Consider the following 71,027-nt stretch of genomic DNA (forward strand, 5'->3'; position numbering starts at 1 on the left):
TTCCGGCTTGCTACAGTAGACGGTCGACCCAATCGTTCGCTCGCACGCTGCGCTCGATGCGTTCAATTTGTTCGCTTATGTTTTTTCTCCTTTGTTTTTGCTTTCTTTCGGGTTTCCCTATTTCTTCAATGGTTTTCTTTCTTTTTCTGGATTTTCATTGTTTTCCTCCGGTTTTATTGCTTTCACTGTTATTCGTTTATTCATTAGTTTTCACTGGTTTTGAGTTTTCCTTTTTCTTCTCTTTATTATTCTTGGTTTTCTTTGTTTATTTCATTGATTTTTTTATTTCTTTTCCTTTTTTCTTTCGTTTTCTTGGGCTTTTTTCTTTGTAATGAATTTTGTTTTCCATTGTTTTTCACTGGGTTTCTTCCGTTTTTCTTTCGTTCTCCACTATACTTTGGTTTTCTTTGTTTTCTTTGCCTTTTTTTGTCGATTTTCATCGGTTTACTTTTTGTTCAACACATGTTAACGTTTTCCAATACACATACAATATTTTTTACACATTAGAAATGTTTTTCATAAACACGTTCAACATTTTTAAAATATATGATTTATATTTTTTGAAAAATTATAATTTTTATCTCTACTTTTTTCATACACATTGTACATTTTTTGGTACATATCTAATTTTTTTTCTAATACATATTTAATATTTTTTGCATATAAGATGAACATTTTTAAATACATGGTCATGATTTTTTCCATACACATTTTTAAATGCTTGATTCACTTTTTAAAAATACAATATTATTTTTTTAATACATGGTCAACAACATTTATATACACATTTAACATTTTCAAATGCCTGATTAACAAATTTCAAATACAAAATTAACATTTTTTAATACTTCATCAGCATTTTTTTCTGTACACATTTAACACTTCTTGATTAACATTTTTCAAAATACAAGGTTAATATTTTTTTACCACATGGTCAACATTTTCTGAATACATAGTCAACATTTCTCTATACATATTTAACATTTTTTAAATGCTTAAAATTTTCCAAATACAAGATTAACAATTTATTTTAGATGCTTGATTAACATGTTTTAAATACATGATCAACTTTTTTCATACACATTTGTATTTTTCTATATACATTTTTTGTATACATGAGAAATATTTTCTCTATATGCATGTAACATTTTCATATGCTTGGTTAACATTTTTTCAAAATGTTTTTGCGTAAAGTGTTTCTGGTAATATATATTTTTAGAATATTTAGAAGTATAAACAAAAGGAAAAAACATGGAAAAAAACGAGGTTGTGACCTCCCGCACGCCTTGGCCGGCCCAGCTCACGCCTGCTTCACACTAGTCTTCCCTCAACCCAGACTCATCCGCGGGCAATGATACGAGAGTTGGCCTTCCAACGTTTGTCGTAGATCTCCTCACACGATATGTGCACACACACACACACACACACACACACACACACACACACACACACACACACACACACTACACTATACACTATGTTCCCTACTTTTTAAAGCCTCACAATCAATTGAGGTCTCCAATCGGCATTGGGTTACCCGATTTTGACCGTGTCAATAATTTTTTTAAACTATTTAATCAATTCTTTTATACTATGTACACTATGCTTTCTAATTTTTAATGCCTCGCAATTAATTGAGGTCTTCAATTTAGAATTGGGTCACTCGATTTTGACCGGGTCACAATTTTTCAAGAAACTCTCCCATTTAATTATTTTAATTAAATATATTTCATAATTTTAAAACTCTTTCATTCGATTGAGGTATTCAATTTTGGATTTGGTTTATGATTTTTATCAGGCCAACGAGTTATCAAATCAATCAGCATCAACCGCCTACAAAATCATATCAACCCCTCGCACCCTCCCGTCACCTATCCTCTATAACACTAAGCTCCCTATTTTTAAAGGGCACACATCCAAATATCCAATTGAGTCTCCAATTAGAATTCGGTCACCGAATTTTGACTGGGACAATAATTTCTCAAAGTTCTCTCATTCAATTCTTTTATACTATACATTATGCTTCCTAAATTTTAAGGTCTCACAATTAATTGAGGCATTCAATTTAGAGTTGGGTCAATTGATTTTGACCGGGTCAACACTTTCTGAAGCTCTTCCATTCAATTCTTTTAATTCAATATGTTCTTTAATTTTGAAGCTCTTTCATTCAATTGAGGTATTCAATTTTGGATTTGGTCTACTATTTTGATCGGGCCAACGATTTTTCAAATTAATCAGCAGCAACCGGCCTATAAAAACATATCAATCCCACGCACCCTCCCACCACCTGGAAAAAAGAAGCGGCATCATATGATATTGTAGCACCAATATAATAGTACTTGTGACCACAGACACTCAAATTTCCCCACATAAATATAGGTTAGTTAGTGAATAACTCAGAATCACACCACGAAGGACCCACATCACCGCATTATAAAATTAAAATAAAACACACCCTATCATCTTCTCCACGCGCCGAACTAAATATTTCATCTGTTCCAAAATATAAGGGGTATTAGTTGTAGAAAGTCAAATTTCTTCAACTACGACCAAGTTCATAGCAAAAATATCGGCATCCACAATATAAAACAAAAAAGTATGAAAATTCATTTTATGATGAATTTAAAAATATTGATTTGATATTGTGGATTTTGATATATTTGTCTAATAATTTTATTGATCTTTAAAGGTTTGACTTTTCAAGAAAGTAATACACCATAATATTGAAACAAAGTGATTATTTTTTGAAGAAACCCAACAACACCAACGGCGCAAAAAAGCGCGCCAACCCTCTGAGTGATTTGAAAATTGCCACCTTTAACAGTGTTCAATGATTCCGAGCTAAACATTCGGAGGCTCCGAGTAGTGTTAAAAAATATATAAAGGTCAAATTTATAGTCCTCATTATTTACGCCCCCATATATCTCATTAATTCACTCGTAGCAAAATCCGCTCTCATCATATTTTCTGGGAAAGAACACTACCTTCTTGTGGTGAGTTCAGCCATTGATCTCCAACCCCCTTCTTTCTTTTCACTCCTACCTCTTCAATCCAAAGACATATACTGAGAGAGTCTTGAACATGTAAATTATTTTAAAAATGGTTACGAATTTACAAAAACTTTACGGATTTTAAAAGTTTGCGAGTTTAAAAATTGCTGATGAGCCTGAAAAAATCTCACAATTTTTAAAAATTGTTCACAAATTAAAAAGAATGTTTATGAACTTGAAGATATGCACAAATTTAAAGTATGTTTTTGAATTTTTAACAAAATATTCATAAGTTTAAAAAGGAAAATAAATATAAAAACAAGCATGCAGAGAAAAATTGAAAATAAAAATAGAGATAAAAAGAAAAACCAAACTAGACCTACACAAAACCAGAAGTGGACGATAGTAACACTTGGGTGGAAAGTAGAATTAATTGCACAACTGAAGAGCGGCATAGAAAAGCTCGCGTTTTCCTCTACTTATTCTTTTACTTTTCATCCACACGCTTCCTCAACTTCCATTTTCCTTATCTTACTTAAAATCTCACTCCCTTTATTCAATTATTATTAGTGGATTTTTAATCTCTCATCCTTTTCATTCGTCACATCTAATTGCAACGGCAAACCAAGCTGTGGTTGGATGGTTAGAGGGACATCTGTATTAAAAAAAATCTAATTCCGGCCAACCAGTTAGAAAAAAAATCCCACGAACCAAACGTAGTCTCTTCTTCTCCCTCACGCCTCGGACCCGTCTCCCTCACAGCTTCTCTTTTGCGCCCCACCTCTCCTTTCTCTCACCGGCGTGGACGCGCAGGACTACACGAACGCGCCACCGGATAACCCCGCGGCCCACCGCCGGAATACAGCTCCGTCGCTGTACCTCGCCAAGACACCGCGTCTGCACCATAGGCTCGAGGCCTAACCCTATCCCCCGCCCCCTACACCCGGAGGAGGCCGCGACGGCGGCGGCGGCGGCGCGATGCTGTTCCAGGTGGGAGGGCAGGGCGCACGGCCCACCTTCTTCGAGATGTCCGCGGCGCAGCAGCTCCCGGCCAGCCTCCGCGCGGCGCTCTCCTACTCGTTCGGGGTAAGTGAAACACCGCCTCCTCTCCGATGCGATCATGCCCATCGATCCGGTTTGGTTAACTAGCTGCGTCTATTAGTATTGGGTGCTTATGACTGTTCGAACAATGTCTGTTCGTGCGTTACATTGTAGTGGATGATTGAGAGTGCGAGTTCTGCTTGTGTTTTATTTGCTTGATTGAATATATGCTAGGTTTGATTGGCGAGGCCACGAAATGTAGTTAGCCAGAGAAGGCAGTAATACGCAATATTTGCAGCTGGAAGAGTTGCTTCTGCTGCCGCTGAAAGCTAGCATTTCGGCTTTTTAGTTTGTTTGATTAGCTGCAATGACTTGGGTAAATTAATTGCTACGTGAGGAATAGTGAAATTGGATTCACGTATTCTTTTTAGAGGGATATTGAGTTCACTTGTTGCTGAGCTGTATGCTAGGGGAACTTTGCTGGGTTGTGATGTACTGTATATGTTTGACGATGAAGGGAACATCCGAACATATAACATCGTACCTGAATAATCGACTTGATAACTCAAACTAGCATGCTTGTTAATTCGACTTAGCCTTTTCTCACATCAGAATTCTCACTCATGGATCCCTACTGTTATACAATGAGCTGAGATATACTGGCAAATAAATCCAGGTAACAATGTAGATGGTACTCTATAATGGCAATCTGAAAAACACCCAAGATTACCACTCGCAGCAGAACTTTGAAAATGAATATATGCCGAGGCAAAGTACCAGTATCCTCTGTGCTTGTTTTCAGTTGCAAGCTCCAGGATGCACACAACTGATGGATGTGCCTATATTTGAGAAAGTCAATTACAATTTTACTCTTGATCTTAGAAGCTAAGAATCGCATCCTTTTCCCCTCTTTTTCTGGTCACAAGAAGTTATTTTAGGATGGATTGCACATAACAACGCAGAAAATTTGCCTTGCAAAAGATACCCTCCAAAAGCTCAAGAGACAATTTTGTTATATCAACAATACCGGTATTTCTCAGGCAGTTAAGTGATCTTGTACCGAGGGCTGTTTGTTAGAAAGGTGTCTAGGTATTGGAACACGACAAGTGCTATGTTTTACAAGATTTTCGTTAAAGGAACAAAGTTTCGAGTTATGACCTGTTTAGTACTTTTTTCTTAGCCAAACTTATAACTGTCTGCGTATTTGATTTTAGTTTATCATGCACCCTCTTTATACAATGCTAATTAGTCGATACTATATGCAGGTTTTTGCACTAAGGAGGCCATCCTTGCATAAAGTTTTAGATTATGAAGATGAATTCTTTGCTTTGTTAATGTCTGTTCTTGAGTCCCATAGTCTACGAACAACAGGTTCGTTGTATCTGTAGCAGAACTCCCTTTTCTGTTGAAAAGGAACTTTGTTTACAACCTTCATATTTTGAACAATGGAATGGTAATATAGAAATATCACGGAAAAATGTATTATTATGTATTTAGTTTAGTGCTAATCTTCAGCTATTTATTTCTCTGCATGGTGCGCATCATTGAGAAAGAAATTATACACTACTCCCTGATAGCTGTTTAAATAAGGCTACCCACCGATCTCTTAATTCAGCCTTACATTAACCTCATCATCTCAAATCCTACTTGCAGGGTACTCCCTCCGTTCGGAATTACTTGTCGCGGAAATGGATGTATCTAGACGTATTTTAGTTCTAGATACATCCATTTCCGACACAAGTAATTCCGAACGGAGGGAGTAGGTTCTTACCACTACTTTTGTTATCTAGTGCGACTATGTGGCAGAGAAGTAAACTTTTAATTCGATTAGTAGCTTCATCGTGGAGTCACCCAATCCTAGTATATCCCAGAAGAATTTATTTTTGGTTGTGGAATAGAACCATGGATACAACATATTAAGGTAGAAGAATGGAGTGACTCCACCTTAAGCCTTAGCACTAACTCATTCCGCAAATGAAAGAAATAGCTAGGACTATGCAATTTTGACCTACTTTAGCCTAGTTGTGGTAGTGCAATTGTATGATTGATAAAACAAGTCTGACAAGTTATCAACAAACAAGTAATTATATTACCAGCTTTTGCCATTAGTGATTGTGTTTGATTACAACTTTCCTGCATATATCTTTCAGATGGTTCCTTTTCAGAGTCGTTATATGGTCTCAGGCGGAGACCTGTTAACGTTTCAGTGAACAGAAGTAATCCTGGTGCAGAATCTAATGTCAAAGTCTATGACTCTGCACTAAGGAAGCGCCAGAAAACCCTTTCTGTTGTTTTTTTGGTAATGATGTCCCCTGGCAGAGATTAATTTGAAGTATTATCTTATGTTGGCTTTGTTACGTTCTGGATTTAAATAGTTTTAGTTATGCTGATTTTTGAGCTGCTACCTGTGAGCAACAAACCACCCAAGCACTACTAAAGTGATTTCTTTTAAATTGAATGCATTCATTTTTTTTATCTGGGATCTCATCAGGTTAACACTTACAAACAAAACTCACCACATGTTAACCCCTTGTGTGATCTTGCAATGTGTATCCATAGCTGACTTGTTCACCAAGATTCCAGCAGACATCACTACATGGGCTACTTTACCTCACTAGCAGGTCTACGATGTGAATATCTATGCGTCTTCTGTTTTAGTTACTGTCCTATGAAGACATGTACTCCCTCCGATCTAAAATCACGACACTTATTTTGGATCGGAGGGGGTAATATTTGATCTGTATCTATAATACGCTGCGCTGCTGATACTCTGCCCATGCCTGAATTGCAGGCATATTGAGCCCCAATTGCTTAATGTACTTGTTCTCAATCTGCTTGGTGTGCAACTTTATTTACCTTAGCATCTCAATGTTGAAATATGATCCCCCTGATCCAAAATAAGTGTCGCAGTTTTGAACTAACCTTAGTTCAGTTTTGAACTAAGGTTAGTTCAAAACTGCGACACTTATTTTGGATCGTAGGGAGTACGTGCTTTACTCAAGCTCTTGTACTATTTGAAGCTGTGATTCTCTGCTTTTACAATACAGTTCGCAAGTTTCTTCAATAGCCTATGCACATCTTCATAGATTCTGCAGTTGACAAATTTAATCATCTAGTTTTTGAATTTTTGTCTCGTTAAGATAAGATTGTGAATTGGTCTATGAAATATGTAATGTAGTGCAATGATGAAAATCATGAAACAGCTCTGTTTTGGACAAATTCTGCTATTAACCTGCTCCAAATATCTGTATAGGTTGTTTTACCGTATTTCAAGTCAAAGTTGCAGTCTGTATATAACAAAGAAAGAGAAGCAAGATTGCAGGCAAGCCTATGGGATCAGGGTGAGGTTAGATTCGACGAAGCTGGCTTTGTATCAGATCAACAAGGGGAGACTTCTCAAGCACAAGTTGAGACTACAGCTGGAGAGGTGTCACATCTCACGCGCCTTAGGACCAATTTTGCGGCACTAATAGGTGTTTGTTATCCATGGATTCATGCGACTCATGAAGGTTGATCCACTACTCATATATATGAACATCTTGTATAAATCCTAACTTGTTTAAAGCCTTTTCTGTAGCTAATAATTTTGGAAAGCTCATATACGACCATTAAAAGATGCCTACAAGTTTCAGTTTTGTGATTTGTTTTGTTAGTTTTGTATGACCTGCCTTTTCTTGGGTCAGTATATAACTTTGCAATGCTTGTAGACTTTATTAATTTATTCCTTTTTTATACATTTGATGATGCGAAGTAATTGTGCATCGCTGCTCTGTCTGTTTCATTACACGGGCAACATAAATTAACTTATGGCCCTATATTGATTTGCAGGCCTTTCATTTGCTTACCAGTTGCTGTATTTGTTGGATGCTACTGCATTTTACAGTCCAGGACTTCATGTGCTTGGGCTTCATGTTTGTCGTGCTACCGGACAAGAGCTGGTATAATACTTGCCAATTTCCATTAGAGTGTATATTACTGGTTACTTGGTTAGCATGTAGCGCAACATATACGGAACCATACTTCTGAGCTTATTATCATGATTCATACATTATGTCTAATCTTTTGCATTGAATTTTGCTTACTGATAACAGATTTTTTTTCAAATCAAAACAGCATTTACCGTCCCATATTAAGAGATGACAGAAGCATTTACTGTTTCCATATTAGGAGACGACAAAATCTCATGAGATGAAAAAATCATTTACCTTTTCCATATTAACATATGGTTATTCTGCTGAGATGCTTCCTCTTGCCTTTTCTTGACAAAGTAGATGGATTCATCTTCTAGGATATCAAGAATTAGAAGTCGTGAACTCGAGAGACTTCGTGGTCCTCCATGGTTAAAGGTAGGAAATGATACACTACTCAATAGCGGGATTTTCTTACTAGTATAAATTGTCTAGTCATAACTTATAACAAGATTATTTTTATATGATCTCTGCAGACTGTCCAGAGGGTGCTCCTTAATTGTACGTACACGACTCTAGATTATGCACAAACTGGTTTAATTGCTGCGGTCTTCTTTTTCAAGGTCAGTTCAAACTTCTTTCCTAGGAATTTAAGAGATTAAAAAAATCTTTCAAGGTTCTGTCGCTCGTATAAACTTTACAGGCGGACAGTTTAGATAGAATGGAATAATAGTCCTGGCATGTGGTTTCTCTTGACGTCTTTTAATGTGTAATTTCATGTTCTTCCCGCAGTAGATGCATTGTGATGCAAAGCATGATTCCGCTGTGGAACTGCACTAAATGTTCTCTTTCTGGTGATCTTATCTAGATGATGGAGTGGTGGTATCAATCTGCTGAAGAAAGAATGTCAGCTCCGACTGTATACCCCCCACCTCCTCCGCCGCCGCTACCAAAGGTATGTGGTATATACTTGTAAATGTTTGCAAGAAAGCTACTACCATTCTCTGGCATCGACACCAACTTTTTGATCTGAACCATGGATGACATCTGAACTCTTTGTTTTGCAACTATGATGTTGCCTGTTGTCTGTGTAGTACACTTGTACTCCCTCCGTCCGAAAATACTTGTCATCAAAATGGATAAAAAGAGATGTATCTCGAACTAAAATATGTCTAGATGCATCCCCTTTTATCCATTTTGATGACAAGTATTTCTGGCGGAGGGAGTAGTTATTTACGGCAGCAGAGTTTGATATCGTGCTCTTATAACTTTCGTCAGGTTGCTAAAGATGGACTTCCCTTGCCAACTGACAGGACGCTGTGCCCTCTGTGCTGCCAAAAGCGCAACAACCCGTCTGTTCTTTCTGTTTCTGGTTTTGTATTTTGCTACAGTTGCATATTCAAGTCTGTCTCTCAGGTAGATATTCTCCTAAACCAGCCATTAGAAGCTGTCATTTTTTATGCGTTCCGAATCTGTAATGTGACATTGTCAATTGTTTTACTTCAGCATAAAAGATGTCCCGTGACGTTGATGCCTGCCACTGTTGAGCAAATCAGGCGCCTCTTCCATGATTTATAGATTGAATATGCGCAGCTCAACTAAAAGAAGTAGCTTATATGGGCTCAAGGCTGCTAGGGACTCTGGGGCGAGAAGAAGCTTTTCCCGCATTCCTGTTGATGCAGAGATCACACGAGATACATTTTCTGCTTCACGTAATATCCATACAGCTCTTGTGCCATTTTTGTTGTTTGTTGAAACTTCAACAGAGATTTAGACCATGTAATAATTACTGCTAGGTGATTATTGAGTTGATTTATTAAAGGGGGGTTGATTGCATTGGTCCTTGTTCATTTCCGGGCACTTTGAATTTGTGCAAATGTCTTCTAATTTCTGTTAAAATTGGCTGAATTTGATATAAACGTGTGTTAAACCGGTTTCTCTGTCAAGTTCAAATTTGACCAATAGTACCTTTGAGTGTCATCTGAAAGTTTATTTAATAATTCAAATATCATGAGTTTAAACCCTTGCAGTTGTAAGTTTCACAGTCTGCTTTGAAAGTTTTCAGGTTCTAGTTTGAATTTTGCAAGGCAGACGTTTAAGAAAGATAACCAAAAAAAAAAATGATGATGGAAGAGAAGCAAGATTTGTTAGTTTGGTCTCTCGGAGATGCATAAGAGCATCTCCAGCCGTTGGCCCTCTAGGGGGCGCCTAAAATCACCGCCTGGGGGTGAGCCGGCGCAAAAACTCGGCCTGGGGCGAGTTGGTCCCCAGCCGCCGGCCCCAGGGCTGCCCCTAGGCGCGTTCAAAAAAGAAAAATATATAGCAAATTTTGGCAAAGTTCGGCTAAACACGACTAAATTTCGGCAAACTTGGGCATATATTAGACATGTTCGCGAATTTTCATTACATAGCAAATATATAACTAATCTAAAAAAGAAACTGGCTGAACGCCGAGTAGTCGCTGCCGTCGTCATCGTCGGCCTTCTCCTCCTTGATGCGGGCGCCCCTGCTGGACCCGGCGTCGCCATGGCGGACTGGTGGCGGCGGCGGCGCGTCGTCGTCGTCGTCGCTGTCGTCGACGACGACGACTCCTCCTTCGTCGCGGCCCCGGCGGCGCTGCGCGAAGCGCCGCAGGGAGGCGCACTGGCGCTCCCTCGCCATCTTCAGGGAGTCCTGGCGTGCCCATTTCAGGGCCGCGTCATCGTCGAGCTACATGTCGCCGTGCTCCGTCTTCACGGCGGGGAGACCCGGCTCCGTCTTTGGCTTGACGAAGCGCGGAGGAGCCGACGAGGAGGCGCGCCGGCCGCCCTCGTTGATGACGATGCCGGCGCTGCGAGTGCGCCGGCCGAGCAGCGTCTCCACCGCGGACTCGGCCTTGACGCCGAGCAGTGCCGGAGAGCCGGAGGAGTGGGAGGAAGAGCGCGAGGAGGAAGAAGAGGGAGAGCCGAACCTCCTTGGCATCCACTGCCCGTCGCGTCGGCGGTGCGCCGGGGCGGCCGCCCTCGCCGGGGGATACGCCAACGGCGGGTTGTTGCCGCCCTCGAGGTGCGTCAGCACGCCCTCGAGTGTGCGGCCGGGGACGCCCCACCACAGGTGGCGCCCCTCGCTGTTCTTCAGGCCGCCGACCACCGGCGCGCCGTTGGTGGACGCCAGCCGCCGCTGCTGACGGCGCTCGAAGTACGCCGCCCAAGCCGCGTGGTTGTCGGCGGCGTACCGGGGGACGGCGAGCTGTGCGTCGGTGAGGGAGTCGCGCACGACCTCGACCTCGTCGGCAAAGTAGGAGGGGCACGCCACGGCGTCGGGCAACGGGGGAATGGGCACTCCCCCGTTGCTGAGCCTCCACCCCGTTGGCCCGACGCGCATGTCCGGCGGCGCCGGGATGTTCGCCTAAAACAGGAGCCACGACTCCTGTTCGCGGAGCGTGCGGCGGCCGAAGCCGTTGGCCGCCGCCTCGTCTCCGAGAAAACGCTCGGCCATCGGGAGGAGAGGGGGAGGGAGAGGGAGGGCTCGGCGGCGGCTCACGGAAGAGGGAGAGGGAGGGCTCGGCGGCGGCTCACGGAAGAGGGAGAGGGAGGGCTCGGCGGCGGCGCTCGGGAGAGGTAGAGCTCGGCGGCTAGGGCGGGGCTGGTGTGGCCAGAGGCGAGCAAGGCCACTGGCTTATATAGCCGCGCCGCGCCCATGTGTACGCGTGCGAGGGAGGGGGAGGGGAGGCGTCGGCGCGACGCCCGTGAGGAATCAATGGCAAGGCTGACCGGCGACAGCCTTGCCATTGATTCCCCGCGGGAAATCGAGGCATTGGGAGGAGACGAGGCGCGGTGTCGCTGACGCGGCTGGCCCGCGGCTCTTTCGCGCCAAAACCGCTCACCCCGGCGCCCCTGGGCGCCCCCTAGCGCGTCGGGTTCGGATTGGGTCCGCCGACGCTAATTTCGGCCCAGGCCGGCGAAAATCGGACTCCTGGGGACGCGACTGGGCCTTTTTTTGGCACCGGCGCGAAAAAATCGCCTGGGGAGACTTTCTGGGGCGCGGCTGGAGATGCTCTAAGGATAGGGTGTGTGTTTAAGGGGTAAGTGTGTGTATGTATGATGAAAAATATTTGTCTTTCTAGAGATTTCAATAAGTGACTACATACGAAGCAAAATGAGTGAATCTACACTCTAAAATATGTCTATATATATCTGCATGTGGTAGTTCATTTGAAATCTCTAAAATGACAAATATTTAGAAACAGAGGGAGTAGGAGTTTCCATTCCCAAGAGTAACAAGATCAAAGGAAAAAGCTTGTAACTTCTCAGATCGAGAAAGTGGTTGGTTAAAAGAGAGAGTAAAAATAATCTTGGATATGGTTAGGCCATCTCTCAAATCTCTCACAAATCTATTGAGGAATCGATGAAGTAGGGTCAAGAGAGAGCGAGAAGAATTCTTGCCCATGTCCTAAATGTTTGGCTTGTAATATAGGTGAGGGAAAAACTACTCCCTTTGTCTGATAGGCCCATCTGAAAGGATACACAGTTCGACTTGCCTACGCACAAATGAGCAGTAGTCCAATGCAAATGCAACTTATGTCATGGCAAGGATGTGAGACACTCAAGACATATTCAATGTGATCAACACAACAAGAGAAGCACATACAACAACAAAAAAAGATCACTCTCAAATACTCAAGCATATATGAGATTGGGCATTTTTCCCAGTTTCTGTTTTTTCCTATTTGTATTCTTCTGCTTTTTTCTTTTATTTTTCTCTCCTTTTTCTTTATTTTATTTTACCTTCTATATGAAATTTTTCTAGATCACAGGAAAACCGAGGGAATCAAAATAAATCGAGAAAACCCAAAAAAGACCGCTAAAACCGGTGGATGAAGGGCCAATTTCGTTACGCTTCTTCAGCCCACAAAAGACCAGACACAAACTGGGTGAGAAGCCCAGGTAAGACCCACACGGCTCATAGCCTCATACCCACCTCTGCCCTCCCTTTCCTTCGGCGGCTGCTCCTCTCTCTCTCTCTCTCTTTCGCTGCGGCTCTCGCGACTCATCCTCCCCATCCCAAAACCCTCGAAAAGCAAAGGCGGCGGCGCGACATGGCAGAGGTCGAAGCTGCGCTCCCGGTGGCGGCGACAGAGACCCCGGAGGTCGCCGCCGAGGGCGACGCGGGTGCGGCCGAGGCGAAGGGGCCGCACAAGCTGCAGCGGCAGTGGACCTTCTGGTACGACATCCAGACCAAGCCCAAGCCCGGCGCCGCCTGGGGCACCTCGCTCAAAAAGGGCTACACCTTCGACACCGTCGAAGAGTTCTGGTGGTACGTGTGCGCGCTCCTCTCGCGCTTCCTCACCCGATCCGCTCAGATCTGATCCAGTCATCTAGATGTTCTGCTGGTTCCTATTCCCAGTGGCTACGTGATGGGGATTTTTGGCCGACAATATCGAGTTATATGCCACCTTGCGCCAACAAATCCGAAAAGTATAAGTTGTTAGGTTATTCCGAAGATATCTGTTGATTATATGACTAAGTGCTACAAATTTCAGATGTTGTTATTCGCAAAAAAAAAACAGATGTTGTTACTGCTGTAGGCCGAGGTCGGATTGCTTTTGGACAATTTTGTTTCGTTGTATGATTAGCTCTCATATCTAGGGAGGGCCTTGTGCATTGTTTAGAACTTTGTTGTATGTTGGAATGATGTACTATGTGATATCATTCGGTACTGTAGCTGATAGAGGATTATTTCGTTGTTATCAACGGTCCCATGGAATTTTAAAATTTTATATATATGTTAAAATTTTCCTATGTAGTTTTCAATTTAAATTAACTTTAGGTACTTATACTCGTATTTTCCCACTTGAGCATGACAAGTTTTGTACAGTTTCTTCTCCAACTTCCTCCTTAGGATTTTGTGCAAGGAAAATTTTCCTATATGAGTAAGAATAATATGGTGTTATTTGGGAGCCAAACAAGTAATCTTCTGTGTTGTTTATTATTATGTTTGAATGTGTCATTATTTGTGTTGTGATAAACGTACCTTTGATGTTTTAATTGAATCTTTGTAAAGATTCCTAGATTGTTCAGATAGTTGGACACCATTGCTTGAGCCCAGTCTCCGGCTCTCCTCCATTTCATTGTTTCTTTCTGTTTCTTACGTTGTTCTTTTAGGCACCCTCTACGTGTCGGTGCTCCCTTTATGGGAATAAGGGAAAACCCTATATATTACTAAATAGCAATAATAATCTTACAGTACAAAACACATTTTGGTTTGTTTATGAACCAAACCATCGCAACATATATTTTCAGATACAAACATGATCATAAGACCAGTAATGTATAATCATATTTGAGGAGTAGTAGATTCAAATGCACGTGATTATGTTGTGCAGGAAGTGAAATCAAAATTCTGTTTTCTGTTATGCTAAACTTCTACTGCAGCATTTCTTCCTATTTTCTCTTGGACAGTTTGACTATGATTATGCTATATGTTTCTATATTCTAAAATTCTTTCTTTAACTTATGCCTTCCTGGTTTCTACAGCTTGTATGATCAGATTTTCCGTCCGAGTAAGCTGGTAGGAAGTGCTGATTTTCATTTATTCAAGGCTGGGGTAGAACCAAAGTGGGAAGATCCAGAGTGCGCAAATGGAGGCAAATGGACTGTGATATCTAGCAGGAAGACCAATCTTGATACCATGTGGCTTGAAACGGTAAATTTCTGTAATATTAATATTTTATTTCTCCGAGGTGCATCGCATGCTTTATCTGGGTTTGTAAGTCCCTACCAGTGGAATCCTTTTAACTAACTTTGTAAACATGCAGTGTATGGCTCTGATTGGAGAGCAGTTCGATGAAAGCCAGGAAATTTGTGGTGTTGTTGCTAGTGTCCGCCAGAGACAGGATAAGCTTTCATTATGGACTAAGACTGCCAGTAACGAAGCTGTTCAGGTTTGTTTTGGGAACAAAAACATTTTGCAAATCAGCCTCATCGATGGTTGTATTTTTTTGTACATTTTAATGTATTGGTTGAAATGTTGATGGGGATAGTAGCCCAGTGCTTCCTCACCTCTTGTAGAGTCCACAATCAACATGCATCTAGTTTTGTGGATTATTTTAGGGAAAATTTTAAACAAACGAGCACTCTACAGACCACAGCTCTGATGCATGAAATAGACCAAAGTTTAATTACAAAATTTAAATAACCCACTATATGGCAAAGCAAAGTATTGATTGGACAACCAACTTTACTGGTCCATGAAGCGGAAAAAGCCTTCTATTCAATTGACAAAAGGCCACTCTTCATATCTCTTGGAAGTGAAAACAATTTAGTTCCGAAGGAAAAAAAAGAAATATATTATTCTACTCAATGCTGTTTAGCTGCAGCCTGTAGGGATGGTACCAGTCAGTTGCGTTGGCAAGGCTAGTCTTTGTGGTGCTGCACTGATGTTACTTGTGTCTGTGTCATGCAATGTGTTTACAAGTAGTTACTGTACATTGAAACACTGTAGACTATAGAATGTATGAGAATTGGAAGAAGATGCTCTTAGTTTTTTTTGCACTAGGAAAAGCACTAAAGGAAACATTTGGTACTAACTAATGTACTTAATAAATTTGTTCGTATTTAGCATCAGTTTTACAAATCCCTATTTTTTTACTTGTGCACTTATTGAAGGACGTTGCCATACGGGCATTTTTCATCTGTTTTGTAGTCCCTCTGTCTCAAAATGTAAGACGTTTTTTGACACTATTATAGTATCAAAAAACACCTTCGTTTTGAGACAGAGGGAGTACAATATAACTACACCAAGCTTTAGAGATTCTCTTTCTTTCCAATGCATGCATATATAGATAATAATATTGGGTCGCCCTTCCATTTATACAGTTTGGGCCATTTGCCATGAATAACACCAAGCCCCAGGCTGCAACTTATATGTTGCTGTTTAATCATGTTGAGATGGTTGTAATGTGTTCACCCCTTCTTTCATCATGCTACAGGTGGACATTGGCAAGAAATGGAAGGAGGTTATTGACTACAATGATAAGATGGTCTACAGCTTCCACGTATGCCTCTTCTTTTTTATTGCCCAAAATTGTGCACTAGGCACTCGTAGAAAACATTCCATGTCTGCAGCTGACTCTGTTTTGGTGTGACTCAAATGCAGGATGACTCAAGAAGTCAGAAACCAAGCAGAGGTGGACGATACACCGTCTAAGGCTGCACACATGATGAAGACCGCAGCTTGGAAAAGTGGCCGTGTAGTGTTTTACCGAGATTCGAACCGCCTCAGCTAATGTTGTTTGAGGCAATTTTCCAATCTACTATGTCGTTTTGCTCTCTGATTGCTTGTGGTATGCAGAGATGTCGTATGCACTCAATTTTCCTCGCAATATCCCTTGATTTTAACAACCCAGAGGAGGAACCCCACCTTGTGTGGGAAGTGGGATGCATCATCACTGTTTTAAGCATATATTTGCCTTTGTGCAAGACTTAGGTATTGGCTGTTTAGTCCACATTTGTGGGCTCCGAAAAGCTGGCAGGAAAAAAAAATGAATTTTGCGGTTCGAAGTTGATGAGACGCTGTTCCATACATGTCCAACCAAATTTAGTCGGCATAATCTGTTTCCATGTGCAATCTTCCCTTCCTCGTTACTCTCCTACCAATATTTCATGCTTAGATCTAATTTGTTTTTGTACCTTTGATCTTGCCCAATGATACCTTTTACGTTTGAGAAAGTGGAAGTAAGATCTGGCTGTTTAGATGCCGGTCATTGTTGATGATTGGTATCATCTGGCTTGTGAGTTGAGCTCTATAGTCTTTGAATTTTGTTGAATGTGGTTGCACATGAATTAGCTAGGATTGCTAGAATTTTGATTTGTAATGAGTGGTTAGGTAATGCTCCTTCTGACCTTCTTCCCCTCCTACGTAAAGATGTAAGCTTGCTCACCAATGAATAGAGAGGAATTAAAGCTGTCAAAAAAAAGAAGGTGGTGAAAGTATGATCTTGCCCTGCGTCGGTGTGCTCCTACGCTCTGCGGTCCATGGGACAAGAAGTTTGTTCTTGGTTGCCTCGCTCACAAGGTCGCATGGTTCTCCCATTTATACACGCACTGACTTGAAGCTCACTCATCCACGGCTTCACCCTGGCACAAGGAACGCCGATGGATGCGTCACCGCGAACCACCCCTACGGCGACGTCTCAATTCACCGCTTGCTTCACCCACGGCCTTCTTCCCACAGCTCACCTCGGCTCGTTCCTGTCCACCATTTCCTTCTCCTTCTCCGCATTTTCCATCCATCACGCAAGTCCTTTTTGCTTCAACAACACTGCGGCATTTTCCATCGCACCTAAACAAAGAAAGAAACACCAGACGCAGGCCTTGCTACGCAACCGACCGATCCACGCTGTGCTTGTCATGCATCTTTCCGCCTTGCCTTGGCTTGTGCTCTAATCAAGCCCGGACTCTCCACCCCACGGTTGGTGACAGACGCCGCCCTGCCACCTTACCGCGCCATCTAAGCTATATCACCTGCTAGCCTCTTCCATGTCCCTTCACGGATACCTCACCCCTCCTCCACCAGATCATCACCGCCACCGCCACCTTGCGCGGCACCGTCGCAGTGTCGCGCACCAGCCATGGACACCGGCGAGCCCAAGGCCAAGGCCGCCAAGGTGTGCCGCGCGTGCGGCGACGATGTTGGGACGCGGGAGGACGGCAGCCCCTTCGTGGCCTGCGCCGAGTGCGGGTTCCCCGTGTGCCGGCCGTGCTACGAGTACGAGCGCAGCGACGGCACGCAGTGCTGCCCCCAGTGCAACACCCGCTACAAGCGCCACAAAGGTAACCCACATTGGTTCAGAAGCAGTCAGTTAATGCCACAGTTCATCACAACTGGCCACATTTTGGCGGAATCTACTGTCGCAGGGTGCCCGAGGGTGGAAGGGGACGAAGAGGACGGCGACATGGACGACCTAGAAGACGAGTTCCAGGTCAAGAGCCCCAAGAAGCCTCACGAGCCTGTCCCGTTCGACGTGTACTCGGTATGATCAGTGTGCAATGTTTCCATTTTTGAAAAATCCAACCGAAGCAAACCATCTTTGTGAACTGACGCGACGCTTGCCTTGCAGGAGAACGGCGAGCAGCCGCCGCAGAAGTGGCGCTCCGGTGGACCGGCGATGTCCTCCTTCGGCGGAAGCGGTCAGTGCAGAACAGAACACCTCTTTTTTTTCTTCTTCTTCTTGTTGCTGCATGAGAGTGATCTGAAGAACTGAAGAAGAGTTCGTGTGGTGTGCGTTGATTTTGCAGTTGCTGGCAAGGAGCTTGAGGCGGAGCGGGAGATGGAGGGGAGCATGGAGTGGAAGGAGAGGATCGACAAGTGGAAGACCAAGCAGGAGAAGAGGGGCAAGCTCAACCGAGACAACAGTGACGACGACGACGACGACGACAAGAACGACGACGAGTACATGCTGTAAGCCCCCAGCGTGGCTAAAGTTCAGTTCGAATTCGCTGACAAACAACGTAGTACTGTACGTGGTACTCATTGCGCGCCGAAACGAAATGAAATGAAATGAGTTGATCGCATGCGCAGGCTCGCGGAGGCGCGTCAGCCGCTGTGGCGCAAGCTTCCGGTGCCGTCGAGCCAGATCAACCCGTACCGCATCGTCATCGTGCTCCGCCTGGTGGTGCTCTGCTTCTTCCTCCGCTTCCGGATCATGACGCCGGCCAACGACGCCATCCCGCTGTGGCTGGTGTCCGTCATCTGCGAGCTCTGGTTCGCGCTCTCCTGGATCCTGGACCAGCTGCCCAAGTGGTCGCCGGTGACCCGGGAGACGTACCTGGACCGCCTCGCCCTCCGGTACGACCGCGAGGGCGAGCCGTCCCGGCTGTCCCCCATCGACTTCTTCGTGAGCACGGTGGACCCGCTCAAGGAGCCCCCCATCATCACCGCCAACACCGTCCTCTCCATCCTCGCCGTGGACTACCCCGTGGACCGCAACAGCTGCTACGTCTCCGACGACGGCGCCTCTATGCTCTGCTTCGACACCCTCTCCGAGACGGCCGAGTTCGCGCGCCGCTGGGTGCCCTTCTGCAAGAAGTTCGCCATCGAGCCGCGCGCCCCCGAGTTCTACTTCTCCCAGAAGATCGACTACCTCAAGGACAAGGTGCAGCCGACGTTCGTCAAGGAGCGGCGCGCCATGAAGCGCGAGTACGAGGAGTTCAAGGTGCGGATCAACGGCCTGGTGGCCAAGGCCGAGAAGAAGCCCGAGGAAGGGTGGGTGATGCAGGACGGCACGCCGTGGCCCGGGAACAACACCAGGGACCACCCCGGCATGATCCAGGTCTACCTGGGCAGCCAGGGCGCGCTGGACGTGGAGGGCCACGAGCTGCCCCGGCTGGTGTACGTCTCCCGTGAGAAGCGGCCCGGCCACAACCACCACAAGAAGGCCGGCGCCATGAACGCGCTGGTGCGGGTGTCGGCGGTGCTCACCAACGCGCCCTTCATCCTCAACCTCGACTGCGACCACTACGTGAACAACAGCAAGGCCGTCCGCGAGGCCATGTGCTTCCTCATGGACCCGCAGCTCGGCAAGAAGCTCTGCTACGTCCAGTTCCCGCAGCGCTTCGACGGCATCGACCTCCACGATCGTTACGCCAACCGCAACGTCGTCTTCTTCGACGTAAGCCTCCATCCTCTGACACCTTCTGTTTCATTCCGAAGCGAAAGCGAGCTGATGATGCTGTTGTGTGGCGTTGTGATTGCAGATCAACATGAAGGGGCTGGACGGCATTCAGGGCCCGGTGTACGTGGGCACGGGGTGCGTGTTCAACAGGCAGGCGCTGTACGGGTACGACCCGCCGCGGCCGGAGAAGAGGCCCAAGATGACGTGCGACTGCTGGCCCTCGTGGTGCTGCTGCTGCTGCTGCTTCGGCGGAGGGAAGCACCGCAAGTCGAGCAAGGACAAGAAGGGCGGCGGCGGCGGCGACGATGAGCCGCGCCGCGGGCTCCTGGGGTTCTACAAGAAGCGGGGCAAGAAGGATAAGCTCGGCGGCGGGCCGAAGAAGGGGTCGTACCGGAAGCAGCAGCGCGGGTACGAGCTGGAGGAGATCGAGGAGGGGATAGAGGGGTACGACGAGCTGGAGCGCTCGTCGCTCATGTCGCAGAAGAGCTTCCAGAAGCGGTTCGGGCAGTCGCCGGTGTTCATCGCCTCCACGCTCGTCGAGGACGGAGGACTGCCGCAGGGCGCCGCCGCAGACCCCGCCGGACTCATCAAGGAAGCCATCCACGTCATCAGCTGTGGGTACGAGGAGAAGACCGAGTGGGGCAAAGAGGTAAAAATCATTCAGTTGGTCACGTAAAATTTCTTCAGAATAGAAAAAAAAAGTGCACCAGCCGGGAATCGAACCCGGGTCTGTACCGTGGCAGGGTACTATTCTACCACTAGACCACTGGTGCTTGGATGAGCTTCTTGCATTCGTGGAGCTTGCCATTCTTGATCTTTTACTAACAATCCATTTGATTTATTGGCGTGAAAATTATGCAGATTGGGTGGATCTACGGGTCAGTGACAGAGGACATCCTGACGGGGTTCAAGATGCACTGCCGCGGGTGGAAGTCCGTCTACTGCACGCCCACGCGCCCAGCGTTCAAGGGGTCGGCGCCCATCAACTTGTCGGACAGGCTTCACCAGGTGCTCCGGTGGGCGCTCGGCTCCGTCGAGATCTTCATGAGTCGCCACTGCCCGCTCTGGTACGCCTACGGCGGCCGTCTCAAGTGGCTCGAGCGCTTCGCCTACACCAACACCATCGTCTACCCCTTCACCTCCATTCCCCTCATCGCCTACTGCACCATCCCCGCCGTCTGCCTCCTCACCGGCAAATTCATCATCCCCACGGTAAGCGCTCATCACTTCTTTCAAGCAAGCTGTGGTCTGCCTGCGTTGGCAAGCGAGTGATCGGTAGGTGACCGTGCGTGGGTGCTGTGCAGCTCAACAACCTGGCGAGCATCTGGTTCATCGCCCTGTTTATGTCCATCATCGCGACGGGGGTGCTGGAGCTGCGGTGGAGCGGGGTGAGCATCGAGGACTGGTGGCGTAACGAGCAGTTCTGGGTCATCGGCGGCGTGTCGGCGCACCTGTTCGCCGTCTTCCAGGGCTTCCTCAAGGTGCTGGGCGGCGTGGACACCAACTTCACCGTCACCTCCAAGGCGGGCGCCGACGAGGCCGACGCCTTCGGCGACCTCTACCTCTTCAAGTGGACGACCCTGCTGATCCCGCCCACCACGCTCATCATCATCAACATGGTCGGCATCGTCGCCGGCGTCTCCGACGCCGTCAACAACGGGTACGGGTCATGGGGCCCGCTCTTTGGGAAGCTCTTCTTCTCCTTCTGGGTCATCGTCCACCTCTACCCGTTCCTCAAGGGGCTCATGGGGAGGCAGAACCGGACACCCACCATCGTTGTGCTCTGGTCTGTCCTGCTCGCGTCCATCTTTTCCCTTGTGTGGGTCAGGATCGACCCCTTCATTGCCAAGCCCAAGGGGCCCATCCTTAAGCCGTGTGGAGTACAGTGCTGATTGACCTTAGTTGTCAATGGCTTGCACACATTGCACCTTTGGGGCGGTTCATATTTGACTTGCTTATTTTGTACAAGTTTTGCAAGCGAGATAAAGTGTTGATTCAGGGGGTTTCAAGTTGTAAGAATTTGTTCATGACATTATATTCGAATGGAAGGACACTGTTTCTGCATTTCCATCGTTACATTTTTGTGTTGACAACTTGGCATACGCCACCGCATCAAGTACTCCCTCTGTAAACTAATATAAAATCTTTTATAAATGACAGAAGTTTACATATGAGTACCAATGTAGCTAAGATTTAAACATACTTGCTGAATTCCTGAATGCACATACCTTTGAAGTGTGCGTTGGAGTGGTGACCTGCTTGGTGAGGCGTGTTGAGGCGATCCGAGAAGACTTCGGCTTATTGCGAGGAACTAGCTAGCTTCCTTAGTTTTGTGCTTAGCTTGGCGTAGCTTAGTCCCTATATTTGGTTCCTTGTTTTTAGCTATTGGTGCTTTTCTTGTATTGCTGGTATCCCAATAGATTGGTGTGCGTTTGTATGCTTCATATGTATTGGTTGTGTGGCTTTATTCATAAAGCTAGAAATCCTACACCTATGAAACCTTATGTAACTGTGTTATGTAACCTTCCTCTAAATTCTCTTCTCCCCCTTGATTTTGACGGGGTGGGCCTCATCCTCTCCCTTGTTCCAATCAAATATTGCCAAGTCATACAAGCTGAAAGTGCTAGTTATCGACTAGAGGAGGGGGGGTGGGGGGGTGAATAGGCGATTTTTATGAAAGTCTTCAAAACACGGGGGCTTTGAAGACAAACAATACAAATGAACCTATTGCATGCAACGGAAGGTAGACTACACTAGACAAGCCATAGTCAAGTAAGCAATGAAGTGAAAACACGAAGACTATTAGCAGCTAGGTAGTATGGATCAGAATGGAAGATAGTATGAAGCCAAACAACAATAGTCGTCACACAGTGAAGTCAATTAGATCAAGCAAGCAGTCAATGACTTCACGAAGACAAACTGTAAGTAAAGAAAGGTAAGAGATAGAACCAGTTGCTTGGTGAGGACAGGGATTCGTTGGACCAGTTCCAGTTGCTGTGGCAACTGTACGTCTGGTTAGGGATGCTGAGATTCAACTCAGAAGACCGCGTCTTCACCTTATTCCCCTTGAGCTAAGGACACTTAGTCGTCGCCCAATCACTCTAGTAAGTCTTCAAGGTAGACTTCCAAACCTTCACAGACTTCGTTCACCGGCAATCCACAATGACTCTTGGATGCTTAGAACGCGACGCCTAACCGGCTGGAGGATACACAGTTCTCAGGTGTAATAAGTCTTCAGATCACGCGGACAGAAAGACTTCAGTGATGCCTAACACTCTTTGGCTCTGGGTGTTTTGGGCTTTGTCCTCGCAAGGATCTCTCTCTCAAATGCTTCGGAGGTGGGTTGCTCTCAAACGACAAAAGCCGTGCACTAACTCTGAGCAGCCACCAATTTATGGTGTAGGGGGTGGGCTATTTATAGCCAGGAGGCAACCCGACCTGATTTGTCCGAAATGACCCTGGGTCACTAAGGAACTGACACGTGTCCAACGGTCAGATTTCAAACACACGCGGCAACTTGACTTGGGCTACAAGTAAAGCTGACTCATCCAGCTCTGGATAAGATTTGCTCTCATTGTCTTCGCTCGAAGACATAGGATTTGGTTGAGCATCACTTCAGTCACTATGACTTTGTTCACTTGGACCCCACTTAACAGTGCGGTGGTTCCTATGACTCAACAAAGAAGAAAAGGAAACTACGAAACAACTATGTCTTCGCACTCCATAGTCTTCACGTGAATGTCTTCTCGAGTCATAATCTTTGTTGTGAATATCTTCACATACCACCATTGTCTTCAATGTCTTCACACATTTTTAGGGGTCATCTCTGGTAGGTAAACCGAATCAATGAGGGACTACTACCTGTGTTATCCTGCAATTCTCACAAACACATTAGTCCCTCAACCAAGTTTGTCGTCAATACTCCAAAACCAACTAGGGGTGGCACTAGATGCACTTACAATCTCCCCCTTTTTGGTGATTGATGGCAAACTGGTTGAAGTTTTCAACGGGGATAAAAGTATGTGAAATTGTAAGGATTAAGGCATTGTCTTCATAAGTAGCAAAAGGCTCCCACTGAAGATGTGCATATAAGTAGTGTGCTTTTGAATGCAAATGCACATGGCAGGTTTTGCTTTGTGCATATAGAGATATAACGAAGATAATGACATGCATAATGAAAAATGGACGTATGCGGAATGACTTCATGCGGAATTTATCATCGCATCACAGAATAGCAAACAAAGTGCAGACGACCATCAAGTTTAAGTGTTACAACCCAAAGAACCAAATGTATCAAAAACGAGAGTTGTAACCACTTGGCAAAAAATATAGCAACCACCCATATGGACCCGCTTGGAGACTATCAACTCATATGCTTCTCCCCCTTTTGTCAGTAAGGACCAAAAAGGTTTGAAGACATAGAGCATCTACTCGTTCCCATCAGGAGTAGATGAAGGTGCAGGGTCGACGTTGGAGGTCGGTGGTGGAGAGGGGCCTGTTGCAGTGTCGAGACGCGGCGAAGTCATGGTTGGTGAAGTGGCATCGTCTTCTTCATCGACGACTCTCGCAACAACAGTTGCAGCCGAAGATGAATACTCAGAGTCTTCTATGGAAGGAGTCCGACACAAAACGGCATTCTGGGGAGGCATGGAATCAAATTTGAAGCGCTCTGTGAAGCCATCTTCGCGAAGATCGTCTTTAGAGGATAGCAATGTAAGACTCTTCCAAGACCGCCGACATGCTTCATGCGCTACGAATGCGTTCTTGGTGGCAAGATTGCGAATGCGATTAACATCCACCAAGAGGCTCTGCATCTGACGCTTCAGCCAGTCATGGTGTCTATCCTGTTTCTGATGTAAGGCCACAAGAAGCTCTCGGTCTTTGAGTACACGAGATCACTTCCGAGGCCTTGAGCAATGGTGCTTTCAGTGGCTTCAGTATTAGCATGATGAGGTGCACGCATATTTCCAGCCAGAGGATAGATCCGAGTTGCAGCAAGAACTCCCTTATTGGTTGCGTGAAGCTTTGGCGATCAACATTATGAAGATAAAGTGGCTCCTTGGCAGGCTCAGGGTAGATGGCTTCGACAGACATATCAACATCAGGCAAAAAGACAAGATGGTTGCGCGCTGAGGGCTGATAGTCGACAGAAGAGTGAAGCTTGATTAAGCGCATCACCCATGGAGCATAAAACTTCAAGCCAAACAGATCAACTCCAGATGCAGCAAGCTGTCTGATGAAGAAATCCCGGGAATTGAATCTGATGCCATTGAGAATATAGAACACCAAAGTCTTCATGGCTCCTTCAAGTTTGGCTTCAGCTGAGTATCCCTTGATGGGCCAAAGAGTACGCCTCAGAATATGATAGATTGTGCGGGGCAGGTACTCAAGGTCCTTGACGAAGAATTCCTTGGGATAATTAGCATCTTGATGCAATGGCTTCATCATGCTGAGCATCTGACTCATATTTGGTTCAGGCCGCTGGAAGATACTCTGCAGTTCATTTTGGTGTAGCTGACAACCAGGCTCATAGAGTTCACCTGGAGTGGGCAGGGAAGTAAGCTCAATATGTCTTGAGCGTTGGCTTCATGGTGCACATCGCCTGACATCCACTCAAGGACCCATGTCTTCGGATCCCTGTTGTAGCCACGAATGTGAAGTGTGGCGTAGAATTGCAGCAGGAGCTCTTCATTCCAGTGCTCTTTGTCCGTGACAAATGGCAGAAGACCAACTTCTCCGAAACAGTCCAAAGCTTCTTCCAGACAGGGCAGACCAGCAATGGCTTCACAATCCAGACGCATGTGAGGAAAGATTCGCTCTTGATTGTATAAGACACATGAATAATAGCTGCGCTGCTGATACCTCTAGAAGCCATCAGATGAGATCTTTGGCTTCGAGTATGGATTCTTGGCGCTATCGAAGAAGGTGTTGTGGGCTCTGAAGTTGTTGACACTGAAGGATCCTGGTGAAGTAACAATACCTAGAAGCCTTGGTAGCCTGGGCTTTGGCTTCTGAACTTGTGGCCTCTGCTCCACATGATAGTCATATTGAGGTCCGGGAGCAGTGGGAGGCACCATGATGGGCCACCGAACTATGACAAGTTCACCACGATTATAGGCCTGCTCAATTGTGTGAGGCCTTGGGGATGGAATAGTAGCTTCAGCATTGACTGTGGGAGTGGCTTCATGTTGCACACTAGCTTTAGGCGCAACATTAGCTTCAGGCGCCACATTGTCTTCAGCCATGACAACGTCATTGGCTTCAGCAGAGTTGTTTGTGGTCGCCTCAATGTTTTCAACCTCCGTTTCAGTAGCAGGAGGGTCGAGCATAGACACGTTCTCCTCGAGAAGAACTTCTTCAGTAACAGGGGGTGTAGTAGCTCTTTCTTCTTCACGTGGTTCTTGATTGTCATCGGCTAATGCAGCCGGAATGTCTTCAACAGCTTTTGCTTCGGACTCAGAGACATTCGCAGTGGGAGTGGCTTCAGGAAACACTTGGCATGCTACTGAGCTTTGTTGCACTTTTCCTTCTGGAATGCTGGACATGGTGACCTGTGGCCTAGGGCCTTTGCGAAGCCTGCGGAAAGCGGGCGATGCCTGTGGTGATGGAGTGGTCTGAACCATGTAATTGTCGTCGTCAAGCACCGGAGTGGTGGCTTGAGGTGGCGGAGTTCTGGGTGTCTCATCATGAATGGGGGTGTCTTGCTGGGGGCGATCAGCCCACGAATTATTCTGAGCAATTGGCATCAAGGGACGACCAATGCTGATGACTTCGCTGTTCGTAAGAACAGGCGATGATACCGGTTGGTTCTCGATTTGAGGAAGGACTTCATCATCATCTACATTGTCTTCACGACCAATGTCTTCAGCTGTGATGGGGTCAACAGCTGGTACTTCTTCACTTTCAGGAGCCTCTGAGAAAGCAGGCTCGTGGATTACAAGTTGACACTCTTGGTTGGCAGAGGCAGGACGAGCAACAGAAATGGGCTCGACAAAGAGAGGCTCAGAGGCCGCAGCACGCTCTTTCTTTGAAGCCTTCTTCAGTTTCTTCTTTGATGGAGCATCATCAGAAGTATTCCTGTGCTTGCGCTTCTTGGCTTCGGCTTCTGTTGCCCTTGTCTTCTTGAGCTCTGAAGCTGCTGTGGGAACCTTAGGCTTCGAGCCTGTCATGCTGGCAGGGAAGACAATGCAAGGTGCTTCCTTCCTTGGTGCTTCAGCTTGGGCCACAGCAGGCTTCTTCTTCTGTTTGGTAGCCATCTTGGGGTCAATGCCAGGACGCCCAAGTGCCTTGCGCTTCTCTGCCTCATTGTGTGCTTGAACACATTTTGCTGCAAAGTACTTCATCCGCTCTCTTGAGCCTTTAGCTTCTTCACGTTTCTTGTGAAACAGTTCTTTGAGCTCATGCAGCGTTTGCTTGAAGCTTTGAACATCAGCCACGCTGTGCTTGGCCATGTTCTTCTTGAATTGAGCCTTTTCATAATCAATTTTGTTCTTCAGCTCGACGATCTTCTGAGCCAGAGCCAGCTCATTTGCAATGGCTCCATGGAAGGTGACGCTTATGTCCACCGGGAGCTGTAGATCATCATTGCTGAGGCTCGGGTTGTCAAACCACTCATCGATGAAGTTGTTCAGAATATCCACATCAAAGAGGGGTAGATCATTGAAGATCTCCGCCTCTTGCTTGCTCTTTATTAGTAGCTCAAGGGCATCATCACCAAGATCTTCGTCGCTTGACAGATCAATGGCTTCATTTTCGTTCCGCGGAACGACAGCTGGAGTCAGTTCATGCTCAGAAGTCTTCATGGGCTTCTTCTTCTTGGGCTTCTCCGTCTTCTTGGAGACACGAGAAAGATCTTCAGATTGCACACTGAGTTCAGGAGGTGCAGTTGCCAATGGCTTCACACGCGAAGCTTTTGGTGTGGCAGAGGGCTTTGAAACCTTTGGTTTCTTCTGCTTCTGCGGCTTAGGTGGAGCTGACGCTTCATCAGAATTTGCGTCATCAGCTGAGTGCTCCATGACGGCCCCCTGTACTGCTATGTGAGTGATGAGGCCTTCGAGGTTATAGAAGGGGCCGACGACGTTTGGATTGGCATCAGGGGTGCTGTCAGCCCTTGGAGCAGATGGACCAGGGTTGAAGTCGAGTCCAAATGCTTTCTTGTTCTTCACAGCAGAATCTTTTGCAAACTTATAGTTTCGCTTGAACAGATTGTCGTCGCGACACCATAACAAAGATGATGGGTCGGCATTCTCTGGCTGTGGTCCTCGGACCATGCAAGGATAGAAGCCTTGAGCAATGGCTTCGGACTTGGACTTGGGCTGAAGATTTTTGTATAGAATATCTCCCCATGGTCGCTTGATGGCGTTCTTTTCAGCATATTCAGCAGTCACAAATCTGTATTGGAACCATTGTTCCGCCCAATATCTTCGAATCCATTGGATTCGAGTCTTGCGCTGGCCATAGTTTTCTTCAGGATGTGTCTTGTACAGTTCATATAGATCAGGAGGTAAATCCTTAGATGTATCTCCACGGCGCTTCCTGCCGCCTTTCCTTGTAGATTTTTCAGTTGCCATAATATTTAGACTGAAAGGCTTCAAGACTGTGAATGGCTTCCGTCTGCTGGTCAGACAGGAACTGGCTTCAGGAGAATTGATGTGTCGCTGTAAGAATTCTGCAAAGGAATGCAGACTATGAGAGCCAAGGGATTCTCCCACGGACATGTACCTGTGACAGCATTAGAGGTGCGAGGGAAGGGGAAGAGGTCATATGCATTCTCAGAAGATTTTGAAGATAAATCAGTTTGAAGACATTGACCTCATAGCGCGAAGACATTCACTTATTTGGAGAGAGTTGGTTCCAGATTTGTACGAATCCATGAATAAGTACAAGTGAGGAATCTAACTAGTTGTGAAGCATAAGTGAATATACTTGGCATGATATGAGATGCAGAACAAGATAGATCCAGATTTGGAAGTTTAGAAACCACTTTTGATTGAAGTGGATGGATCTGACAGATCAAAAAGGCAGGAAAAAGTAAGTTTTAATTACCCTTGACGAACTGCTAGACGAGGCGAAGAGGAAGGCTGAGCAGTTCAATCTCCTGCGCCCTAACTTGGCGGCGGAAGACAGCTACGACGGCGGCGGAGAGGACGAGGTCCACGGCTGGCGTGAGGACGGCGTCGGAGAAGTCGCAGCAGCTAAGCGCTTCATCTCCGGCGTCGACACGAGCTAGCGGAGGCGCTAGGGTTTGTGCGAGGTGGCAAGGTGGGAGACGAGATAATGACCGCGGTGAGTTGTGTATTTATAAGGAAAAGGACAGCACAGCGTAATTACGCAGGTGCCCCTGGCGGTTCACATCTGAAGGACACGTGGCATGCATGCAACACATTGAAAGTTGTTCCATGTTCCCACGCACGCCTGGATTGTCGGGTGGTCGTTCCGGCTTCTTCGGATTTCAGGCAATGACGATATAGCATGAAAACAGATTCAACTTTTGTCTCTGTGTCTTCTACCGACAAGGATTCAGAGAAGACAGTCGATAGTTTCAATAGAATGCATATGATTTAGATAGATAGAATATGAGGTAGACACATAGAGGGGGTTAGGGTCCGATCACATTCACTTAGATCAAAAGATTCAAACATGAAGACATAGCTATAAGTGAATGCTGTAGAGGACAGAACACAAATATATGTATATATCAGTATAAGACCAAATCAACATTGTGAAGATAAACATGAAGTCAAATCAATGTTGAAGACAAACCAAATGCGAAGACTTTGCAAATGTGACGCCAAAAGAAACACTTCAAACAAGAATTTGGTGGTGGCGTTAACCACCGTACAGGAAGTATTAGACCCAGACACGACGCACAATTATCGTGGCGCTCCGAAGTCAAATTCCGCGTTAATGTATTCACACTTAGAGTGTATGTCTTCATTTATTGAAGATATACTTTACTTCGTGTGTTGCACATCTAAGTCATCAACATGCATAAGCGTTAGGATGTGTGTCCAATCACAGGACATTCGAGGATTCTAAGATATTTAGCTCACACCGCAACTTGCAAAACCTTTTCTCATCCAAGGGCTTTGTGAAGATATCTGCCAATTGCTCTTCAGTGTTGACGTGAATGATATCAATATCTTCCTTCATGACATGATCTCTGAGAAAGTGATGACGAATTTCAATGTGCTTAGTCTTCGAGTGCTGAACTGGGTTGTTGGCAATCTTGATGGCGCTTTCATTGTCGCAGTAGAGTGGCACTTGCTTCAGATGGATGCCATAGTCCTTGAGAGTTTGCTTCATCCATAGAAGCTGAGCGCAGCAAGATCCAGCAGCAATGTATTCAGATTCAGCAGTGGATAGAGACACACAGTTCTGCTTCTTTGAAGACTAACAGACAAGAGATCATCCAAGAAAATAACATGTGCCTGATGTGGACTTGCGATCAACCTTGTCACCAGCATAATCAGCATCTGAGAATCCAACTAGATCAAACTCTGGGCCCTTTGGATACCATAATCCTAGTGTTGGGGTGTAAGCCAAATATCGAAGAATTCGCTTCACAGCTAAGTGATGCGATTCCTTTGGTGCCGCTTGGAATCGGGCACACATGCAAACGCTAAGCATGATATCTGGCCTAGATGCACATAAATAGAGTAAAGAACCAATCATGGAGCGGTATACCTTTTGATCGAACTCTTTACCATTGTCGTCGGGGCCTAGATTACTTTTGGTTGGCATTGGCGTTGTGTAACCTTTGCAATCTTGCATTCCAAACTTCTTCAGGCAATCTTTGAGGTATTTCTCTTGAGATATGAAGATGTCGTTGCTCTGCTGACGGATTTGAAGACCAAGGAAGAACTTCAGCTCACCCATCATGGACATCTGATATTGCTCTTGCATCATGTGCCCAAACTCATCACTGTATCTTTTGTCAGTGCAGCCGAAGATAATGTCATCCACATAGATCTGGCACACAAACAGTTCACCATCGTATGTATTCGTGAATAGAGTGGGATCCAGGGAACCAGGTTTGAAGCCTTTGCTCTTCAGGAAGTCTTTGAGTGTGTCATACCAAGCACGAGGGGCTTGTTTGAGGCCATACAGTGCCTTGTTGAGCTTGTATACCATATCAGGATGTTTTGGATCTTCAAAGCCAGGTGGTTGTGCAACATACACTTCTTCTTCAATCTTGCCATTGAGAAAGGCACTCTTCACATCCATTTGATACAGAAGGATGTTGTGATGGTTGGCATAGGCTAGCAGTATGCGAATGGCTTCAAGCCTAGCCACCGGAGCAAATGTTTCATCGAAGTCAATCCTTCAACTTGAGTGTATCCTTGAGCAACAAGATGAGCCTTGTTTCTGACAACTTGACCATGCTCATCTTGTTTGTTGCGATAGATCCATTTGGTGCCTATGATATTGTGCTTGCGAGGGTCAGGACGCTTGACTAATTCCCACACATTGTTCAGCTCGAACTATTGAAGCTCTTCTTGCATAGCTTGAATCCATTCAGATTCCATGAAGGCTTCAGCAACTTTCTTGGGTTCAGATATAGAGACAAATGCAAAGTGCCCACAGAAATTTGCTAGCTGTGTTGCTCTTGAACGAGTGAGTGGACCAGGTGCATTGATGCTATCAATTATCTTCTCAATCTGTACTTCATTTGCAACACGTGGATGAACTGGACGAGGATTTTGCCCTTGCTGACCATTGTCTTCTTCTTCAGCATTGGCTTCAGGCTGAGCAGTGTCTTCAGGTTGATTAGGCGCAGAAATGATAAGTTCTTCTTCAGCCCGTGCCTCTGAAGGTATGATTTCTCCAGTTCCCATAAGCTTAATCGATTCACTAGGAGGGAATTCATCTAGCACATTTGGCAGGTGCTCTCTGTGCAAGCCGTTAGTCTCATCGAACCGCACATCCATAGTTTCAACCACTTTATAGTGAAAGAGGTTAAAGACTCTGTAGGAGTGTGAATCCTTTCCGTAACCAAGCATAAAACCTTCATGTGCTTCCGGTGCAAATTTTGACGTGTGATGTGGATCCTTGATCCAGCTGAAGGAAATATGCCCTAGAGGCAATAATAAAGTTATTATTTATTTCCTCATATCATGATAAATGTTTATTATTCATGCTAGAATTGTATTAACCGGAAACATGATACATGTGTGAATACACAGACAGAGTGTCACTAGTATGCCTCTACTTGACTAGCTCGTTGATCAAAGATGGTTATGTTTCCTAGCCATAGACAAAGAGTTGTCATTTGATTAACGGGATCACATCATTAGGAGAATGATGTGATTGACTTGACCCATTCCGTTAGCTTAGCACTTGATCATTTATTATGTTGCTATTGCTTTCTTCATGACTTATACATGTTCCTATGACTATGAGATTATGCAATTCCCGTTTACCGGAGGAACACTTTGTGTGCTACCAAACGTTACAACGTAACTGGGTGATTATAAAGGTGCTCTACAGGTGTCTCCGAAGGTACTTGTTGGGTTGGCGTATTTCGAGATTAGGATTTGTCACTTCGATTGTCGGAGAGGTATCTCTGGGCCCACTCGGTAATGCACATCACTATAAGCCTTGCAAGCATTGCAACTAATGAGTTAGTTATGGGATGATGTATTACAGAACGAGTAAAGAGACTTGCCGGTAACGAGATTGAACTAGGTATTGAGATACCTACGATCGAATCTCGGGCAAGTAACATACCGATGACAAAGGGAACAACGTATGTTGTTATGCGGTCTGACCGATAAAGATCTTCGTAGAATATGTAGGAGCCAATATGGGCATCCAGGTCCCGCTATTGGTTATTGACAAGAGAGGTGTCTCGGTCATGTCTACATAGTTCTCGAACCCGTAGGGTCCGCACGCTTAACGTTCGTTGATGATATAGTACTATGAGTTATTTATGTTGGTGACCGAATGTTGTTCGGAGTTTTGGATGAGATCAAGAATATGACGAGGAAATCCGGAATGGTCCGGAAGTAAAGATTGATATGTGGATAGTAGTGTTTGATCTCCGGAAAGGTTCCGGAATCCATCGGAAGGGGTTCCGGATGTTTCCCGAAATGTTTGGGCACGAGAACACTTTATCTGGGCCAAAGGGGAAAGCCCACGAGGTTTTTGGAAAGCGCAAAAGGAAGTTTTGCGGAGTCCAGGGGCCAGACGCCAGGGTCCCTGGCGTCTGGGTCCAGACGCCGGGAACCCTGGCGTCTGGCCCTGGAGTCCGAGAAGGACTCTTGCCTTTTGGGTGAAACCGACTTTGTGGAGGCTTTTACTCCAAGTTTCGACCCCAAGGCTCAACATATAAATAGAGGGGTAGGGCTAGCACCCAAGACACATCAAGAAACACCAAGCCGTGTGCCGGCAACCCTGTCTCCTCTAGTTTATGCTCCGTCATAGTTTTTGTAGTGCTTAGGCGAAGCCCTGCGAAGATTGTTCTTCACCAACACCGTCACCACGCCGTCGTGCTGCCGGAACTCATCTACTACTTCGCCCCTCTTGCTGGATCGAGAAGGCGAGGACGTCACCGAGCCGAACGTGTGCAGAAATCGGAGGTGCCGTGCTTTCGGTACTTGGATCGGTCGGATCGTGAAGAAGTACGACTACATCAACCGTGTTGATATAACGCTTCCGCTTACGGTCTACGAGGGTACGTAGACAACACTCTCCCCTCTCGTTGCTATGCATCACCATGATCTTGCGTGTGCGTAGGAATTTTTTTGAAATTACTACGTTCCCGAACACCAGCGCCTAGCACCAAATACTCTGAAGTAAGTGACGTTTGGCTTCTTACCAGTTAGGAGCTCATAGGATGTCTTCTTTAGAAGCTTGTGAAAATAAACACGGTTGATGACGTGGCATGCAGTATCAATGGCTTTAGGCCAGAACTTCCTTGGAGTCTTGTACTCATCAAGCATCGTCCGTGCCATCTCAATGAGTGTTCTGTTCTTGCGCTCCACGATGCCATTCTGCTGAGGTGTGTATGGAGTAGATAACTCATGAGTGATGCCCAATGTATCAAGATAAGTGTCGAGGCCGGTGTTCTTGAACTCTGTGCCATTGTCACTTCTGATGTGCTTGATCTTGATGCCATAGTTCCTCATGGCACGATTGGCGAAGCGTCTGAAGACATCCTGCACTTCATTCTTGTAAAGGATTATATGCACCCATGTATATCTTGAATAGTCATCAACTATGACGAAGCCATAGAGGCAAGAAGTGGTAGTGAGAGTTGAGTAGTGAGTAGGGCCAAATAAGTCCATGTGAAGTAGCTCGAAGGGTTGAGATGTCGGCATGATTGTCTTCGAGGGATGCTTGGCCCTAGTCATCTTTCCAGCTTCGCATGCACCACACAGATGATCCTTCTTGAACTTGACGCCCTCGATGCCCGCGATGTGTTTCTTCTTCGCGAATGTGTACAAGTTCCTCATGCTAGCATGCCCTAGCCTCCGATGCCAGAGCCAGCACTCTGAAGCGTTTGCTAGAAGACATACGGCCAACTGTGGTCCAGCTGAGAAATCTACCATATACAGATCATCTTTCCGATACCCTTCAAAAGAGACTTGTTAGATTCCATTAGAACAAGGCAACGATATTTTCCAAATATCACAATCATGTTCAAATCACAAAGCATTGAGACAGACATTAAGTTGAAACCAAGGGATTCAACAAGCATCACTTTATCCATGTGCTGATCCTTTGAGATTGCAACTCTACCTAGACCCAATACCTTGCTTTTACCAGTGTCAGCAAATGTGATGTGACTCTTGTCAGATGGACGTAAGGTTGAGTCCATGAGAAGACTTCGGTCACCAGTCATGTGATTAGTGCATCCACTATTCATAATCCATTCTGAAGCATTTGGTGTCATACCCTACAGTGCAGTTAGGGGGATAGGATTCACCAAGGGTATTGTGAAGCATAAACATTTGACGAACGAGTGGATTATGAAAGTTCAGATATTGGTTAGGATAAATAGGGCGATCATCAAGGAACTCAGGAACGAAATACATAGTAAGGCCATTTGGGCATTTTATCTTGCGCCCCAGAAGATGTTTTAGGTCCCCAGCATAAGCATCAGACGCCTTTGATTTCCGGCTGGAGACCTTTCCCTGCAAAAGAGAGTTAAGTTTTCTTAACCACCCACATTTTCAGGGGTGGCTTTGAAGTAATGAGTCTAAGTGCAGCATCTGAGAACTTCGGCTTTGGAGCCCTAGCAAATAGCCTTGAAGGAGGTGAATAATACTCATAAGAATAAGAAGAATAGTTCTTGGTCTTATGAACATAGCGGTTTGAAGAAACACACTCATATTCACAAGTCTGAGTATGATTTCCCTGCAAAACATTGGCGTTAGGGTGACTCTGGTGAGTCCTCTGTCTGTATGAAGCCTTTGGGCCATATGAAGCCTTTGGTCTGGGGTTTGTCTTCTTCCCTGGTGGTGTCATGATGACATTCACCTGAAGATTTTCAAGACAATTCTTGGGCACCCAGATGCTCTTCAAGGGTGGTCCATTCCTGCAGTTAGTACCAATATACTTGGCAAACACTTCACCATTGTGATTCTTAAACAGTTTATAGTTTGCATCAAAGGATTCATCAATGATAATCGGGTTAGCACAAGTGAAGCTAGATAAGGTGGATGGATCCACTGAAGGTCCCTTTGCAGCAACCCATGTGGTTTTGGGGTACTGCTCAGGCTTCCAGTAAGAACCATCAACATTCATTTTCCTCTCGAACCCAACACCCTCTTTCCTAGGGTTTCGATTCAGAATCTGCTTTTTGAGTACATCACATAGTGTCTGATGTCCTTTGAGACTTTTGTACACCCCTGTCTCAAGCAATGTCTTCAACCTGGCATTCTCATCAGCAATAGTAGTGGTATCCTCAGTAGAGGGGTTAGTTACCACATCAGCAGTTGAAGATATTGCAACAGTAGCAGCAGTAGAACATTCAACAACAGAGGTAGCGTTATCACGCTCAAGGTATTTTAGACATGGTGGTTCAAATCCTTCCTGAGCGGGACTGATCTGTTGAGCGCGAAGTGACTCGTTCTCTTTTTGAAGATCTTCATGAGCCGCTCTCAATTTCTCAAGTTCTTGCTTCCTTTGAAGATAATCGTAGGAAAGCTTTTGATGAGTTGTTGAGTGCGTTTCATGACGACTTTCAAGTTCCTCGTACTTAACATGAAGATTTTTTATGTCTTCAATTAAGGACTGAGATCGGGTCATTTCCGCGTCCAACAGGTCATCGCTTTTGTCTAGCAATTTTTGAATATGTTCCATAGCTTTCTGTTGTTCAGTTGCAATTTTAGCAAGTGTTTTGTAGCTAGGTTTGGATTCATAATCAGAGTCATCTTCACTTGATGTTTGAAAGTAAGCATCGTGTGAGTTTACCTTGGCACCGCGTGCCATGAAGCAGTAGGTGGGAGCAGAGTCGTCCTTGTCATTAGCATCAGCGTTGGTGACAGAGCCATTGTCTTTAGTGTTGAAGATGGACTTGGCAACGTAGGCTGTAGCTAGAGCCAGACTTGCAATGCCAGAGTTGGACTCCTCCTCAGACTCCACCTCTGCCTCCTCAGAAGCAGACTCCTTCTCTGAATCCATCTCCTTTCCAACAAAAGCACGAGCCTTGCTTGATGAGCTCTTCTTGTGTGATGAAGACTTAGATGAGGACTTGGAAGAAGACTTTGAGGATTTCTTCTTCTTCTTGTCATCAGAATCATATTCCTTGTTCTTCTTATTCTTCTTCTTGTTCTCATTGTCCCACTGTGGACACTCAGAGATGTAGTGACCAGGTTTCTTGCACTTGTGGCATGTTCTCTTCTTGTGGTCATTAGTAGAAGCTTCATCATTCCTAGAGCTGGATCTTGAAGACTTTCTGAAGCCTTTCTTCTTGGTGAATTTCTGGAACTTCTTCACAAGCACAGCAAGCTCCTTTCCAATGTCTTCAGGATCCCCACAACTGCAGTTAGATTCTTCTTCAGATAAGGAAACAACCTTTGCCTTCAAAGTGCGAGTACGACCATAGCTGGAACGATAGATATCTCTTTTCTCAGATAACTGGAACTCATGTGTGTTGAGCCTCTCAAGTATGTCAGACGGATCGAGAGTCTTGAAGTCAGGACGTTCTTGAATCATCTGGGCCAGGGTGTCAAATGAGCTGTCAAGTGATCTCAGGAGTGTCTTGACGATTTCATGCTTGGTGATCTCAGTAGCGCCGAGTGCATGAAGCTCATTTGTGATATTAGTGAGGCGATCAAATGTGAGATGTACATTCTCATTGTCATTTCTCTTGAAGCGGTTGAAGAGGCTGCGAAGAACACTGATCCTTGAGTCTCTCTGGATTGAGACGCCTTCATTGACCTCGGAGAGCCAGTCCCAGACTAGCTTCGCAGTTTCCAGAGCACTCACATGACCATACTGTCCTTTGGTCAGATGACCACAGATGATGTTCTTGGCAGTAGAATCCAGTTGGATGAACCTCTTGACATCAGCAGGGTGACACCTTTACCGGCCTTGGGAACGCCGTTCTTGACGACATACCAGAGGTCGACATCAATGGCTTCAAGATGCATGCGCATCTTATTCTTCCAGTAGGGGTAATCAGTGCCATCGAAGACAGGGCACGCAGCAGAGACTTTGATTATCCCTGCAGTCGACATAGCTAAAACTCCAGGTGGTTAAACCGAATCACACAGAACAAGGGAGCACCTTGCTCTGATACCAATTGAAAGTTCTAGTTATCGACTAGAGGGGGGGGGGTGAATAGGCGATTTTTATGAAAGTCTTCAAAACACGGGGGCTTTGAAGACAAACAATAGAAATGAACCTATTGACATGCAGCGGAAGGTAGACTACACTAGACAAGCCATAGTCAAGTAAGCAATGAAGTGAAAGCACGAAGACTATTAGCAGCTATTCCCTCCGTTCGGAATTACTTTTCATAGAAATGGATGTATCTAGACATTTTTTAGTTCTAGATACATCCATTTCTGTGACAAGTAATTCGGAACGGAGGGAGTAGGTAGTATGGATCAGAATGGAAGATAGTATGAAGCCAAACAACAATAGTCGTCACACAGTGAAGTCAATTAGATCAAGCAAGCAGGCAATGACTTCACGAAGACAAACTGTAAGTAAAGAGTGGTAAGAGATAGAACCGGTTGCTTGGTGAGGACAGGGATTTGTTGGATCAGTTCCAGTTGCTGTGACAACTGTACGTCTGGTTAGGGAGGCTGAGATTCAACTCAGAAGACCGCGTCTTCACCTTATTCCCCTTGAGCTAAGGACACTTATTCCTCGCCCAATCACTCTAGTAAGTCTTCAAGGTAGACTTCCAAACCTTCACAGACTTCGTTCACCGGCAATCCACAATGACTCTTGGATGCTCAAAATGCGATGCCTAACCGGCTGGAGGATACACCGTCCTCAAGTGTAATAAGTCTTCAGATCACGTGGACAGAAAGACTTCAGTGATGCCTAACACTCTTTGGCTCTGGGTGTTTTGGGCTTTGTCCTCGCATGGATCTCTCTCTCAAATGCTTCGGAGGTGGGTTGCTCTCAAACGACAAAAGCCGTGTACTAACTCTGAGCAGCCACCAATTTATGGTGTAGGGGGTGGGCTATTTATAGCCAGGAGGCAACCCGACCTGATTTGTCCGAAATAACCCTGGGTCACTAGGAACTGACACGTGTCCAATGGTCAGATTTCAAACACACGCGACAACTTGACTTGGGCTACAAGTAAAGCTGACTCATCCAGCTCTGGATAAGATTTGCTCTCATTGTCTTCGCTCGAAGACATAGGTTTTGGTTGAGCATCGCTTCAGACACTCTGACTTTGTTCACTTGGACCCCACTTAACAGTGCGGTGGTTTCTATGACTCAACAAAGAAGAAAAGGAAACTACGAAACAACTATGTCTTCGCACAACATTGTCTTCACGTGAATGTCTTCTTGAGTCATAATCTTCGTTGTGAATATCTTCACATACCACCGTTGTCTTCAATTCTTCACATATTTTTAGGGGTCATCTCTGGTAGGTAAACCGAATCAATGAGGAACTACTACCTGTGTTATCCTGCAATTCTCACAAACACATTAGTCCCTCAACCAAGTTTGTCGTCAATACTCCAAAACCAACTAGGGGTGGCACTAGATGCACTTACGCAAGCACGTAAACGTACGTAAAAATTTACGTGGATGTAGCATTCCTCTTATAAAGCGGGGTGGAAGCCTTTTTCGATGATGTCATAGCGTTTGAGGTACAACTCCAAAAATGTTTTTTACGACACTTTACTTGAATCCCCTTTTCCGAACCTGTTGCAACCTCTCTTTCTTGACCTCACTTGATCTGAAAATCTTTGCCTTCTCGAGTTCCCATTTGACGACGCCTCATGATTCTCTAAGTCTATCTTCTCCATCTTAAGATGCAACTTTGTAAGTGCATCTAGTGCCATCCCTTGTTGGTTTTGGAGTATTGATGACAAACTTGGTTGAGGGACTAATGTGTTTGTGAGATTCACAGGAGAACACAGGTAGAAGTCCCTGTTCGGTTTACCCATCAAAGATGACCCCAAAAATGTATGAAGACATTGAAGACAATGGTGGTTCGCGAAGACATTCATGTCGAAGATAATCACACGTGAAGACATTCGCTTGAAGTCAATGGAGAATGCAGACATAGTCTTTTGGTAGTTTCATTTTCTTTCTTTCCTGAGATTTAAGAACCACCGAACTGTTAAGTGGGGTCGAGGTAAACAAAGTGAGAACACTGGCATGATGCTCAACCTAAAATCCTATGTCTTTGAGCGAAGACAATGAGAGAAAATCTCTTCCAGAGTTGGTTGAGTCAGCTTTACTTGGAGCCCAAGTCAAGCAACCGCGTGTGTTTCAAATCCGACCGTTGGACACGTCTCGGTTGCCATTGACCCAGGGTCATTTCGGACATATCATGTCGGGTTGCCTCCTGGCTATAAATAGCCCACTCCCTCCACCATAAGTTGGTGGCTGCTCCGAGTTAGTGCACGACTTTTTTCGTTTGAGAGCAACCCACCTCGAAGCCTTTGAGAGAGAATCCTTGCAAGGACAAACCCAAAACATCCAGAGCCCAAAGTGTTTTGAGCATCACTGAAGTCTTTCTCCTCCGCATGAATTGAAGGCTTTTTACACTTGAAGACTGTTATCTTCCAGTCAGTTAGGCGTCGCGTTCTGACCATCCAAGAGTCATTGTGGATTGCCAGTGAACGAAGTCTGTAAAGGTTTGGAAGTCAAGTGGAACTGGTGTCACATCCCTAGCTTCTGACATTGCACTAGGCTAACTTCATGTGTGCATCATGTTTAAACTTTGAAAGAAACTTGAAATGGGGATTGCCTAAACCCTAGCATTAAAGGAATTCACTAGGTTCAACCAAAATATTTCCAGTAAATCCAAATGGCTTTCAAAAATGTTCATCATTCTTGGGAAATGTTGGAAACAGTAACCAGAGGTGATGCACATTTTTCCATGACATATTTGGGCTCTGGATTAAATCATACTCTATTTGCATTTGGGCATTTAAATGCTATTAAATATTTTAAATGCTCAAATGCAAATAAACTAAAATGTTTACTGTAGGATATATTCCCAACAGTGATCATGAGTAGTTTCATGATTTTTGGAAGTGTCTAAGTATTTTTAATAAAGCCCTAAAGACTACAGAATATTAGAAAACAGAAACAAATAAAAAAAGAGAGACAAAGGAAACCCACCTGACCTACCTGGTCTGCTACTGTAGCGGCCGAGCACAGTTCCATGCCTAGCCCAGGGACAGGGGCGTCTTCTTCCTCGTGCCAGTGGGCACGAGGGCGTGTGCCCGCCGCGCGGGGCCACACGCCGGCCACTTCCTGCCTGTGTGCTCGCTGCTGGAGACGGCCCCGAGCGCCACGACACCCCTGGAATCCCCTCGACCTCTCCCCGTGCTTTCCCACTCCTCTGCTCTCTCCCTCGCAAGCAACCGAGCAAGCTCGTCGCCGCCGACGCCGATTACCGCGGCCAGAGCCACCCCCTTGCTCCCCTGACCTGTCCAAGAGCTCCGGGACGTCTTCCTCATCCTCTTAATCAAGCCATGGAACTACGGACGCGCCACAACGTCGCCAGCATCGCCGTTCCCATCGCCGGCCACCGTGGATCCTCGCCGTCGATTCAGGAGCTACCGGGCGTCCCCGACCTCGCCCTCGCGCTCGTTGGACTCGCTGTGAGTCTCCGCACCGAGCCCCTCCTTCTCTTCTCCCTGCCCCCTCACTCCCGCGCTACCTCCAGCCACCTTCCCCAACTTGGTCGTGGACTCGCCGCTGCCATGGTTGTTGTTGCCGTCGTTAGAGCTCAAACCAGCCGTGCCCGAGCTTTGAAACATGTCCAGCGCATCACCAGGAAGCCAACGCCACCCTAGCACGTCCTCTATCACACCACACCGGCGTTGGTGTTGTTCCCGTAGCAGCACCGCCGCGGAGCTCGACGTCGTCGATGTTTCCGGCCACCTCGGCGGCCCCTGTGACATCCCTTAGATGCGGGCGAGCGTGAGCTCTCCAGTGGTCTCAGCGCGTCGAATCGCTGCCAGAACAGCGTCTCCGGCGAACATCCGCCGCGGTTTTTTGTTGCCGCCGGCCAAACTCCGGCGGCTGACGTGGCCGCTTAATTAGGCGATAATCACCACTAATCCCTCACTAACAAACGCTGCCAGGCGGGCCCCGCATCAGGTTAAATCTCAGTCAACACGGGAGTAACTCCCAGTTTAACTATAAGCCCGTGACATGTGGGCCCAGGCCCTTAACTAATCTAGGTTAGGATTAGTTTAACATTAATTAACCCTGTTAGTTAAGTTAGCCACTGACATGCGGGACCCACTGGTCAGGTTTGACCTGGACCGCCCCTGTTGACTTGATGATGTCACAGCGACGTCATGCTGACACAGTTATACATTTTCTGGATTAAAATAAACCAGAAAATTTCAGGAAATACTACAAACTTCTAAAATTCATATAAATTCAACCGTAACTCAGAATGAAATAATTTATATATGAAAAATTATCAGAAAAATGCAATCTATCCATCTGTATCATTTTCATGCATGTCAAACTAAGTTATACCTGCTGTATAGGTGAAAACATGATAATGACATTATAAATGCTAAATATGGAGTTTGCATATGAACCCTTAGTTCATATGGACCTCATTTAAACTGTTGCTAGATGCATTAGTGTAAATCATAACATTCTTGACATGTCATGACCATGCATCATATTGTCGCATTACATTGATTGTGTCCTTCTCTGTTTGCCGGTAACCGTCCCCTCTCAGTAGCCGATGCTCCGATGACGTGATCGATGACACCGATGAAGAACTATAATATCTTCAGAAGTGCCAGGCAAGCAAAACCCCCTCGTTCATTCCGATACAATCCCACTCTCTCGCTCCTGCTCTCTTTTACTGCATTAGGACAATAACGATTCAACTGTTACATGCTGCGGTAGTTGAACCCCTTATCCTCTGCATGACCTGTCATTGCCACAGTAAATAGATGAAACCCACTAGCATGAGTAGGAGTTGTTTGAGCCCTGATGTGCCTACTCATTCATGCTTGTTTGTCATGCCTGCTATTGCTTAGAGTTGTGTCAGGTCTGATTCATCGGGGATGAATTGGAGTCGTGTGAACATGTCCAACTGTGTGTGAGCTAAGTGTGTAAACACGATTTGGTAAAGGTAGCGGTGAGAGGCCATGTAGGAGTACATGGTGGGTTGTCTCATTGAAGCCGTCCTCAGGAACCGAGTTCTGTGTTTGTGATCCATGATACAGTTACTACCACGCATTGGGCCCGAAACCAATGGACCCTCTCGGCTTCTTAATCACCCTTGTCCTCTGTCCAGGAGTTGCAAGTAGTTTTTGGTGTTTGTAGTATGCTGGAGGCCGTGGGCAGCGCTGACCGGAGGGGTGGGCTGTGATGCGGTAGGCACGTGGCACGGTGTACCGGGCGCCCGTGTGGTGTCACGGGAACCCTGCACACATCGTTTGGGGCCGTATGTGGAAACCTCGGCCGTACTCCCTGCGGATGGAACCTGAATAGGCGATAAACCTGGACTAGAGACTTGAGTGTTTAGGTAGGCTGTGGCCGACACCCTCGCTGGGCTTCCGCTTGAAGGTTGCCGAGTACATGTCGTGTAAACGGCGGTAAGTGGTGAGAGCGTGTGTGTCGAAGTACACCCCTGCAGGGTTAATATGATCTATTCGAATAGCCGTGTCCGCGGTAAAGGACTTCTGGGTTGCCTATAATAGTTCACAGACAAGTGAAAGTGGATACTCTAAAATGCGCAAGATAAGCGTGAGTGCTATGGATGGCGTTCTCGTAGGGAGACGGGAGCGGATCCATAGTGGAGTATTGATATGGTGAATATGTGGACTCGTGTGCGCCACCTCAAAAGAGTTACTTGCAGTCGTAGTTAGGATAGCCACCGAGTCAAAGCTGGCTTGCTGCAGTTAAAATCCACCACCCCCTTTGTTGATACCGATGCATATGTAGATAGTTCTGATGTAAGTCTTGCTGGGTACATTTGTACTCACGTTTGCTTAATTTATGTTTTGCAGAGAGACGTCAGTCTCGCTAGTAGTTCCGTGTGGACTTCGACGTTTAGCTTGATACCTCAGCTACGATCTTGTGCCCTCGGCAGGATCTGGTAGATAGTCAGGCTTCTCAGCCTTTTTCATTTGTAGACGTCTGTACTCAGACATGTTAAGCTTCCGCATGTGCTTTGACTTGTATGCTCTGAATGTTGGGTCATGAGACCTATGTTTGTAATATCTCGCTCCTCGGAGCCTAATGAATAAATACTTGAGTCGTAGAGTTATGTTGTGATGCCATGTTGTATTTACACATATCGAGCATATTGCGTGTATGATTGAAATGCTTGGTATGTGTGGGATCCGACAACCTAGTTGTTTATCCTTGGTAGCCTCTCTTATGGGGAAATGTAGTCTTGTGCTTCCATGAGCCATAGTAGTCCGCTACAGCCCAGTTCACCGGAGTCCTGCTAGCCCAGCACTACTGCTCCGGACACCTGACTGGCCGGCATGTGATTCACTTCGTTCCTGTGTCTGTCCCTTCGGAGAAATGTCACGCGGTGACATCCGGAGTCCTGCCTAGCCTGCTACAGCCCGGGTTCCCGAAGTCCTGTTAGCCCAGTGCTACAGCCCGGATTCACACACTGCTGACCGACATGCTCGATGTTGATTCATGTATGCCTGTCCCCGTAAGTTAGTGCCACTTTGGGTTCACGACTAGTCATGTCGGCCCGGGTTCTCTGTCATATGGATGCTAGCGACATTATCATATACGTGAGCCAAAAGGCGCAAACGGTCCCGGGCCATGGTAAGGCGACACCCGTGGGAATACCGTGCGTGAGGCCGCAAAGTGATATGAGGTGTTACAGGCTAGATCGGTGTGACTTAGAATCAGGGTCCTGACAGCTTTGGTATCAGAGCCTGACTGCCTGTAGGATTACCAAGCCAAACTGGTCGAAATTGAGTCTAGAAGTGCTTTAGTTATATAAGGGAATTGATTGTGGAAGGGAACGTAAGGCTCTTTTTACTCCTTTACCTTATGCCCTTCTGATCTGAGTCAACCTCTTCTTTTCTACGGGGATTAAGAACTAGGCTTCTCATCGTTCTATTAGGATCACGTGTTACTACTCTGTAGACTTATAGGATTGACCGATTTAAGCCCCAGTTTAGTTTCTACTACTTCCGTGTGTTCATAGTTGGTCTCAGAACCTTGATATTGTGCTTCTAAGTGGTTATGCCACCATTTTTGCAGGATGTCTCAAATCCTTTGAGCATTTACAGCCGTTATGCTGTCCGAGTCATCCCAGGCTTCTAAATAATCTGACGCATTTGCAAATCCCTTCTTTCCGTTCTCGATGTTCCTTTGGGCCAGATTAACCACACTAATCGTTGAGTTGAGGGACTCTGCTGCCTTGACATATATGTTGGAGTTATTATTATGACCCTAGGTGTCTTAGAGGACCACTTAGTAATCTAGCAATGCTTGCATCCCCAGTGTGATGATTCTGGCCATTATTCTCGAAAGCATCCCGTGATGCCACTTAGTTAGTAGGCATTCTATTCCCGGGTTTTTGAACTCGAGATTCACTCCACTTACCTCCTGTTGATAGTGTTTGCCCGTTCCTTTAGGATATTAGTAACCTTTGCGATAGTCCTCGAGGTTCATGGTATATCCTTCTTCCAAATATCATGAACTGCTTATGGAAGAAGTTCCTCGTGGAACCGAAAGATCACAACTAGAGTGCTCTTGAGGAGTACTCCATTCATATTGTGACTCTGCCAGTCCTTCCTCCTCTGCATGGGTTATCCGGAAGAAATATGTTGAATTTGTTCGACATACTAATCCATGCATCCACAACTCAGAAAAACATATGTTCCTTTGGGTTGTCCCTCTTTAGTTATTTTCTGACCTTCGTCTATCAATTGATAGTCAGGAGTAATTGTGCATTTGTGTTATCGATGCCTATTATTCTTGTGGTCTGTCAAGCCATTCTAATCCGGAATGACTAGGAGAAACAAACTCCAGTACCTCGTCCATCTCTGGGATTGGGTCAAAGTAGTTGTATTCCGCAGATCAAATTCCTAACCAGCTTTTGTTCTGTTCTACCTTCGAGTATTACCCCCTTATGTCGAGAATATCGTAGGAATTGCACCACCTTTTGTGAATTATTAACGCAGTTATACTCCTCGCCATCATCATTCATTTCTTGGTCCCGTGTTGTTGCAATCAGAATGCCGACAAGTGAACTATGATGTGTGAAATTTATACTCCTAGCAACTCCGTTGCTTGGTAGTAAATGGACAATATTCTCATTCTTAGCATGTTGGCTATTGAATCATCATTCTAAGGTTGATCGTGCTACCTAGTCCTTATTCCCGGTGCACTTTTCGATCAATGAGTTAGGATAGTGTCAGTCCTTGCTTATTCGGTCATATCATCTTGCCCTGAAAAGCAAGATTGTTCTCGATCTTAATAACATGTCGGTGGATCGTGATTTTCCAAATATCTTCTTGGAAGTACCACCAGGTTGTCCCTGACCGATATGTTGAGTTCGTGAACAAGTTGGTTTCCTGTAAACCACCCCTTCTCCAAGAATCCGTGTTGGATACCCCTGAGCTAGTTGGTCAAGCTAAACAACAACTTGGAGAGTTGGAAGATAAAAGCTTGCCAGCTTAGTTCATTTCAAGGGATATATTTGCGTGTGTTGAAGATAGATGATATCTTCATCGATTGGTCCCTGTGATCAGTTGTTGGACCTATTGTCGTATCAAGACTTTGATTTGAGTATGGGCTATCATCAAATCAAATCAGAACCAACGATGTTCATAATGTTGTCTTACTCGTGGTTGATCCCTCGAGCATACACCATTATATCTTTTGGGTCTGACCAATGCTATCACTTGTTCACATAATTATGGAATTCCATCTCCATGGAAACCTGGATGAATTGTTGTTGAGCCCATCAGCAACACTGCTACCTTCTCCATGACTCGTGTTGAACATCCAGCTAGTATTGGAAACTTTATAAGCATTATCTTCGTGTTCCGTTCATGAAGCATATGTTGGATGAAAGAAGTGACTTACTCTAATTCATGTGCATTAGATGCAAGTTGCCGCCGTGAATTCGAGAAAGTTTGTTTTGCTTCCTCTGGAATCATCCCAAGTCAGTCATGCATATGTGCGAAGTATACCGTGGTTTGGAGACTTGCAACCTTCATTCTATATGTATCCCTAGCACACCAAGCCACTAACTAACTTGTTCAAGGAGAAGGAGTTCCTTCATAAGAGCTAATCCGGACTTATGAAAGAACTTCGATATCCACGTTGATGGTTCCCAACCAGAACTCGGTAGTGTTTCATTGTAAGACTACCATGTGGGCATGCTTGTCTGGGACAACGTGTTCACATGTTTGCAGCAGAACCAGCTCATGTTTTGGAGCTTACTACCGTAGTCCATCTCCCGAGAATCTTGCAACGTCTTCTCGTCGATTTGTGTTGCAAACCTTAATTTTCTTTCTAGACTTGATGAGTCTGGAATATACTGACACCAACTAGATCTGAATCTCAGGCAGATATGATGGTTGGAACATTTCCCAAGAATTATAATATTGCCCTCTCGATAACCGGTAAAGTGGATGTCGTGGCCAACACATCCAGCCGGAAGGCCTATTATTGTAGTATCTTGATTGAGGAAGTTGGCCACCTCCCCATAAGGATTTCTTAGGATTTATTCCAGTAGTTATTCCTTATGGATTCCTGCGCTCCCGAAGTCCGACCTACTACTTGATGTTCAAGATACCAAACCACATCTAATGGGTTACGCTAGAACATCAAGGAGAACATTAGAAGCGGAGTGCTAAATGTCTCTCGGTCGATCATCCAGATTTTGCTCCCTTGGCTTCGCTAAGGTGAAATCTGAGAAAGTGTTGTCCTCCTTTGCACCTGCATCCTCCATCACCGTTCATCATGGTAGTATGTTGTGTTGCCAGGATCCTCGGCACGGATAATGGTAAAACCTTGATGTATATGGAAATGCTCAAGTTCTTGAGAGCACGCGCAAGCAAAATCATCCCTTGCGTTGTCTTCAACAAGGTAGTTCATATCATCCATTCTAGTCCGAGTATGCCATTCCTTCGAACTCCGCCAAACGATTGTTGTGATTTGCCTTAGGCTGATATAAAAAGTCTCAATGATCTCTATATCAAAAGTAATTCTTTTTGCCACTTAAGGTAATAATTCTACGAGTCACCTTCCCCAAGGTGCCCCGTTATGGAATCGTAGCAATTATTTCCTCGCTACTTTGAACTCTTGTCCCATCTTACCCAAGCGTGGAATTGTTGCCTACCAACTTGAACTTTCGCCATCTATCTCTTCCCATCACCCTGATGCATGTTTTGCCTCTCAGCTCCAGAGATGTTTCTATGTCCCATTCCGTGAGTTGATCGTGAGTTGCTCGATCTTTAGGAAGATCGATTCCTAAAGAGTTTCTTCTGTCGTCATCATGTTGGATGAAGATCCCGAAAGCAAAGACGACAAGATCAATTTGAAGCAATGCGTCAACATCTTCGATGAGGGTATTGGATCGAGAAGATTGTGTTAGCTTTTGTGTCCCCTTTTCCTCTTACCTCACGTCTTGAATCTCGGGACGAGATTCTTGTTTAGTGGGGGTGAGTTGTCACATCCCTAGCTTCTGACATTGCACTAGGCTAACTTCATGTGTGCATCATGTTTAAACTTTGAAAGAAACTTGAAATGGGGATTGCCTAAACCCTAGCATTAAAGGAATTCACTAGGTTCAACCAAAATATTTCCAGTAAATCCAAATGGCTTTCAAAAATGTTCATCATTCTTGGGAAATGCTGGAAACAGTAACCAGAGGTGATGCACATTTTTCCATGACATATTTGGGCTCTGGATTAAATCATACTCTATTTGCATTTGGGCATTTAAATGCTATTAAATATTTTAAATGCTCAAATGCAAATAAACTAAAATGTTTACTGTAGGATATATTCCCAACAGTGATCATGAGTAGTTTCATGATTTTTGGAAGTGTCTAAGTATTTTTAATAAAGCCCTAAAGACTACAGAATATTAGAAAACAGAAACAAATAAAAAAAGAGAGAGAAAGGAAACCCACCTGACCTACCTGGTCTGCTACTGTAGCGGCCGAGCACTGTTCCTGGCCTAGCCCAGGGACAGGGGCGTCTTCTTCCTCATGCCAGTGGGCACGAGGGCGTGTGCCCGCCGCGCGGGGCCACACGCCGGCCAACTCCTGCCTGTGTGCTTGCTGCTGGAGACGGCCCCGAGCGCCACGACACCCCTGGAATCCCCTCGACCTCTCCCCGTACTTTCCCCCTCCTCTGCTCTCTCCCTCGCAAGCAACCGAGCAAGCTCGTCGCCGCCGACGCCGATTACCGCGGCCAGAGCCACCCTCTTGCTCCCCTGACCTGTCCAAGAGCTCCGGGACGTCTTCCTCATCCTCTTAATCAAGCCATGGAACTACGGACGCGCCACAACGTCGCCAACATCGCCGTTCCCATCGCCGGCCACCGTGGATCCTCGCCGTCGATTCAGGAGCTACCGGGCGTCCCCGACCTCGCCCTCGCGCTCGTTGGACTCGCTGTGAGTCTCCGCACCGAGCCCCTCCTTCTCTTCTCCCTGCCCCCTCACTCCCGCGCTACCTCCAGCCACCTTCCCCAACTTGGTCGTGGACTCGCTGCTGCCATGGTTGTTGTTGCCGTCGTTAGAGCTCAAACCAGCCGTGCCCGAGCTTTGAAACATGTCCAGCGCATCACCAGGAAGCCAACGCCACCCCTAGCACGTCCTCTATCACACCACACCGGCGTTGGTGTTGTTCCCGTAGCAGCACCGCCGCGGAGCTCGACGTCGTCGATGTTTCCGGCCACCTCGGCGGCCCCTGTGACATCCCTTAGATGCGGGCGAGCGTGAGCTCTCCAGTGGTACCCTCAGCGCGTCGAATCGCTGCCGGAACAGCGTCTCCGGCGAACATCCGCCGCGGTTTTTTGTTGCCGCCGGCCAAACTCCGGCGGCTGACGTGGCCGCTTAATTAGGCGATAATCACCACTAATCCCTCACTAACAAACGCTGCCAGGCGGGCCCCGCATCAGGTTAAATCTCAGTCAACACGGGAGTAACTCCCAGTTTAACTATAAGCCCATGACATGTGGGCCCAGGCCCTTAACTAATCTAGGTTAGGATTAGTTTAACATTAATTAACCCTGTTAGTTAAGTTAGCCACTGACATGCGGGACCCACTGGTCAGGTTTGACCTGGACCGCCCCTGTTGACTTGATGATGTCACAGCGACGTCATGCTGACATAGTTATACATTTTCTGGATTAAAATAAACCAGAAAATTTCACGAAATACTACAAACTTCTAAAATTCATATAAATTCAACCGTAACTCAGAATGAAATAATTTATATATGAAAAGTAATCAGAAAAATGCAATCTATCCATCTGTATCATTTTCATGCATGTCAAACTAAGTTATACCTGCTGTATAGGTGAAAACATGATAATGACATTATAAATGCTAAATATGGAGTTTGCATATGAACCCTTAGTTCATATGGACCTCATTTAAACTGTTGCTAGATGCATTAGTGTAAATCATAACATTCTTGACATGTCATGACCATGCATCATATTGTCGCATTGCATTGATTGTGTCCTTCTCTGTTTGCCGGTAACCGTCCCCTCTCAGTAGCCGATGCTCCGATGACGTGATCGATGACACCGATGAAGAACTATAATATCTTCAGAAGTGCCAGGCAAGCGAAACCCCCTCGTTCATTCCGATACAATCCCACTCTCTCGCTCCTGCTCTCTTTTACTGCATTAGGACAACAACGATTCAACTATTACATGCTGCGGTAGTTGAACCCCTTATCCTCTGCATGACCTGTCATTGCCACAGTAAATAGATGAAACCCACTAGCATGAGTAGGAGTTGTTTGAGCCCTGATGTGCCTACTCATTCATGCTTGTTTGTCATGCCTGCTATTGCTTAGAGTTGTGTCAGGTCTGATTCATCGGGGATGAATTGGAGTCGTGTGAACATGTCCAACTGTGTGTGAGCTAAGTGTGTAAACACGATTTGGTAAAGGTAGCGGTGAGAGGCCATGTAGGAGTACATGGTGGGTTGTCTCATTGAAGCCGTCCTCAGGAACCGAGTTCTGTGTTTGTGATCCATGATACAGTTACTACCACGCATTGGGCCCGAAACCAATGGACCCTCTCGGCTTCTTAATCACCCTTGTCCTCTGTCCAGGAGTTGCAAGTAGTTTCTGGTGTTTGTAGTATGCTGGAGGCCGTGGGCAGCGCTGACCGGAGGGGTGGGCTGTGATGCGGTAGGCACGTGACACAGTGTACCGGGCGCCCGTTTGGTGTCACGGGAACCCTGCACACATCGTTCGGGGCCGTATGTGGAAACCTCGGCCGGACTCCCTGCGGATGGAACCTGAATAGGCGATAAACCTGGACTAGAGACTTGAGTGTTTAGGTAGGCTGTGGCCGACACCCTCGCTGGGCTTCCGCTTGAAGGTTGCCGAGTACATGTCGTGTAAACGGCGGTAAGTGGTGAGAGCGTGTGTGTCGAAGTACACCCCTGCAGGGTTAATATGATCTATTCGAATAGCCGTGTCCGCGGTAAAGGACTTCTGGGTTGCCTATAATAGTTCATAGACAAGTGAAAGTGGATACTCTAAAATGCGCAAGATAAGCGTGAGTGCTATGGATGGCGTTCTCGTAGGGAGACGGGAGCAGATCCATAGTGGAGTATTGATATGGTGAATATGTGGACTCGTGTGCGCCACCTCAAAAGAGTTACTTGCAGTCGTAGTTAGGATAGCCACCGAGTCAAAGCTGGCTTGCTGCAGTTAAAATCCACCACCCCCTTTGTTGATACCGATGCATATGTAGATAGTTCTGATGTAAGTCTTGCTGGGTACATTTGTACTCACGTTTGCTTAATTTATGTTTTGCAGAGAGACGTCAGTCTCGCTAGTAGTTCCGTGTGGACTTCGACGTTTAGCTTGATACCTCAGCTACGATCTTGTGCCCTCGGCAGGATCTGGTAGATAGTCAGGCTTCTCAGCCTTTTTCATTTGTAGACGTCTGTACTCAGACATGTTAAGCTTCCGCATGTGCTTTGACTTGTATGCTCTGAATGTTGGGTCATGAGACCTATGTTTGTAATATCTCGCTCCTCGGAGCCTAATGAATAAATACTTGAGTCGTAGAGTTATGTTGTGATGCCATGTTGTATTTACACATATCGAGCATATTGCGTGTATGATTGAAATGCTTGGTATGTGTGGGATCCGACAACCTAGTTGTTTATCCTTGGTAGCCTCTCTTATGGGGAAATGTAGTCTTGTGCTTCCATGAGCCATAGTAGTCCGCTACAGCCCAGTTCACCGGAGTCCTGCTAGCCCAGCACTACTGCTCCGGACACCTGACTGGCCGGCATGTGATTCACTTCGTTCCTGTGTCTGTCCCTTCGGGGAAATGTCACGCGGTGACATCCGGAGTCCTGCCTAGCCTGCTATAGCCCGGGTTCACGGAGTCCTGTTAGCCCAGTGCTACAGCCCGGATTCACACGCTGCTGACCGACATGCTCGATGTTGATTCATGTATGCCTGTCCCCGTAAGTTAGTGCCACTTTGGGTTCACGACTAGTCATGTCAGCCCGGGTTCTCTGTCATATGGATGCTAGCGACATTATCATATACGTGAGCCAAAAGGCGCAAACGGTCCCGGGCCATGGTAAGGCGACACCCGTGGGAATACCGTGCGTGAGGCCGCAAAGTGATATGAGGTGTTACAGGCTAGATCGGTTGACTTAGAATCGGGGTCCTGACAACTGGTCTAACAAATCCTTTGTCTTGACTGATCAACTGGTTCTATCACTTCACTCATTTACTTAATGTTTAGTTTCATGAAGTCATTGCATGCTCGTTCTGTTCGAAGACATTGTGTGAAGACATTTCCTCTGATTGCATTTTTGTCTTCACACTATCTTCCTTATCTGTTCTGTTCTACCTAGCTGCTATCTGTCTTCGTGCATCATCTGTACTGTTCATTGACATTCTAGCATGACTAGTGTAGTTTATCTTCACTGTATCATGTTCAGTTACTGTTTTGTTTCCGCATCTTCAAAGGCATTGCCTGTTTCAAAGACTTCCTTACAAATCGCCTATTCACCCCCCTCTAGTCGGTAACTAGCACTTTCAATTAGTATTAGAGGAAGGTGCGCCCTTGTTCTGTGTGATTCGGTTTAACCACCTGGAGTTTTAGCTATGTCGGCTGCAGGGATAATCAAGGTCTCCGCTGCGTGCCCTCTCTTCGATGACACTGATTACCCCTACTGGAAGAATAAGATGCGCATGCATCTTGAAGCCATTGACAACGACCTCTGGTATGTCGTCAGGACCGGCGTTCCCAAAGTCGGTGAAAGTGTCACCGCTGCTGATGTGAAGAGGTCCGCACAATTGGACTCAACCGCCAAGAACATCATCCGTGGTCATCTGACCAAAGGGTAGTATGGCCGTGTGAGTGCTCTTGATTCGACGAAGCTAGTCTAGGACTGGCTATCCAAGGTCAACGAAGGCGTCTCATCTCAGAGAGACTCAAGAATCAATGTTCTTCGCAATCGCTTCATCCGCTTCAAGAGGCTTGACAATGAAAATGTCCAGTTGACCATTGACCGTCTTACTGATATCACCAATGAACTTCATGCACTCGGCGCCACAGACATCAGCAAGCATGAAGTAGTGAAGAAGCTATTGAGATCAATTGACAGTTCATTTGACACTCTCTCATTGATGATCCAAGAACATCCCGACTTCAAGCAACTGGATCCTGCTGATATACTAGAGAGGCTCAATACTCACGAATTCTAGCTATCTGAGGAGAGAGATATATATGGCCCTAACTATGGGCTATCTCGTGCTTTGAAGGCAAAGCCTGTATCTTCATCTGAAGACTCTGACTGCAGTTCCAGTGGCCCTGAAGACTTTGGCAAAGAACTTGCAATGCTTGTGAAGAAGTTCCAAAAGTTCTCCAAGAAAAACCGCTTCGAAAAGTCTTCGAAATACAACTCTAAGAATGCTGAGACCTCCACCCGTGACTACAAGAAGAGAACCTGTTACAAATGCAAGAAGCCAGGCCACTACATCTCTGAGTGTCCTCAATGGGAAAAGGAAGCCAGGAAAAATAAGAAGAGCAAGGAATATGACTCTGACAAAGAGAAGAAGAAATTCTCAAAGTCTTCATCTCACAAGAAGAGTTTATCCGGCAAATCTCGTGCATTCATCAGCAAGGAAATGGATTCAGAGGAGGAGTCTGCTTCAGAGGAGGCGGAGGTGGAGTCGGAGGAGGAGTCTGATTCAGGCGTGGCAAGCCTGGCTCTAGCTTCGGCATTCATTGCCAAGTCCATCTTTAGCACTAAAGACAATGGTTACGTCACCGACACTGAAGCCAATGATGACGACAATCACTCTACTCCTACCTATTGCTTCATAGCAAAGGGCGCAAAGGTAACTTCACGCACCGCCTACTTTGAAACCTCTAGTGAAGATGACTCTGAATGTGAATCTAAACCTAGCTATAAGACACTTGCTCAAATTGCAACTGAGCAAAAAACCGCCATGGAAAGGATCCAAATCCTGCTAGACAAAAGCGATGACCTGTTGGACGAGGAAATGAATCGAACTCAATCCTTAATTAAAGACATAAAAAGTCTTCGAATTAAGTATGAGGAACTTCAAAGTCGTCATGAAACCCTCTCAGCTGATCATGAGAACCTTTCCTATGATTATCTTCAAAGGAAGGAAGATCTAGAGAAACTGAGAGCGTCTCATGATGATCTTCGAACTGAAAATGATTCACCACTCGCTCAGCAGATCAGCTCCGCTCTGGAAGAAATTGTGCCTCCCTGCTTAAAATGTATTGACCGTAAGAATGCCACTTCTTCTGCTGAATGTTCAAATGCTTCTGAGATCGCAATATCTTCAAATGCTAATGTGGTAACTAACCCCTCTTCTGAGGAAACTACTACTATTGCTTATGAGAATTCTAGGTTGGAGACATTGCTTGAAACATGCATGTACAAAAGCCTCAAAGGGCATCAAACTCTCTGTGATGTCTTAAGGAAGCAGATCCTGAACCGAAACCCTAGGAAAGAGGGTGTTGGTTTCGAGAGGAAAATGAATGTTGATGGACCCTACTAGAAGCCTAAGCAGTACCTCAAAACCACCTGGGTTGCTGCAAAGGACCCTTCAGTGGATCCATCCACATTATCTGGCTTTAACTGTGCTAATGCTATCATCATTCATGAGTCATTTGACTCCAACTATAAACTATTCAAAAATCAGAATGATGAAGTGTTTGCCAGGTTTATTGGAACTAACTGCAGGAATGGGTTCCCTATGAAAAGGATCTGGGTACCTAAAGTGTTCTTGAAAAGCTTCCCATGAATGTCATCATGCCACCACCAGGGAAGAAGACAAACCCCAGACCAAAGGCTTCATATGGCCCAAAATCTTCATACATGAAGAAGACCTCATATGGTCACCCTAACTCCAATGTTTTGCAGGGAAGCTATCATCAGGTTCATAAATATGAGCATAATTCTTCGAACCATTATGTTCACAAATCAAAGAACTTTTCTGCTTATTCATTTGAGTACTACTCACCACCTGCAAAACCATTTGCTAGGGCTTCAAAGCCAAAGTTCTCAAATGCTACACTTAGACTCATTCCTTCTAAGCCACGCCTTCAAATGTGGGTGGTTAAGAAGAATTAACTTCTCTTGCAGGATCTGGTCCCCAGCCAAAAAGCATTGGACTCTGAAGACAATGCTAGAGACTTGATGAAACTTGTGGGGCGCAAGATAAAATGCCCCAATGGACTTACTATGTTTTCCCTCCCATACACAACTTATGCTAAATGTGTCATGGATTCATACCCGGTTGATGTTTGGAAGTCTATGACAGTACTTCACATCTGCTATGGACCAAAATGCCAATCTTTCATGCAGGAACAGGTCTCTGGCCAATACTCATTGGTTTCTCAAGACAATGCAGGGGACCTAAAAATCTTGTTGGACGCAAGATAAAATGTCAAAATGTTTTACTATTTATTTAGCCCATGGGTTTCTTGACGATCATCCTATCATATCCTCCACTACACTTACCTATACTGAATGCCTTATCGATACATGTTTGTTCTTCACAACAGTCTTGGTGAAGAATATCCTACTAACTGGTCTGTATGGTACATCTCCGAAAGCCACTGAATGGATCCTGGACAGTGGCTGCACTAACCATATGACTGTTGAGCGAAGTCTTCTCATGGACTCTACTCTTCGACCGTCTTCACAAAGTCATATCACTTTTGCTGACACTAGGAAAAGCAAGGTATTGGGTCTAGGTAGGGTTGCTATCTCAAAGGATCAGCACATGGATAAAGTGATGCTTGTTGAATCCCTTGGTACAACCTAATGTCAGTCTCAATGCTTTGTGATCTGGATATGATTATCATCTTTGGAAAATATCGATGCCTTGTGCTAATGGCCTCTGACAAAACCAAAGTCTTCGAAGGTTTTTGAAGAGGTGACTTGCATATGGTAGATTTCGCTGTAGGACCACAGCTTGCCACATGTTTCCTAGCAAAAGCTTCACAGTGCTGGCTTTGGCATCGAAGGCTAGGACATGCGGGCATGCGCAACTTGCAGACCCTTGTGAAGAAGAAGCACATCATTGGGATTGTGGGCGTCAAGTTCAAGAAGGATCATCTATGTGGTGCCTGTGAAGCTGGGAAGATGACTAGGGCAAAGCACCCCTTGAAGACAATCATGACGAGTAGACATCCCTTCGAGCTGCTCCATATGGACTTATTTGGCCCTACTCATTACTCTACCCTTACTACTACTGCACATCTCTATGGCTTCGTGACTGTTGATGATTATTCTAGATATACTTGGGTGCACATAATTCTGTATAAGACTGAAGTGCATGATGTCTTTAGGCGTTTCGCCAATCATCCCATGACTAACTATGGCACCAAGATCAAGCACATCGGGAGTGACAACGGCACCGAGTTCAAGAACACTGCGCTCGACACTTATCTTGATACTCTTGGCATCAGTCATGAGCTGTCTGCTTCATACACTCCTCAGCAGAATGGCATCGTGGAGCGCAAGAACAAGACTCTCATTGAGATGGCACGTACGATGCTTATTGAATACAAGACACCACAAAAGTGGTGGCCTGAAGCTACTGACACTACATGCCACATCATCAACAGAGTTTGTCGGATGTGGGGTTCCGACAAAACCCTTAAGGTTCGAACTCTGGGGTGCGCACGAAGTTCTTTCCCTCCTACCGATCCACGCCCTAGCTCGCTAAGATCTCGCAGACGAACTCGGCGAACTCGCAACATAGAAAGACACGAGATTTATACTGGTTCGGGCCACCGTTGTGGTGTAATACCCTACTCCAGTGTGTGGTGGTGGATTGCCTCTTGGGCTGATGAAGAACAATACAAGGGGAAGAACAGCCTCCTGAGGTTGAGGTGTTCTTGTGTTCTGCGGACTTGTGGATGACAACTCAATGCCTCTACTGTGGTGGCTAGCCCTACTTATATAGGCCCTGGTCCTCTTCCCAAATATCGAGCGGGAACGGAGCCAACAACGGCGGGCAAATTTGAAAGGGGGCAGCTAGTACAAGCTATCCTGACAAAAGTGGTCTTCGCCTGCGAAAGGGTCTGGTGGTGACGCCGTCTTGGGCTCCACGGTGACCTCTGTCCTGCTGGCCGGCTGGTCTTGGTCTCGTTGCACCGCTATGGAAACCTTTGCCTGATGCCTCGGTACTCCACGCCTGCGCTTGCTTCCTTAGCACCAAAGAGGAAACAAGGACGCTGCGCGCGCTGGCGCCCGCCTGGTGTCGATCGTCATGGCTCACGTCACGAGAGCCTCGTGAGGTTTGCCCCGCCTTGATATCTCCGCTCCTCGCGAGGTAGCCTGGCTTGGCCGCTCCGGAGGAAGTCTTGCATCGTCCGCCTCGCGAGGCTTGGCCCCTCGCGAGGGTCTTGAATGCTTTGTTGATGAAGATGGGCCGTACAGGCCCGCTAGCATAGCCACGCCGTGGGCCGCAGGCAGGCAAGTCTGGGGACCCCTGTTCCCAGAACGCTGACAGTAGCCCCCGGGCCCAAGGTGCGCTTGGGCTTGGCTTCGCGGCGAAGCCAAGGGTCAAGTACGGAGCATCGCGGGCCCCAAAAGCCTGTGGCCTTGGTTGACGCGTGGCGATTGATTGGACGTGGGCGTCTCCACTTCCCCACGCTGCCTCGGCAACTGCTCGACTTGACAAGTCCCCGCGACATGCAAGGAAAACCATCATTACCTGTGATCGTGGGGGGCGCCGGTTGGCCTTCTTCCGCTATAAATGGGGAGGGGGGCGGAGCCCCCGTCGCCCATCTCATCCTTGCTCGCTTGCTTCTTCCTCCTCGCTCCATTGCTAGCAGCGCCACCAATGGCGCCACGAAGTAAGTTCTGTGCCGCCGAGAAGGGGAAGGCCCCTCGCGAGGGACCCGGCTCCCCCGCGCACAAGCGCGGACGCGGTCGTCCGCGGAAGCACGTCGCGACCCCCGCCGCGGCGCACTGTCGTGGCGGCGCCGCGGCACGCGGAGGGGGTCATCCCAGCCATGGCAGTCCAGCTGACGAAGGGAGGCGTGCTATGGTGGCGCGGCCTCCCCGTCCGCGCTTCCATTCGGCGGAGGTGTCGCCGGAGTTCGTCGTCTGGTCGGAGAACCTGGCCGGCAACTGGCTCCAGCTTCCGCGCTACTTTGTCGATGAACTGCCGGCCTCTGGTCCAGGCGGGCTCTGGTTGCAGGCGGATGGTTGCTGCAGCAAGGCCTCTTGGGTCGCGGTCGAGACTTCCGCCGCGGGAAACATAGCCCTGGCCCGCGGCTGGCAGACGTTCGCCCGCGCGCGTGGCCTGGGCAGGCGCTGCACCCTCCACTTCAAGTACGATGGTGGATCGACCCTCTATGTGAGGGTGTTTGGGGAAGAGGTCGCCGCACCAGGTACTGCCCCGAGGCGAACGACGATGAGGAGGTCCTCGGCCTTGGTGACGGTCGCGACGAGGATGAGGGCGAGCCTACCCTCGGCGGCCACCGTGTCTCGTCCAGCTACGGCGGCTCTTCCCCCGGCGACAGCGCCAGCAGTGGTGGCTACGACCAGCCGCCGCGCCCGCTTTGAAGGCGGCAGTGGGTCATCTCGTCGCCGCGCCTCCGTGAAGCGCGAGGAAAGGTCCGGCTAGGCTTGGGGTGTCGCTAGGGGCCTGCCTCCGCGGATCGCTGCAACGCCGCTTTTGTTTTGCTCTTTTTCCTGCATCAAAAATGAAACCAGTATGGGCCCAGAGGGGCGTGTATCGAATTGTGGTTCCTTGGTTATTGCACTGTGCGTGTTGTTCCCGTGCCGTGTTGTTATTTTGCGCAAAGATAACTTAACCTGGTGCATTCGGGACGCCCTCTTCCTTACGAGGCGTTTGTTTCCTCGTGTCCATCTTGACCTGGTGGTCTGTGTTTGCCCAGGAACTGCAGAAATTCGTTAGGAGGTGTGCTAGAAGATTTTCCGTCCACCCAAGCCTTGACCTGGCGCTTTGTATCGCGGTACCCGAGGGGCACAGACTAGGAGAGATGTGCCAGTTTTTGGGCTCGAACGAGAGTGGCTCGCGAGAAGGCAGAGAGGAGAAAAATGCTCGCGAGGGCACCTGCCTAGCCCCCTCGCGAGGTATGCGAGAGAGAGAACACGAGCGAACCAGAGCCGGAAAATGCGGTAAGAGGCGAGGGAATCGAATCAGCAAGGAACACCAAAAAGCAAACTTCGATTAAGGAAAAGCGAGCCAACTACGGAAAGCAAATGAAAAGCCGCGTCCGGCACCTAATCTAGTCTTCAAGTCTTCTCACCAGTGCGGAGCTAAGTGCTGCCACTAGGCGTGGGAGGGAGCCCCAGGGCCTGAGGCCGGCGCTCCTGAGACTCCGGGGCATGTACAACCCCACTCATTATTACGTGAGAGTGTCACGGGCGGCGATTCTTCACAGGCACCGGGCCTTCTTCACAGGCTCTGGGCCTTTCTTCACAGGCTCTGGGCCTTACTTCATGGGTAGAACTTCCGGAGGTGCTGGATGTTCCAGGCGTTTTGGATAGGTACCCCATCCTGCGTCTCCAGGCGCGCGACACCAGGCCTAGAGACATGGACGACCCTGAACGGGCCCTCCCACATGGGTGAAAACTTGTGCAGCCCTTCCCTGGAGAGGACCCGCCTCAGGACGAGGTCTCCTACCTCGAGTGTCGTGGAGGGGATGTTGCGGCAGTGGTATCGCCGCAGCGCCTGCTGGTACCTTGCCGCCCTCAGTGCAGCTTCGCGACGACGCTCCTCCCCCATCACGAGGTCTATCCCCCGCATGGCGTCCCGCTGTGTTCCATCGAACGCCAGGACCCGTGCGGAGCGATGCTTAACCTCGTGAGGAAGGACTGCCTCAGCTCCATAGAAAAGGAAGAATGGGGTCTCGCCCGTCGGTTTGGTGGTGGTGGTGCGGATAGACCACAGCACGGACTGGAGCTCGTCGTGCCAGCCCCTGCCACAGGCCTTGAGCTTCTTCTTGAAGGTCCTGGTCTTGAGGCCCCTCAGGACCTCTGCGTTGGCGCGCTCGGCCTGACCATTGCTCCTGCAATGCGCCACCGAAGCGTAGCAGATCTGCGTTCCAAGGTTAGCACAGTAGGTTTTGAAGAGGTTACTAGTAAACTGCGAGCCGTTATCTGTGATGATTCGGTTGGGGACCCCGAAGCGGCTCACAAGGCCCTTGATGAACTTGACAGCAGAGCCGGCTGGGATGGTGCGGACGGCTTCCACTTCCGCCCACTTGGTGAACTTGTCGATGGCGACGTAGAGGTAGCGGTAGCCCCCTGGCGCTCATGGGAACGGGCCCAAGATGTCCAGCCCCCAGAGCGTGAACGTCCATGTGAGCGGAATGGTCTGGAGGCCCTGAGCCGGCTGATGAATTTGCTTGGCGTGGAACTGGCAGGCTTCGCAGGACTTCACCAGCTCAGCTGCGTTGTTGAGCACAATGGGCCAGTATAATCCACTGCGGAATACTTTGCCGACGAGGGTCCGTGACGACGAGTGGTGCCCGCAGTCACCACCGTGTATGTCAGTTAGCAGCTCCTTCCCCTGGTCCCTGGAAATGCAGCGCAAGGAACGTCGTTTGGCTGCTTCCTGTACAGCTCACCATCCTGGATGCAGTACGTCGTGGCTTGCCGAACCACACGCTCTGCATCCTCCTCCTTCTCTGGCAGCGCCCCTTGCATCAGATACTCCTTGAATTCCTTGGTCCAGCATCCCTCTTGAGGTTCAAGCGCCATGAGCAAGCGAGCTCCTGAGGTCGGGCCACAGGACGGGGCTCCTGAGGCAAGAGGCTATGGAAGCTCCTCCCGAGGCTGAGCTGTGCTTGAAAGTAGTGGTTTTGCCGATGGCTTGAAGAGCCGTTCCTCAAAGACACCGGGCTCTTGTGGCTGTCGCTTGGATGCTCTCCTGGCAATGTCGTCGGCTTCCTTGTTGGTGCCCCGGGGCACGTGCTGCAGCTCCAAGCCCGAGAACTGCTTCTCCATCTTGCGCACCTCCGTGAGGTATGCCTCCATATGCTCGTCCTTTGGCTCGTATACTTTGTTGGAGAAGTTGACGAGGAGCTGCGAGTCGCCTCTAACGGTAAGGCGCTTCACCCCCAGAGCTGCCGCGGCCTTCAGGCCAGCTATGAGGCCTTCGTATTCTGCGATGTTGTTGGAGACCTTCTCGCCATGCTGAAAGCTGAGTTGCACGACGTAGTAGAGCTTATCCTGAGTGGGCGAGATTAGTACTGCTCTAGCCCCTGCGCCTTGGTGCGCGAAGGCGCCATCGAAGTACATGACCCAACCGTCCGGTGCCTCGCTTCTTGGCGAGGTGGATCGGTCTTCGCCTTCTTCAAGTGTCGGGGCATCCGTCCATTCTGCCACAAAATCAATGAGCGCGACCCCCTTGATGACCCTGGTAGTGCTGAACTCTAACTGGAATGCTTGCAGCTCGATGTTCCACTCGACGACCCTTCCAGGTGAGTTGGGGCTCCTGAGCACCCTCTCCAATGGGTAGGCCGAGACGACCTTGATGGGGTGGCCCTGAAGTAGTGCCACAGCTTGCGTGAGGCCACCAAGAGCGCGAGCAGGAGCTTCTGAGGCATGGGGTATCGTGCCCTCGCGTCCCGCAACACGGTGTTGACAAAGTACACCGGGTGTTCTACGAGGGCCGGCACGCTGTTGAGGCTCGATTCTTGCAGAGATTGGGGCGTCTCCTGAGGTGGAGGGGCTCCTGAGGTCCGACTGCTTTCGGGAATTTTGGCGACGTTGTCTTGCCGAGCTTGGTCTTCTAGTGCTGAGGCTTTTTCGGCGCCTTCCTGACCCTGCGTTACTTTAGCTATAGCTTGGCGCGGCGCGCCCTTGGCTTGGTGCTCCTCCCGAACCGCCACCAGCGCTGCGCTGGCGGAGTACAGGGTGGTGGCAAGGTAGAGCACTAAGGGCTCGAGAGGTCGTGGTGCCATCATCACCGGAGGGCTGGTCAGGTATTTCTTGAGGTCTTGGAAGGCTTGGTCGGCCTCCGGTGTCTACTCGAACGGGCCCTTCGTCTTCATGAGCTTGAAGAAGGGTAAGGCGCGCTCTCCCAGCTTGGAGATGAAACGCCCCAACGTGGTTACTCGTCCCGCCAGCTTCTGCATCTCTTTGAGGGTCTGCGGCGGGCTCATGTCCTCGATGGCCTTGATGTTCTCCGGGTTCGCCTTGATCCCTCTGTGGGATACGAGGAATCCCAGCAGCTTGCCGGAAGGGACACCGAACACACACTTCTCCGGGTTAAGCCGCAAGTTCACCTGGCGCAGGCTCTCGAAGGTCTCCTCCAGGTCTTGAATCAAGGTTCTCGCCTCCCGAGACTTCACCACTATGTCGTCGACATAGGCCTCTGTGTTTCTCCCGAGCTGCCACCCAAGGCAATGTGCATCAGCCGCTGAAAGGTCGCGCCCGCATTGCGCAGCCCGAAGGGCATGCAGGTGTAGCAGTACACCCCACACGAGGTCAGGAAGGATGTCTTCTCTACGTCTTCCACCGCCATCTTGATCTGGTGATACCCTGAGAACGCATCCAGGAAGCACAGCAGGTCGCACTCGGCGGTGGAGTTGACGATCTGATCGATGCGTGGGAGCGAGAACGGATCTTGGGGGCAGGCCTTGTTAAGGTTGGTAAAATCAAGACACATCCGTTCCTTCCCGCCTTTCTTTGGCACTACGACGGGGTTTGCCAGCCATGTGGGATACCGAACCTCGCGAATGGCACCCGCCGCCTCCAGCTTGCGGGTCTCCTGGACGATGAAGGCTTGCTTCTCCGTGGATTGCCGCGTCGCTCGTTGCTTGACGGGGCGCATGTTGGGGCACACCCTTAAGTGATGCTGAATTACTTCTCTCGGAACCCCCACTAGCAGATTGGGCTCCCATGCGAATATATCCTTGTTTGCGCGCAAGAATCTCACCAGCGCCTCTTCTTGGACGGAATCGAGGCCGGCACCTATGGTGAAGGTGGCTTCTGAGGGTCCGTCCTCATCGACTGGTACCTGCTTGGTTTCCGCCTTGTCTTGGGTGAACAACTGCTTCTTCTTGGTAGGCGCGGCCTCCTTGGCTTCGGGGGTACCGGCGCCGGCAGGTTGCGCCGCCGCTGCAGTCTTGAAGGCAAGCTTGAGCGCCGTCATGGCCTCCTTGGTGTCCCCCTTGATGGTGAGGACGCCCTTGCTCCCAGGCATCTTCATGAGGTTGTAGGCCGGGTGAGTCGCCGCCATGAACTGGGCGAGAGCTGGGTACCCGAGGATGGCGTTGTACGGGAGGCCGATGCGGGCGATGTCGAAGTCGACCAGCTCGATGCGGTAGTTGTTGCGTGTGCCGAAGGTGATTGGGAGACGGATCTGTCCCAGAGAGTGGGCAGCGCCGCCACCAACTCTTGAGAAAGGCTTGCTAAGACTGAGCCGCTCGAGTGGCACGTGAAGAAGGCTGAAGGCCTCCACGGAGAGCAAGTTGAGGCCAGCACCGCCGTCGATGAGGGTCTTGGTAACAGCCACGCTGCAGATGGTGGGCGTGTAGAGCATTGGGAGCTTGCCCGAGCCGGTGGTAGAGTCGGGGTGGTCTTCTGAGCCGAAGGTGAGGTCGGCCTCTGTTGCAGCCCAACCCGGCGGAGCCCCCGGGCGCTTGGAAGCGGCCCCAATCTGACGGAGGAATGGCTTGACGTGGTGGTCTGAAGGTGGTGCTTGAGAGCCGCCCAGCAAGGCTGCGACTGCGTGTGCGCCGGCACCGCGTAGCGAGCAGTGAAGAGGTCGCAGAGTTCCCCCCAGGAGGCCACCGTGGATCCCGGGAGGTTGAGCAGCCAGGCGCGTGGTTCGCCGGCGAGGGCCATGGGGAACCAGTTGGCCATGACCTTGTCGTCGCCCCTGGCCTCGAGGACGGCTTCCACCGTATGCTAGCAAGAAAGCCGTTGGGTCCGCCGCACCGTCATAGCGCGGCGGCATCTCCGGCTTGAACTTGGTTGGCCACCGCACCCGCCGCAGGGCAGGGGCCAGGGCTCGGAACCCCACGGCCCCGTGGTCGATGCTGGCCGTCGGAGGCGACAACGGGGCGCCTGCCATGCAGGCGGAGCGCAGATCGACGGATGGGAAGCTACGGCGCACCCCTACCTGGCGCGCCAAATGTCGGATGTGGGGTTCCGGCAAAACCCTTAAGGTTCGAACTCTGGGGTGCGCACGAAGTTCTTTCCCTCCTACCGATCCATGCCCTAGCTCGCTAAGATCTCGCAGACGAACTCGATGAACTCGCAACACAGAAAGACATGAGATTTATACTGGTTCGGGCCACCGTTGTGGTGTAATACCTTACTCCATTGTGTGGTGGTTGATTGCCTCTTGGGCTGATGAAGAACAGTACAAGGGGAAGAACAGCCTCCTGAGGTTGAGGTGTTCTTGTGTTCTGCGGACTTGTGGATGAGAACTCGATGCCTCTACTGTGGTGGCGATCCCTACTTATATAGGCCCTGGTCCTCTTCCCAAATATCGAGCGGGAAGGGAGCCAACAACGGCGGGCAAATTTGAAAGGGGACAACTAGTACAAGCTATCCTGACAAAAGTGGTCTTCGCCTGCGAAAGGGTCTGGTGGTGACGCCGTCTTTGGCTCCACGGTGACCTCCGTCCTGCTGGCCGGCTGGTCTTGGTCTCGTTGCACCGATATGGAAACCTTTGCCTGATGCCTCGGTACTCCGCGCCCGCGCTTGCTTCCTTAGCACCAAAGAGGAAACAAGGACGCTGCACGCGCTGGCGCCCGCCTGGCGCCCGCTTGGTGTCGATCGTCATGGCTCACGTCACGAGAGCCTCGTGAGGTTTGCCCCACCTTGATATCTCCGCTCCTCGCGAGGTAGCCTAGCTTGGCCGCTCCGGAGGAAGTCTTGCATCGTCCGCCTCGCGAGGCTTGGCCCCTCGCGAGGGTCTTGAATGCTTTGTTGATGAAGATGGGCCGTACATGCCCGCTAGCATAGCCACGCCGTGGGCCGCAGGCATGCAAGTCTGGGGACCCCCGTTCCCAGAACGCCGACATAGTTTATCTTCACAAGTTCTTCAAGAAAACATCCTATGAACTAATCACTGGTAAGAAGCCAAATGTAAGTCATTTCAAAGTCTTTTGGTGCAAGGTGCTGGATAAGGGATTCACATCACACTTCCAAATTTGCACCGAAAGCACATGCGGGTTTTATGCTTGGCTATGGAAAGGATTCGCACACCTACAATGTCTTCAACATCTTTCACCATAAAGTTGTTGAGACTGTAGATGTGCGGTTCGATGAAACTAATGGCTCACAAAGAGAACACCTGCCAAATGTGCTAAATGAACTACCTTCAAATGAGTCTATCAAGATGATGGGAATGGGAGACACCATTCCCACCGAGGAGCAAGGAGATGAAGAGGTTGTGATTCCCACTCCTGTTCAGCATGAAGACAATGCTCATACTGAAGACAATGCTCAACAACAGCAAAGTCTTCGCCCTATTCATCCTTGTGTGGCCAATGAAGTTCAAATTAAGAAGATACTTGACATCATCAATGCACCTGGTTCTCTTACTCGATCAAGGGCTACACAACTAGCCAACTTTTGTGGGCATTTTGCCTTTGTATCCATCTCCAAATCCAAAAAGGTTGATGACACTTTCATGGAACCCCCATTGATTCAAGCTATGCAAGAAGAGCTTCAACAGTTTGAGCTCAATAATGTGTGGAGCTAGTCAAACGTCCTGATCCATGCAAGCACAATATCATTGGCACCAAATGGATCTACGGCAATAAGCAAGATGAACATGGACAAGTGGTCAGAAACAAAGCCCTCCTTGTTGCACAAGGATACACTAAAGTTGAAGGAATTGACTTCGATGAAACCTTTGATCCTATGGCTAGGCTTGAAGCCATTCATATCTTACTAGCTTACGCCAACCATCATGATATCCTCTTATATCAAATGGATGTGAAGAGTGCCTTTCTAAATGGAAAGCTTGAAGAAGTCTATGTTGCACAACCACCTCATTTTGAAGATCCAAAGAATCTTGACAAAGTTTACAAGCTCAACAAGGCATTGTATGGCCTCAAGCAAGCACCACGAGCTTGGTATGATACACTCAAGAAATTTCTGAAGAGCAAAGGCTTCAAACCTGGTTCACTGGATCCCACTTTGTTCACGAAGACATATGATGGAGAACTATTTGTGTGTCAAATCTATGTGGATGGCATTATCTTCGGATGCATTGACAAAAGATATAGTGATGAGTGCAGTCATATGATGCAGGAGCAATATCAGATGTCTATGATGAGAGAGCTGAAATTCATCATTGGCCTTCAAATTCGTCAACAAAGCAATGGCATCTTCATATCTTAAGAGAAGTATCTCAAAGATTGTCTAAAGAAGTTTGGAATGCAAGATTGCAAAGGCTACAAGACGCCAATACCAACCAATGGCCACCTGAGCTCCGACGAAAATGGTAAAGATTTCGATCAAAAGGTATACCGCTCCATGATTGGTTCTTTATTGTACTTATGTGCATCTAGGCTAGATATAATGCTTAGTGTTTGCATGTGTGCCTGATTCCAAGCGGCACCAAAGGAGTCACATCACCTCGCAGTGAAGCAAGTACTTTGATATTTGGCGCACACCCTAACGCTAGGATTATGGTATCCAAAGGGCTCAGAGTTTGATCTAGTTGGAATCTCCACTGCTGATTATGTTGGTGACAAGGTTGATCGCAAGTCTAAATCAGGTACATGTTATTTCCTTGGTCGATCACTTGTCTGTTGGTCTTCAAAGAAGTAGAACCGCGTATCACTCTCCACTGCTGAAGCTGAATACATTGCTGCTGGATCTTGCTGCACTCAGCTTCTGCGGATGAAGCAAACTCGCAAGGACTATGGCATCAACAGTAAGATGGTGCCCCTCTTCTGCAACAATGAAAGCGCCATCAAGATCGCCCACAACCCTGTTCAGCACTCCAAGACGATGCATATTCAGATTTGACATCATTTTCTTTGCGATCATGTGCTCAAAGAAGACATTGACATCATTCACGTCAACACTGAAGATCAATTGGCAGATATCTTCACGGATTCTTTGTATGAGAAGAGATTTTGCAAGTTGTGGTGTGAGCTAAATATCTTAGAATCCTCAAATGTCCAGTGAATGGACACACATCCTAACGCTTATGCATTGTTGACAACCTTGATGTGAAACACAAGAAGTAACGTATGTCTTCAATTCATGAAGATATACACTCTAAGTGTGCACATATTAACGCAGAATTTGACTTTAGAGGGCCACGACCAGTTGTGCGCCGTGTCTAGGCCTAATACTTCCTATACGCTGGCTAACGCTGCCACCAAATTTCTTGAAGATTTTAATTTAGCGTCATACGGTTTGCAATATCTTCTCGATCAAACTGACATTTATCTTCGCACTGCCTTGAATCATTTGCCTACTCTATATATATACAGCTGGTCCCCTAATATTAGGAGAATATTTATTCTGCTAACACTTCCGAACTGCATGCTAAACGCAAGTGCACGTCATTGTTGAAGCAAGAGCGCTGCAGTACTGATGCGAGTGAACTTCCTGTCGCAAAAAACTGCACGCGGTTTTTTTTGTCGTTTCAGATTCTAAACTGTATGTCGGAATGAGGTGTAATATACCGTTGGAAAGCTATGGATTGGGCGCAAGTTCGGCATGTTAATTTTTTTTGTAGATTTGTTACGGTTTAAGAGCAGTTACAAAAACTGTGCGGCGCCCAACGAGTGGCAGCGAGCGTATTTTTGCGTTTTTTCTAAACCGCTCGTCGGAATGAAGCAAATGATATGCCGTTGGAAAGATATCGTTGAAGCGCAACTTTTTCATATATATTACTTTCTCTAATTCGTTACGGTTTAAGAGCAGTTTCAAATTTTCTAAATCGCGGAATTCTGTTTTTCAAACTTTTGCAATTTTTCTATACTGTTTTCGCCAGTATTTTAACCGTTTGTCGAAATAAGGCATGTGATATGTCACTGGAAAGCTATGGACGAGGCACAACATGGATAGCAGAAGCAGTCTAAACCTGATACACGCTGATACTCTGAGGGAAATGGGCATCGATTCGTCACGAATCAAGCCTAGTAACACCACATTCAAGGTGTCATACTCGGCATAGAGGCCCAATGCACTAGCACTATAACACTGGAAGTTGTTTTAGGCTCACCTGATAACTTTTGAAGCAAGGATTTAACTTTCGATATAGTCCCCTTCCGCAGTGGTTACCATGTATTGCTTGGTCCTACTGCATTTGCCCACTTCAACACGGTGCCGCATTATGCTTACATGAAGCTCAAGATGCCATGGCCCCACTGTGTCATCACCATTAATGGTAACATGGAGCGTTCCCTTCATACAGAGGAGCAGACAGTGGCCTTTGCGACCGATTCCCAGGCGGTCGACGAAGCGGCCCGATGTATGCTACTTGTGAGCTGCGTTGGGATTTCCCCGAAGAGGAGGGGACGATGCAGTATAGTAGAGATAAGTATTTCTCTCGGTTATGAAACCAAGGTTATCAATCCAGTAGGAGAATCACGCAACAAGTCATTAACAACACCTGCACATAAAATAACAAATCCTTGCACCCAACGTGAATGAGGGGTTGTCAATCCCTTGGAGGTTAATTGCAAGATTAAATTGTATGGTGATAGATAGATAGATCGAAAAATACAAAATAAAATAAATAAAGTAAAATTACAGCAAGGTATTTTTAGGATTTTTAATATATGATAGAAGTAGACCCGGGGGCCATAGTTTTCACTAGAGGCTTCTCTCTTGAAAATAGCATACGGTGGGTAAACATATTACTGTTGGGAAATTAATAAAAAGGAAAATAATCATGTTGATATCCAAGTAAATGATCATGTATATAGGCATCACGTTCGAGACAAGTAGAACAAAACGATTCTGCATCTACTACTATTACTCCACACATCGACCGCTATCCAGCATGCATCTAGAGTATTAAGTTCATAAAGAACGGAGTAAAGCCTTAAGCAAGCTGACATGATGTAGACAAAGTAAACTCACGCATGAATAAATCCCATCTTTTTTCCTTAATAGCAACGATATAATAAGTGTCATGTCCCCTTCTATCACTGGGATTGAGCACCGCAAGATCGAACCCATTACAAAGCACCTCTCCCATTGCAAGATAAATCAATCTAGTTGGCCAAACCAAATCAATAGATCGAATAGAAATACGAAGCTATAATAGTCATGCATAAAAGAGTTCAGAGAAAACTCAAATAATATTCATGGATAATCTGATCATAAACTCACAATTCATCAGATCCCAACAAACACACCTCAAAAAGTGATTACATAGGATAGAACTCCAAGAACATCGAGGAGAACATTGTATTGAAGATCAAATAGAGACAAGAAGCCATTTAGCTACTAACTATGGACCCGTGGGTCTGTGGTAAACTACTCACACATCATTGGAAGGGCAACAAGGTTGATGTAGATCCCCTCCGTGATTGATCCCCCCTTCGGCAGAGTGCAGGAAAAGGCCTCCAGATGGGATCTCTCGAGAACAGGAACTTGCGGCGGCGGAAAAAGTGTTTCGTGGACTCCTCTGTTGGTTTCCTGATTTTAGAGAATTTATAGAGGCAGAGTTAGGTCAAACGAGCCATGTGGGCCCCATGAGCCACCAGGGCACGCCTTACCCCCTGGGTGCGCCCTGGTGCCTCGTGGGCCACTGCTCCATCTTCTCGTCCCCTCCCGAAGCTTCCAGGGTCTCCTATGTCTAGAAAAAATCTCCAAAAAGTTTCGTGGCATTTGGACTTTGTTTGGTACTGATATTTTGAAAAACCAAAAAGAGGCAAAAAACAACAATTGGTACTGGGTACTAAGTTAATAGGTTAGTCCCAAAAAATGATATATAATTGATTGTAAATGTATATAAAACATCCAAGATTGATACTATAATAGCATGGAACAATCAAAAAATATAGATACGTTGGAGACGTATCAAGCATCCCCAAGCTTAATTCCTACTCGTCCTCGAGTAGGTAAATGATAAAAACAGAATTTTTGATGTGGAACTCTGACTATTATATTCATAATATAATCTTTTGTTTTGTGGCATGGACATTTGGACTTGAAAGATTCAAAGCAATAGTCTTTAGTTTGACATGAAGACATAACTCAAGCATACTAACAAGCAACCATGCCTTTCAAAATATCAATGCTAAAGAAAGTTATCCCTAGCGCATTGTGCTCAATCATTGATCCATTCACGAAACACACTCAATATTAGCTATACCCAATGCACAAGTATGACAATAGTGTTCTCTAGTTGGTGCTTTGTAAGAGAAGATGGAGACTCAAAATAAAAATAAAAATTGCATAGATGTAAATAGATAGGCCCTTCTAGAGGGAAGCAGAGATTTGCAGAGGTGCTAGACCTCAAGGCTTAAATTAGAGAGATAAAATTATTTTGAGAGGGATACTTTTCCTATCAATGAAAACAACCGAGAATTCCCAATATCTTCCATGCTAGACTCGTCATAGGCGGTTCCAAACAGAAAATAAAGTTTATTTCCTTCCCACCATTCTTTCACAATCCATTGCTAGCCGTATCCACGGGTGCCTTCCATACCAACACTTTCCAAGGAATTTATTAGTATCATCGTATTATATATTTTTTCATTTCGGGACCAGGCATCCCTATTACCAGCCGCTCTCTCGTGCAATGACAGTGAATAAACACTCATCATGAGAATAACCCACCTAGCATGGAAAATATTGGCCACCCCTGCTGCTTCATGAGCGGTACGGGCACACAAACGGATTATTATTTTGAAAAAAAGTAGAGTTGGCACATGGAAATTTACTTGGAACGGCATGGAAATACCGCATATAGGTAGGTATATATGGTGGACTCATTTGGCACAACTTTGGATTTAACGAATTGGATGCACAAGAAGGATTCCCGCTTAGTACAAATGAAGGCTAACAAATAGATTGGGAAGCGACCAACCAAAAAACGAAAAATGGTCATAAACATACACTGAACATAACTAACACTGAATAATGCACCATAAGTAGGATATAACTTTGTTGCATAACAAT

At 47.0% G+C, this 71,027-nt stretch overlaps 3 protein-coding genes and 1 non-coding gene across 5 annotated transcripts; 3 read left to right on the forward strand and 1 right to left on the reverse strand.

Annotated features, from left to right (window-relative positions):
• The first annotated feature begins 3,715 nt into the window (after nt 1-3,715).
• Nucleotides 3,716-9,775, forward strand: LOC123180991 (peroxisome biogenesis protein 12). Its single transcript, XM_044593195.1, has 10 exons — nt 3,716-4,076; nt 5,297-5,402; nt 6,182-6,330; nt 7,285-7,540; nt 7,860-7,969; nt 8,303-8,377; nt 8,476-8,562; nt 8,808-8,894; nt 9,218-9,355; nt 9,446-9,775. Exons 1-10 carry the CDS (start codon nt 3,969-3,971, stop codon nt 9,515-9,517), a joined length of 1,188 nt encoding a protein of 395 aa, XP_044449130.1. The 5' UTR covers nt 3,716-3,968; the 3' UTR covers nt 9,518-9,775.
• A 3,029-nt stretch (nt 9,776-12,804) lies between these two features.
• On the forward strand, nt 12,805-16,539 carry LOC543468 (eukaryotic translation initiation factor-like). The gene is made up of 5 exons (NM_001427991.1): nt 12,805-13,234; nt 14,455-14,623; nt 14,736-14,861; nt 15,909-15,974; nt 16,076-16,539. Exons 1-5 carry the CDS (start codon nt 13,017-13,019, stop codon nt 16,124-16,126), a joined length of 630 nt encoding a protein of 209 aa, NP_001414920.1. The 5' UTR covers nt 12,805-13,016; the 3' UTR covers nt 16,127-16,539.
• Nucleotides 16,540-17,448: 909 nt separating this feature from the next.
• Nucleotides 17,449-21,763, forward strand: LOC123180992 (cellulose synthase A catalytic subunit 7 [UDP-forming]-like). Of its 2 annotated transcripts, NM_001427992.1 has the most exons (8): nt 17,468-17,751; nt 17,836-17,951; nt 18,039-18,108; nt 18,217-18,379; nt 18,500-19,589; nt 19,675-20,241; nt 20,454-20,804; nt 20,897-21,763. In NM_001427992.1, exons 1-8 carry the CDS (start codon nt 17,550-17,552, stop codon nt 21,482-21,484), a joined length of 3,147 nt encoding a protein of 1,048 aa, NP_001414921.1. In that variant the 5' UTR covers nt 17,468-17,549; the 3' UTR covers nt 21,485-21,763. The 2 variants fall into 2 exon arrangements, with proteins under 2 accessions (XP_044449131.1, NP_001414921.1); XM_044593196.1 differs by having other exon boundaries at nt 17,449-17,951; nt 20,897-21,656.
• Nucleotides 20,295-20,365, reverse strand: TRNAG-GCC (transfer RNA glycine (anticodon GCC)). The gene has a single exon. It is a non-coding gene; the product is annotated as a tRNA-Gly (tRNA).
• Nucleotides 21,764-71,027: the final 49,264 nt, after the last annotated feature.

This window comes from Triticum aestivum, chromosome 1D (assembly GCF_018294505.1).
Source record: "Triticum aestivum cultivar Chinese Spring chromosome 1D, IWGSC CS RefSeq v2.1, whole genome shotgun sequence".
Lineage (NCBI taxonomy): Eukaryota > Viridiplantae > Streptophyta > Magnoliopsida > Poales > Poaceae > Triticum > Triticum aestivum.

Coding starts and splice junctions, on each gene's coding strand:
- LOC123180992 (XM_044593196.1), top strand. CDS start 17,550: ATGGACACCGGCGAGCCCAAGGCCAAGGCCGCCAAGGTGTGCCGCGCG. Junction 18,109..18,216: donor GTCCTCCTTCGGCGGAAGCG/GTCAGTGCAGAA, acceptor TTGATTTTGCAG/TTGCTGGCAAGGAGCTTGAG. Junction 20,805..20,896: donor GCAAATTCATCATCCCCACG/GTAAGCGCTCAT, acceptor GGTGCTGTGCAG/CTCAACAACCTGGCGAGCAT.
- LOC543468 (NM_001427991.1), top strand. CDS start 13,017: ATGGCAGAGGTCGAAGCTGCGCTCCCGGTGGCGGCGACAGAGACCCCG. Junction 13,235..14,454: donor ACCGTCGAAGAGTTCTGGTG/GTACGTGTGCGC, acceptor TGGTTTCTACAG/CTTGTATGATCAGATTTTCC. Junction 15,975..16,075: donor AGATGGTCTACAGCTTCCAC/GTATGCCTCTTC, acceptor ACTCAAATGCAG/GATGACTCAAGAAGTCAGAA.
- LOC123180991 (XM_044593195.1), top strand. CDS start 3,969: ATGCTGTTCCAGGTGGGAGGGCAGGGCGCACGGCCCACCTTCTTCGAG. Junction 5,403..6,181: donor CCATAGTCTACGAACAACAG/GTTCGTTGTATC, acceptor TATATCTTTCAG/ATGGTTCCTTTTCAGAGTCG. Junction 7,541..7,859: donor GATTCATGCGACTCATGAAG/GTTGATCCACTA, acceptor ATTGATTTGCAG/GCCTTTCATTTGCTTACCAG.